Below are 71,717 nucleotides of genomic sequence, written 5' to 3'. Positions count from 1 at the left end.
AGGTAATTAAACACATTTACACGAAGCGGATGAAGGAGGGGACCTCTATTAAGGTGTCCTGGACATGATGATGTACTTCAATATCGTTGAAGTAAATGACGGACCCATTGATGAGGCTAACCAGGTTAGCTTTATCTTACAATCTCTTCCGAAGAGTTTTATACCTTTCGAGACAAATGCCTCTTTAAATAAGATAGAATTTATCCTCACTACCCTTCTCAACGAGCTCCAACGATTCCAAAACATTACTTTAGGTAAGGGGAAGGAAGTGGACGCAAATGTTGCTACCACGAAGAAAAAGTTTTTAAGAGGATCGTTCTCTAAAGCAAAAGTTGGACCCTCTAAAGCTCAAATGAAAAAGAAGGGAAAAGGGCAGGCTCCCAAGATAAAGAAGGGAAAGAAGGATACAGGTAAAGAAAAATGTTTCCACTGTAACTAAAACAGGTATTGGAAGAGAAATTGTCCAAAGTACCTTGCAGAGAAGAAAGCTGAGAAAACGACACAAAGTAAAAATGATTTACTGGTCGTTGAAACATGTTTAATGGAATATGATACTTCAACCTGGATACTAGATTCAAGAGCCACTAATCATATTTGTTTCTCGTTTCAAGAAACTAGTTCTTGGAAAAAGCTTGAAGAAGGTGAGATGACCCTCAAAGTTGGAACAGGAGAGGTTGTCTCAGCTGAAGCAGTGGGAGATCTGAAGTTGTTTTTTGAAGATAGATATCTAGTACTTAAAAATGTTTTGTATGCACCTCTTATGAAAAGGAATTTGATATCTATCGCTTGTATTATAGAACAATTATATACAATATCTTTTAATATAAATGAAGAGTTCATTTTTTGTAAAGGTATTCAAATTTGTTCTTCTACACTTGAAGACAACTTATATAAGTTAAGACAAACTAGAGCAATTTTTTTTTTTAAATACTGCAATGTTTAGAACATTAGAAACTCAAAATATATAAAAAAAAAGGTTTCTTCCAACGCCTATCTTTGGCACCTTCGACTTGGTCACATAAATCTCAATAAGATTGGGAGATTGGTTAAGAGCGGACTTTTAAGTCAATTAGAAAATAATTCTTTACCTCCATATGAATCCTGTCTTGAAGGAAAGATGACCAAAAGATCTTTTACTGGAAAAGGTCTCAGAGTCGAAGTACCCTTAGAGCTTGTACATTCGGACCTTTATGGACCAATGAATGTCAAGGCTCGAGGTAGGTATGAATATTTCATCAGTTTTATTGATGATTATTCAAGGTATGGTCATGTTTGCCTACTTCATCACAAGTCTGATTCTCTTGAAAAGTTCAAAGAATATAAGGCTGAAGTTGAGAATGAATTAGGTAAAACAATAAAGACACTTCGATCAGATCGAAGTGGAGAGTATATGGACATACGATTCCAAGACTATTTGATAAAAAACGAGATTTAGTCACAACTCTCTGCACCTAGTACACCTCAGCAGAACGGTGTATCAGAAAGAAGAAACCGAACCTTATTAGATATGGTTCGCTCTATAATGAGCTATGCTCAATTGCCTGATTCCTTTTGGGGATATGCACTTGAATCTGTTGTCCATATTTTGAACAATGTTCCCTCTAAAAGTGTTTCAGAAACACCTTATGAGCTATGGAAAGGGCGTAAATAGTTTACGTCACTTTAGAATTTGGGGTTGCCCAGCACATATGTTGGTACAAAATCCCAAGAAATTGGAACATCGCTCAAAGTTATGCCTATTTGTAGGTTATCCAAAGGAAACAATGGGTGGTCTATTTTATCATCCTCGAGAAAACAAGGTATTTGTATCAACAAATACCACATTCCTAAAGGAAGACCATATTAGAAATCATCAATGAAGTAGTAAAATAGTGTTGAAAGAAATTTCAAAAGATGCTACAGATAAAGCTAGTTCATCTACTAAAGTAGTAGAAAAAACTAGTATATCAGGTCAGTCACATCCTTCTCAAGAGTTGAGAATGTCTCGACGTAGTGGGAGGGTTGTTCATCAGCCTGACCGTTACTTGGTTTTAACAGAAACACAAGTCGTCATACTTGATGACGGCACAGAGGATCCATCGACCTATAAACAGGCGATGAAAGATGTGAACCGTGATCAGTGGATCAAAGCCATGGACCTCGAAATGGAGTCTATGTACTTTAATTCTGTTTGGAAACTTGTAGATCAACCAAATGATGTAAAACCAATTGGTTGTAAGTGGATCTACAAGAGAAAACGAGACCAAGCCGGTAAAGTACATACTTTTAAGGCTTGACTTGTGGCAAACGGTTATACCCAGAGAGAGGGAGTGGACTATGAAGAAATTTTCTCTCCCGTTGCCATGTTTAAGTCGATTAGGATACTCTTATCCATTGCCACCTTTTATGAATATGAAATTTGGCAGATGGATGTCAAGACAGCCTTTCTAAATGGCGATCTTGAAGAGAGTATCTATATGGCTCAACCAGAGGGGTTTATTGCACATGGTCAATAACAAAAGGTTTCTAAGCTTCAAAAATCCATTTATGAGTTGAAACAAGCTTCTAGATCCTGGAATATAAGATTTGATACTGCGATCAAATCTTATGGCTTTGAACTGAATGTTGACGAGCCTTGTGTTTACAAAAAGATCATCAATTCTACTATAGCATTCTTAGTTTTATATGTCGATGATATTCTACTCATTGGGAATGATGTAGGATATCTTACTAACGTCAAATAATGGCTAGATACACAATTCCAAATGAAAGATTTAGGAAATGCGTACTATATTCTTGGGATCCAAATTGTTCGGAATCGCAAGAATAGAACACTAGCCATGTTTCAAGCATCTTATATAGACAAAATATTATCTAGATATAAAATGTAAAATTCCAAAAAGGGACTGTTGCCTTTCAGACATGGAATTCATCTGTAAAAAAGACAATATCCTAAAACACCTCAAGAAGTTAAGGATATGAGAAATATCCCCTATGCCTCTGCAATTGGAAGCCTGATGTATGCAATGTTAGTACTAGACCTGACATATGCTACTCAGTAGGGATAGTTAGTAGATACCAGTCTAATCCTAGACGTGATAATTGGATTGCCGTTAAGAAAATCTTAAAGTATTTTAGGAGAACTAGGGACTACATGCTCGTGTATAGTGCTAAGGATTTGATCCTTACTGGATACACTGACTCTGATTTCCAAAGTGATAAAGATGCTAGAAAGTCTACATCTGGATCAGTGTTCACTCTTAACGGAAGAGCAGTAGTGTGGAGAAACGTAAAACAGACCTGTATAGCTAACTCCACAATGGAAGTTGAATACGTGGCTGCTTGCAAAGCAGCAAAAGAAGCAGTATGGCTGAGGAAATTCTTGACAGATTTGGAAGTTGTTCCAAATATGCATCTACCCATCACCTTTTATTGTGACAACAGCGGTGCAGTTGCATATACAAAAGAACCTCAAAGCCATAAACGAGGAAAGCACATCGAACGCAAGTACCACCTTATCTGGGAAATCGTACACCGTGGTAACGTTGTAGTGACCCAGATACCTTCTGAGCAAAACATTGTTGATCCTTTTACAAAAACCCTCACGGCTAAAGTTTTTTAGGGTCACCTACAGAGTTTAGGTCTATGGTGTTTCTAAACTAGGACAAGTGGGAGATTATATGAGGCATGAATGCCCTAGTTTATTGTATTCATATGTTTATTGTACTCATATGTAATATTCATTTCTCACAGTTAAATTCAACATCGTTTGATCCTACTAGGAGTTTTAGTCCAAGTGGGAGTTTGTTGGATTTTATGTCCTAAAACTCGTAGTTTTTAATATCATATTCTTGTTCAATAAAAAAGTTATTGAAAATCATTAGTAAATTTAAATTATATATTCATGAATCCAATAAACTAAGGTTCCAAGGCTATTAAGTTTAAGTTGAACTTTATGTAGTGACATAAATGTGGATCAAGTTCAAATATATATAGCTAAAATGGTCTATAGTATATGAATAAGGTTGGGCGCCTTATTCTGGAGACACTGTGGATGCAGCCCATTTTGTAGTTAGTACAAACGATGTGATCCTAAACCGTTCATATGAAGACATGAAAATGGGGGCATCCCTATGTAAAGAGTTTATATAAGACTGAACCATGAAATAGTCACTTTTACGTTCTAAATGTCGTTTAATGTATAAAACTGACTATTTTGTTAATTGATGACCTAGATAACTTAATCTTAATCCTGAGCTAACTATGAACTCCTGTTCACTCGGAATTATCCTTAGATATGCATAGGTGAGGGCAGCTCATTATCGCTGACTCAATAAGCCTCCCATTTCAGGGGTAAGATCAGGTGGATAGTTGGGAACAGAGGGTACAAGATGAAATTCACTTCTACCCGTTATAGGGATAGTAGATAGTGTTCCCTTTAGTACTGAATCCAGGTCTTGAACAAGGGGCCCCACCCTCTCATTGGCCCGAGAAGGGTTCGGTTTATAGGTTGAACCTTAAACCAATTGTTCATTAGAGGATCAGTGGAACTTAAAGAATAAGATGTAGTCTCGGGGGTAAAACGGTTTTTATGACCCAGCCGAGATTACGAACAAATTGTGAAGGATTAGCTTACTAATCATGGTTGTATCAAATGGACACAAATATATCTATAGTGAGGGGAGTGCAACTACGAGACTAGAGTGAAATGACCCGTTAGTTAACGAATGTTGATTAGCTCCATTTAAAGAGTTTAGCCAGCTAATCTCGGATCGTTAGAGCCCATGATCTATAGGTTCATTAGGTTCCCCTACTAACTCATATGGAATAAACTTAGAACAGAATGATAGAATAGTTCAATTGTTCGAATTAGGTAGAAAGAGAGAAACCGACAAGTATATGTGATATAGTGGTCGATTTTTCAATTTAGAGATACAACTTTAATATTTAAATGTGATTTAAATATCAAGAATATGAATACGTTCATATTCAGAAGCTCGAAAATAATAGAAATGGTCAAAGATGTAAAAAGTCAAAGAGTTGACTTTTGATTTTGAAAAGTCAAACTTTGACCGACCTTATATTCAAATGTGATTTGAATTTTGAGAAAATGAATGCGGATTCATGCACAGGAGATCAAATTAGTCAACACGAAAAAATCATAAAAAGTCAAAATGTTGACTTTGACTTTTTAGTCAAAGTTTGACTTTAACCAAATGACTTTTGCCCTGTGACTAAAGTTAGTGGAAAAATCCAAAATTTTGTTAAATAATTCCACTAACAAATTAGTGGGCTAGGTGTTGGCTTATAGTGGAGATATTAAGCCCACTAAGATAGTGGATTCTAAGTGTTGGAATTTTATGATATTATTTCATGCAATTTTGTATGGCCCTTTTGGATTAAAAACTTTTAGATTTTTGCCAAAATAGTTTTTCAAAATTGTCCTAAAAGGAAAAACCCAAACCCAACCAAAAATCCCTTATTCTATTTCCATCTTTTCTCTCTCTCGGGTTCTTTTTCCATCCGGTCCCATAACCCGGTTCTGAGTCCAGAGAATAGTAGGTCAGCTCTAGTGGTGGTCCGTTCGTGTTCGGGTGAAGATAGATGAGTTTCGGGAGCTTCAAATGTATTATTTCAAAATAATCCTAATTAATTCTTTTAAGGTTGCATATTTATTTTGGGTACTTAGAGTAAAATTGATTCTCATTTCCGCTGCGCATGCTGATTTTTCCATCACTTCATGCATACGCCCTGGCACATTTGAGGCCATGTCACCAGGTGTCTCTACCCCTTTTCCAGTTGCCCGATCCTTGCTGAAGACTTAAGCCAAGTCATCAAAACATGGGAATGACTTGTTCAGGAGCCCTTTTGCTGCAGAATGGCTCTACATGAAGGGTATAGCTGGTCAATATAACGGGTGACGATGAATGAAAAAAAATGTTTATGAAATTTTAACTTCACCCAACTATCGAATGTCTCTTTTTCCGTAGTGATGCATTGTAATTTCTTCATTCCAATCGAACCCACTGCATGTCAGTCCTCGCATTTCTATTATAGCTTGGTACGTTCTTTTAAGGCTATTTACCCTACAATCTATGGTAGGGGGTCCTTTGTATTGTACAGCCAGGCATCTTATCAGCCATCATACGCTGTGCCTGCGTCAAGTACCCAGGGTGAAAGGTTCCGTTGTCTAATCTCCATCCACCAGATTCAACCAAATTCACCAAACATTTCACCAGCTTCGACTCTTCCTCCCTTGTCCAAGTGTGCTTTTGAGATCTAGAAGAGCTTGCCATCCTGCTACATGTACACAGTAATACAATTTAAGTAGTAAAGAAAGAAATTGTCACATGATGTGCTATGTACAATGTATAAGGTAGTAAATCTAATTATATTAAGAAATTTGGAAATTAATTTCCAAAATTGCATACATGAAATTTAAAAAAATACATTGTAAAAGTCACAAATTAAACATGAAGCTATTGGTTGTTACGTAACTCCCAGTCAGAAAACATATTATGTGCCAGTTCATCTCTTCATTGTGTCCATTGGTTTGAACTCTTAATATAATTGATCTCATCTCCACCAATAGTAGCAGAATGTGAAACCACCTCGTCTAGATCCTCGGACATTTCACCAGTATTCATCTCTTTATTAATAAGATTATAAAAAAGGCAACATGTCGTGATCATCCGAGTTTGGACTTGCATGGGGTAGTATGATTTTCTACAGAGTATTGCTCATCTCCCTTTCAACAGCCTGAATGCCCTCTTAATGACATTCCTCGCAGAAGAGTGTTTCATGTTAAAAATTCTCTTGCAATTGTTGGTGCATTCCTTCCTCCATGTCATTTTGAAAGATGATATCATTCTCCTTTATAGGGTGCCAAGAAGCCCTCCGCATTTGGGTACCCAGAATCACATAGATAATAATACTCTATACAATGTCCAATTGTATGACATCATAATCGTTGAGTACTACGATGTACGACAATAAGTTATGTGTGTAAGTTGTTACCCATCGGAACCTTAAATCCGTTAAGGCATGATATTGCATCTCTAAGCACACGAGAATTAGCTGCAGAACCTTCCCACCTAGGTTAGACAAACACAAAATCGCCATTGGTGTTGCAAACACCAAGGACATTCGTGGTGATTTCACCCTTCCTCGTCTTATACCTTGGTCTATCAGTGGCACTCACGTTGACCTTTATGTACGTACCATCTAACGCACCTAGACAATCTTGTGCAAACAGAATATATGATATATTCATATACATAAGTTATCTAAACTAGACACAGACAACACACCAATATTTGTTTAGTTTCACTATACCTCAAACCATCTCCATCGCGGATCTGTACAGGAGATTGTGATTGGCAAAGGTTTTTTCAACAGCACATCATGTAGTCGTAAAACGACGTTGAAAACGGAGATGAAATGCCTAGAAACTGTTTCACCAGACCTAACAAACTGTCTACGGACTACTTTGTTCTTAACATCATAGGCTAAGATATGCAGGAACATGGTGACCATCTCCTCAACATCTACAACTTTTGTTCCCACTAATCTGCCAGTTGTCTTAAGTAAAGTACATAAAATGGAAAAATATCTTCAATCCATTCGCGTGCTTTCATGAAAACTTAAATCAGACTCATGGATTAGCCGAAAGTATGCTAATTGTCTAATATGATATCTAATGTGATGTGGCGGGTATTATATCCTCCTATGGCTGTTGAGTAACATCTCTAGTGTTAGCAATTATTGACTTTGGGTAATTGTGAACAGTTACTACTTCTTGGGGGTCCATTATACCATAGATTACGAAAATTGGCTCCTGATCACTAGCATGCTTTAACCCATAGATGAGTGTTAGCGCTACAAACTATTTTCTTTTTATTAATCAACAATAACCATATTCAATTTCATGCAATGTCGTCGAATGATTTCATTTTTTAATATGAACATGGAAATTCAAATTCTCATTGATAAAATAGTCTTGATTTTAGTAGGTTTCATTCTAGGCACATGATCAAATTTTGAGTTTTAAATGAAAAATAAATTAATAAAAAGAAAACTGTGGTGAAGGCTAATAAGTATTTAGGAAGAAGATCAAGTCTTTTAAGAATGGAAATTGCTGTAATAGAACAACTGCAAAAGCATAATTAATATATAACTAAATTATTTTCAGAATTTAGGTTTTGTATCAATAAGCACTTCAAATATATGGGATGAAATTTGAGGAGAAGAAAGCGCCCATGTACAAATTGAGGAAAAACAAATAAATCCCATAGTTTACACAATTTTAGTTGTTGCTAGAAGAAATTGGATGAAATTTGAGAAAAAAGAAGTACGGATTAGTTTCCACCCGACCTATAACACATGAAAGAAAAGTTTTTAAATCTATCAACCATAGAAATAAACAAGAAAATAGTGAGACAAATAGTACAAATAAAGACAATAAACAAAGAAAGGAAAAGACTACCAAGAAGGATACAAAAGAAAATAAAAATGAGACGAAGAAGATTACCACCTTACGTACGATAGAAGGAGGAAATGTGAAGCTTTGTTTGTTCTTTAATAAGTTGAACACTATGGCAATGAATAAACAAATGCTTTAATAATAATATGAAGAAAAAAGTGAAAGTGACTTAATGGAAAATGTGATAAGCAACACAAAAGAGAGGGAGGGGGAAGGGACTTACCAACAATAGTGTGGTAAAGATGGGGTTGTCCTCATAGTTGTAAAGAAAAGAGGTCTTATTTATAGAGAAGAGAATATATTGACATTCTAGGTGATGGGTAGGTCAAGTTAAAGTGTACTGATAATAAGTACACCTTGAAAACCCCACCTAGTGAAATAAAGTGAATAGTGTACCATTGATGTGAACAAAATCACTGAGAACCAAAGAAACCACTACTGTCAATCACATCAATAGTGAAGTGACTTAACAATGAATAAAGTATTTTACAAACTACTACTTGCAATCAAACTAGAATAAACCAAACAAGAACAACTTGGGAACCAAATAAGAGTTATGAATAGTTGCAATGAGATAGGGAAAAAAAACAAAGAAGCCAACAAACAATCAACTATCCCAGTATTATGCTTAGACAGTAAGAACCAGCCTCAGAGCAATGAAATTCTTTCCTAAATCGTTCTGAATTTCGAATAATATAATGTATCATGGTAAATCAGATAAATTGATCATTAGAGTCAATGCAAAAATAGTCATTGAAATAGTAGCAGAGACCAAGAGTAAACATATAAAGGAACAAGGAGTAAGAGACCGATAATCAGAGACCAAAAAGATAGCTTACCTTTGACCTATAATTAGAGACCAAGAAAGAGAATCACATCATGGAAATAGTATTGTAATCAATGTTTATAACAGTCATTGAAATAGTAGCAGAGACCAAGACTAAACAGATAAAGAAACAAGGAGTAAGGGACCGATAATTAGAGACCAGGAAGATAACATACCTTTGACCTATAATTAGAGACCAAGAAAGAGAATCACATCATGGAAATAACATTGTAATCAATGTTTATACAGTGACAACAAATGAATAGGGACCGATAATCAGAGATCAAGAACAAGTAAGAAAAATGTAAATGCAATTATAATAAATGTGTATACAATGATCGATAATCACAGACCAAGAACAGATAAAGAATCTCAGGGAAATACAATTATAATCAATGTTTATACAGTGACATACAATTATCAGAGACTGATGATTAAATACCAAGATCGGAACATTGAAATCAAGCATAGAGCCCCCCCTCTCCCTCTTCCTCACGCCTATTTGTTCTCCCGGCCTCGAGGAGATGCGAAACTTTTTTTTTTAATAAAAAGATTGAAGTAAGCTGAAAAGATGTGTAAAAAAATAAGCTTACATTTGTCAAAAAAATGAAGGAAAAAAATTAATGACTCATCATTGGCTGGTGAAGAGAAAGAAGATTTACCATTTGATCTGGTAACCATACTAAGATCCGAACACCATCCTCCATCCCCTACCATGCTCCAAACGAGGATCTCCATCCCCTACCAAGCAAGATCTAAGTTCCAACATGGTTGTAGGATTTTAGACTCTAGACAGGAGGGACAACACAATAGATTGGAGAATCGAAAGAAACGGAAAATGGAAACCTTCGTTTGAAGCAGCAAGATAAAGGAGGAACGGGAGTGTCATTCGTAATGGTAAGATGAAAGAGGAACCAAAAGAAAGGGTTACAGATCTAGAGAAAAACATAGATCTAGACTACCAAACATAGCATAGTCTAGATATTTGAAGGATTTCTTCACATTCGACCAAAGAGAACTACAATGGCAGTCGATCGATGGGAACAGAGAAGAAGAAGCTCCAAAACCCACTAGAAACGACGTCAATTGGGAACAATGGTGAAACTCTAAGGAGAAGAGATGGAAAGAAACGAGACGAAGGAAATAATATAAACGAGCAAAATAATCGGAATAAGAAAAACGAAAGAGTGCAAAATAGTGGTCTAAGGGTTAAGTGTGAGTTAAATGAGAGCAGAGAAGAGGAAGCTCCAAAACCATCAATAACGAAGCAAAACAGGAACCATGGTGAAACCTTAAGGAGAAGAGAACTAAGGAGAAAAGATGGAATGAAGCAAGACGAAGGAAACAATAAGCAAAACGGGGAATGCTGGAATAGTGGTATATTAGTTAAGTGTGGGTTAAGTGGGATTTGGGCTCCAACTAAAATAGTTGGAGCCCCAAACGTTGGGTGGGCTATAACAGCCCACCCGCCCAATTCCAAATAGGGGGCCCAAACGCCCCTTTAAATTATTTTCTTGATAATGCATCTTTCACTATTTACTCGAACAATTTTTTTTAGTTAACCTAGTTTCTTAAACTGCATTTATTTATTAAAATACCTTCTTTAAAAACAATCACTATTGATCATTAAAATGGCTCAAAAAGTTGTAAAACTTATACTAATTACGCTTTAAACCATAAATGGTAAGTTTTTAAAAGGAAATTTTCAAAAATAGAAAAATAAGGAAAATTATTTACACAAAATAGAAAAAATTAATCTTCTTTGATAGAGATTGATAGAAGTCTATCAATATTTTTTTTTCTATTTATATAAATGTTTGACTTTTTTTTTTAAACTGCGAAAAATTCTCCTTTTAAAAAGTTGTTTAAAAGAAAAAGCAATTTTTTTCCAAACACTAAAAATTGGATTCTTATTAAAATACCATTTTTGTACTGTACTTTAAAATTGGCTCAATTTTAATTCTCATAGTTTTAATGGATCTTAAATTTAGTCATTTGAAATTAAATTAATTGAAATTGGTCAAACAATGATAATAATTTTTATGCAAGAAAATATAGTAGGTTAATATGCACTTTAAAAAAAATTGGCAAAAATGCTAATAGTTATAATTTTTTTTGAAAACAATCAACAACCAATTAAAAGTTGTTGTATCAAAATGTTATTTTAACTTTTTTTTTTTTTGGCATGTTCAACCATGTGTTGGGTTTCAACCTTCAAGCTCTAAAAAACAGAGTAATGCGTCAATTGCAGCCGAGTTACACTCAATTTGACATTTAACTAATTTAATTTTCTAAATATGTAGGGTGGGATAATCAAATTGTTAGTGATATATAATTAAATTTACCTTTGTCCATTAGTTTAAGTTTTTGGGTCAATTGGTGATTTAAGATGATATCAGGTAGTCTAAAAAGGTCTTGTATTCAACCCTTGCTAGGTTATTTCCTCCCCCAATTAAAACTCATTTCCACTCGTTAGATTTCTCACAAATTTCAAGTCCATAAGTGAGAAAAAGAGTGAGTAAAATATAATTAAATTTACCTCAACTCATTAGTTTCTTGGATCAATTAGTGATTTAAGATAAACTTCTGACTTCGAAGTCTACAAGCTTATTGTTCATGTTTACCATTTACCTAAACCCATTAAAAACTCAACATTTGCATATATAAATTTTTTAACCCGAGGTTTTTCTTATCAAAATGAGTTCTTAGAAGTTAGAGGTTCAACCTTTAACCTAAACATTTGTGATTAGAGAACAAAGGGTTAGCATTTAAAAATACGAAATAATAAAAAACAAGACAAAACCAAAATAGGACTCAAAGGAACCGAAAATTGTTTTGAAAGAATGCCTTAGAAAGTAGAAAATGTTAAGCTCCGTTAGAGCAAGAGCTTAGAGGTTGAGAGGAAAAATAGAGTTAGTAAATTGTAAAATTATTTTTGTACGTAAATGGCTTCCAAAATTTGCAGAGCCGAACTTCATTGGGATTCTCATTCCCTTTCCCCTCTTCCCAAGTGAGGGAAGAGAAGAAGTTTCTTCCCCCAAAAAAGAGAAAGTGTTTTGGAATCCTCGTTGCCTTCAAGGTGTTTGTTCAAATGCCCCAATCAGTTTCTTGGTTTCACAGTTCTTATTTCCTTTCGTTGAATTCCCCATTCGCTAAAATTTCGGCGCCTGCCCTTTTCATCTTCCCATGTCAGTCTTCGACCCACCTTATCCTTTACGGATTCTCTCTCTTTCTCTCTCTCTTGAAGTGGGCATTCCTTTAGATATAATATAATTTATTGCATTGCTTTATCTTGCTATTTTTTTATGCAGGAAAATTGCCAGATCGAGATGCTGAAGGTGGATATAAATCTGGGGTCACCATTCTTGAAATTTCCTTTTTGGGGGATATTGAAACGACAACCAAACAGCCATTCTTTCCCTTTTAAGAAGCTCTTCCGTCGCCTCCCTTCCCTCTCCATCTGAGAGCTTTCATGGAAGTCTCAGCTGATGATCGTCTTGATTTTGGGAAGATGGGCTATGGGTAAAAACCCAGATTTTCGTTCCTTTTTTCCTTCTTCCTTTTGTTTTGATGCTCTATTTGAAGATTGTTAATTGGGTTTCTTTTTGTTTTTTCGATTTGTGTTCTGTTTTCAATTTGTGGGTTGTTGTTTATAGATGCCAGCATTACCGTAGGAGATGTAAGATTCGAGCCCCTTGCTGTAATGAGATCTACCCCTGTCGCCATTGTCATAACGAAGCTACGGTCTGTTCTTGTTGTTGATTGATGTTCTTAACTTTCTCGTTTACTTTTACTTATGTATTTCATTGTCCTCTGTTGTTGATGCATTAGAGTGTGATGAGCATACCCTCTGATCGTCATGAACTCAATCGTTTTGACGTTAAACAAGTATGGTTTTCTTTTATCCTTATATCATTCCTCCCATTGAATTTGTGCTCTTATCTGTAAGTTTGCAATGGCAAGTCGATTGATATCTTTTCCCAAACCTGAATCAGGTCGTCTGCGCGGTTTGTGACACGGAGCAGCCAGTACGAAAATGTTATTTCTGTCGTATTATAGCATTTTGAGTTTTGTTCTTCTATTCTTAATGAAGAAAACTTGTCTCCACACCATATTGGTAAGTAAGATCTCTAATTTACTTTATGATGTGGTTTATTTTGTGGTAATCTACTTTTTAATCCACTTAGAATAAGCCATGTCAGAAAGTAAGTTGGTGCTTACGGGTGTGGAGGCAAAAAAAAAAAAAAATCTTTTTCAATATCTAATGACTGGTGATTTTTTTATTACTATTCGCCAATGTTTGCAGGTTGCTCGAGTTTGTACGAATTGTGGTGTTAATATGGGGGAGTACTTCTGTGAAATATGCAAATTTTATGATGATGATGTAAATATTAAGATTTTTGTTACTATTTATGTGTATACTTGGACTTAACAAAGCAAGAATTGGTTTGATTGTATGGCTGTTCTTTGTCCTTCATGGTTTCCTTGCTTCTCTGCAGATTGAGAAGGGACAGTTCCACTGTGAGGATTGTGGAATTTGTAGGTTAGTTTGGAAAAAAAGAAAATTATTTTTAATTTTTTAATCAGTTAAAAGGGTTTATTAAACCAAGCTTTTGAGTTAACTGATCTCATGTAAACAGGGTTGGTGGTCGAGAAAAGTATTTTCATTGTAAGAAGTGTGGTAAATCTTTGATCCTTTTTAAGGCTTTTGATTTTGATTAGTGTCGGTTGAGTCTGTCTGTTGATGCTTTATGTTGTCATATGTACCTCAGATGTGATTGCCCAGTTTCTCGGACTGAATTTTATGCGGACCATGCTAATGTTTTGTCCACATAACAAAGACCAAGTTCTATTCATGAAAGTAGAAAGCTTAAGCTGTATACTCTGAGAATTATGCTAGAGCTAAATGCAGTAGTGGATATTTCTTCTATGTTGACTTTGTGGTGCTTCTGACATAGGAATATCAAATTGTTTTACTTGTCTTAGTCAATCTTGCAAAGTATCATAAGTGTTAATATAGTATGGGATGAATGGTAGGCTCTGCTTCTTTTTTATTGATGATTGTAATTCTGTTTAATCCTTAGTTAAACATTAATATTATTGCAATTTGAGAGCATAGATTGTTGTTTTTTACTATACTGGTTAGCCATTCTACTTTGAACTTAATCTCTCTTTAATTTTCATAACATTTAGGTTTGGGCTGAGCTCTATTTTTGCTGTTGTTGATTCACTATACCATCTATTAACTTTTCCTGCAAGTAAAAATGTCATCAACTGAAAAGGATCTGGTCATTTGTGCTAATTATGTTTCTTATATTCTTTAAAGGATCATGTTACCATGTTAATTTGCGTGGCAATCATTCGTGTATCGAGAACTCTATGCAGCACCACTGTCCAATTTGTTATGAGGTCTTTTTCCAGCCTTTTCCTGTTCTTTCAAAAATTCAAAAGCGAGTTCCCATATTTACATCCTCTCACCTCCATGCTGGGTGTTCGTGTTTAACAGTACCTTTTTGACACGCTGAAAGATGTTTCTGTTATGAAATGCGGACATACGATGCATCTTGAATGTTACTCTGAGATGATAAATCGTGATAAGTAAGTTGTAAAGGTTATCTTTGTTCCATTAGTTTCAAAGCCATAACATATATTTATAGATATATAATCAGAATTTGTGCTATAACCCAGATACTGTTGTCCGATTTGCTCCAAGTCAGTTATCGACATGTCCAAAACATGGAAACAATTGGATGAGGAGGTAACTATAACAGAGTCCGATTAGTCTATTTAATTAAGAGAAAAATCAAGCATGTTATACGAGTTTTACTAATTCATAGACTACCCTTTGTTAAACATATCTTTACTTATGATATTTCATCTGCTGTGTGTTGTTTAGATTGAAGCAACAGTCATGCCGGAGGAATATCGTCACAAAAAGGTTTTCGCCCTATCTTACTGTCTTTAGCTACTTGCCCTCTTTCTTGTTGTTATTGATATATTTTTGAGTTTAACAATGGAAATTCAAATTTCTAATCTCTTCGAAGGTATTACGAGTCAGTTGAGCTATTGTTCATTTGGTGTGTGTGTCATTATATTGTTATGAGAAAAGCATTCCATTTCTCAATGGTGAACTGATTCAGCCAACTGGATTATATATTTCACGACATTATCTTTTACATACACCTAATGTTTGCTATAAACACTTATTATGAATCCATGATAAAAAGAAACATCCTGCACTGGGAAAATGTCTAACATCCCTCAGTTGTTGCTCTGCTACCATACACTTTCCCCTGTATTTGAATCTTTTTTCACCAATTCCAAACGTTTCATGAAGACAGGAGAAAATCGTGGTTACATTTTGCAGGTTTGGATATTGTGCAACGACTGCAACGACACGACTGAAGTGTACTTTCACATAATTGGGCAGAAATGCTGCCACTGCCAATCGTACAACACGCGTGCCATTGCTCCTCCAGTTCTCCCACAGTGATAGATTCTTATGTCTCCAAAAGAAGTAGGCATCTCAGAGTGAGATGTTAAGGGGGTTTGGTTGGCTTCTGTATCAGTTATTCTTCATTAATATAACTTCAAAGATTGTATCTGTGATTCCAGAAGTGGATGGGGAATTCAGTTGTGGAGTCTTTGTAACTGTTCTTTTTTTCAGGTTATTCTTCCTCCATTTGTGGAGTCTTAAAGAAACCCAGGTATGAAAGAATGCATGGGTGAATGAATTTGTAAGCACATTCATATAAAATACCAACATAAGTGAATACCTTTATTTTTCCTTGTTATATGATATAATACTGAATTCAGACAGATTTGTCTCTTCCCTTGCTTTTGTTTTTGCTGGTCATTTCTCTGTTCTTCTGATTCTTAATTGCTTTCAGAAGTTGCATTCATCATGTATTCTCATGAAATCAAGAAGTTTTAGAGGCTTATGTTTAAAGACAGATTTTATTCATTTTATTTTTATATGATGGAATACTCCAAGGTGGCCTTAGGATGTTTAAGGGTTTTTATTAAGATGTTAGTTTCAACGGTGGAAAAAACTAACCATTTTTAAAGGCTCATTTCATTAAAAAAAAATAGAAATATATATTATATATATTCGTGAGACTACCACATGATAGAGAGTTTTTTCATAGGTTTGTGAGACTACCACATGGAGAAATGTATTTCAAATTTATATTTAGCCCTTATTAAGGGCACGTAGATTCTTAAATTTACATCCAACCGTTATTATAGGGTACCTTTAAATAATTTTTCATCTAAATAGTTCTTTGTAAGAAGATGCGCATATTGCAAGAAGTTGACAATTGCCACTAGATATCTTGATGATTTGAAAAAAAAAAAAAAAAATAGAACTCGATGTGGTATAAGAGAGGGCCTTACGAGCTCACTCTCTAAATGTTTGAGTTTGTGTCAAATACATTCCTAAATTTTTAATTTTATCTTTAACAGGTATTAAACTTTAATAAATGTCTAACAAGTCTCAACTTTTGATTTCGTATATAGACTTATTTGATATTTTTAAGATTAAGATTCATGAATCAAACGAACGCAAAATTGAAAATTTAACATTCTATCCTATTGAACACTATTCAAATTCTTGTCTAACGAACTTGTCAAGTAAAAATTTGTTCAATATACTATTGATTTATCAGATATGGAACTTATTTAACTGCACCAATATCTCTTGTAGCCAATTTTGTTACATAGTAAACAATAGATAGATGTAGCTCATGATTGCATTTATTCAAGTTTTTTTTAAAAGAAAAATATTTATCACACGACAAATTTTTACTAGTTGGATTATGTAGAATATCTAAATATATTTCTTTATGAAAAATTTAATTTTGTCATGGCAAAAAAAAAAGTACACAAACTGTTCCCACTGTCATAGTTAAATTGCAATAATTTGATTTTAATTATTCTATAATTGAATATGATAATATTATCTCGACTAACCTGTCAATTTATAGTTTGACCTAATAAAAAAAGTCGATATCCCATGTTTTTCCATTTGTTTATAATTTATAGGGATGATTCAAAGTAGTTATTAAAAAAAAAATGTTGAAATTACAAATACGACATTTATAGTGTGGGCTTAATTTTAATAACTATGATGAGAAAATTACAAGTTTTAAAACCATAAGAATTAAAATAGAAAATTGGAGAAAATGACCTTAAAAAAAAGTTTTATATGGCTGTACTTTCTAAAAACTTATTTTCTATGTATTTCCTACGACTCTTTTGTTCTTTCTTTCTAACAATAACACATTGAAAATTTAAAACTAAAAATGTTTTAACATTATGCTCATTCTATAAGCATGGTTGGAAAGAATGCAAAAAAAGTGTATGAAAACGAGTGGTCATTTAATTAGAAAGGAGTTGTATTGACAAAGATATGACAAACACAAAATTATTGTTTGCATAGAAAAAATGTGTGATCGCTGACATCAACGTACGTCGATTGCTTACATCAACATATGCAATCACTGATATCAGTATTAGTAATCGCTAACATCAGCATACATGATCGCTTACATCAACAATTTTTATTTTGCAATTTGGTCATATTTTCGTCGATACAACTCCATTTTTTCTAAATGACCATCCATTTTCATATTTTTTTTCATGTTCTTTCCAACCGTGCATGTAAACAATAAAAACTTAAATAATCTTTGACTTATTACTCCAAATGTAAATTTTATCTAAGTTTAAATGTTATAATGCCATTTATATTCATTATTTTTTAGCATTTTGCTCAATTTATAACCATAGTCGGAAAAAATACAAAAAAGCATATACAAACGAGTGATCATTTAGTTAAAACGGAGTTGTATCGATGAAGATATGACAAAAACAAAATTATCTTGTAAGCAGAAAATGTGGGTGATTGCTTACGTCATGCAATATGATCGCTTTACAATTTTGTTTTTGTAATATCTTCATCGATACAACTCTATTTTAACTAAATGACCATTCGTTTCCATACGTTTTTTCGTGTTCTTTTCGATTAAATTGAGCAATATGCTAAAAAATAATGAATATAAATGCCATTATGACATTCAAACTTAGATAAAATTTACTTTCTGAGTAATAAATTCAAAGATTATTCAAGTTTCTATTAAGTTTATATGCATGGTTTGAAAGAACACTAAAAAACATATGAAAAGGGATGTTCATTTAGCAAAAACGGAGTTGTGTCGACGAAGATATGACCAAAACAAAATTACAAAATGAAAATTGAGCGATCGCATACACTGATGTCAACGATTGCATATGTTGATGTAAAAGATCGCGTACGCTGATGTTAGCGATAATATACTTTTTCTGCAAAAACAATAATTTTGTTTTTGTCATATCTTTGTCGATACAACTCTCTTTTAAATTAAATGAACCACTGTTCATACAATTTTTCGTGTTCTTTCCAATCATGCTTATAAAGTAAGCAAAATGTTAAAGCATTTTTAGTTTTAAATGACTTTGAATTTTTATTTTGCTGTTGTTGGAAAAGAAGAGCAAAAGAGACGTAGGTATTACAAAGAAAAAGAGCATTTAATATTGAAGATAAAAGTGATGTTTCATATGCCAAAAGAATCAATAACAAATAGACATAGAAAGGTTTTTGCTTTTTAGGCCATTTTGTACACTTTTCCAATCAAAATAAAATTAGGTCCAAATAAAACTAAACTAGTAAATATAATAAGTTTTTTCTGGTGTCTTCTCATTACATAAGCATAAGCAATTCGTTCATTTAGTTATGCCAGGAAAAATGTTTCTTAGGTTGTCATCTAGAATAAGAATTTTCGACTGCTACATCTCAAAAATAAATAAATAGAGAAAAGATATATGAAAAATATATTTTCTAATACCTTGTCAGTTTTCTAAGGCCTTCGTAAATATATCTACTAATTTCTTGTTAATATAAACATGATGTGTCGTAATATGGTGTTGTCTTGAACATCACATATATAATAACAGTTTACCTCAACGTATTCCGTGCATTTATAAAAAACTAATTTTTGAGCAATACGTAATGCTAACTGACTATCACAAAATAAATTTATGGCACGAGGATGGTCCACCCTAAGACTCCCAAATAACGCTTTAAACCACTTGAGTTCATATCTCTATTGAGTCATTGACGAATGAGACACGGTTTGCTGTGTTCTTGGTTTTTCAAGAGATAAGAGAATCAATAAGAAAAACAAACCAACTTACGAGAGAGCAATAAGTAAAGGGACAACTCGCTCAATTCAAATCATACCAACTTCTAACAATCTAAAGTGTACGTGAGTTTTTATTGAAAATTCAAACAATCGTGTGCTTGTAACGATTTCAACAATTCTCCCCATTTACTTGAATTCAACATGTAAAAAGTGAAAATTTGAGGATGATATCATTAATCTTTAACATTGTAATTGATCCTTTATCATCTTGGATTAAAATATAGATATTTAATATCGATATCGAAATTTCAATTTTATGGATGTATCAATAAAATATCGATAAATATTTTTTTTAAATAAAAAATTATGGAATTTATAATTAAATTACTTTTACTTTTTAAACAACAATATATTTTAGGGCGGTTTTCAAATATAGAAAACTAAGCTAACTTATTTTAATATAACAAAATATTATTATCTATCAGTGATAGATGGTAATAAAATACTATCATCTATCACACTAATAGATAATGATATTTTACTATATTTAAAAATATTTATGGTAGTTTTGACATTTAAAATAATTACTTATATTTTATTAGTATTTCAAGACATTTTTATTCAATATTTCATGTGTATTTATAAAAGATATTATAGATATTGATTTTTTTAATAATAAATATGAGTGGGCTAATTAAATTTCTAACTTGCATATCGATAATACAACCTTAGGGCAGGAAGACTGTACACGTGGCAATCCTTTGATTTTCGAATATATCTAGATTTAAAAGGAAAATTTGTGACGGGGTCGCACGGTAAAACCGTGGGGGTGACTTGTAGACAAGCAGTTCCTGCAAAACCCTCATGAAATCGGTTCCCGGGGTGTGGCTTTCACCTTCATCGCTCCGCTAGCTGATTCCATTGGAGGCCTGATTCAATCACCATTTCTTCACAATCTTTGTTGAAATGCAAGTCGTCTCCAGCTCTCGTAGGCTTTCCAATCTTCTCAAATCTTCTTCCATCTTTCTCCAGTTCGATCGATTTCTTGTATCTAATTTTCCAGTAAACGAGGATCCTCGAGCTTTTTATCAATGGCGGACTGTTTCTGGTAATTATTCAACGTTACGTCTTACTCATGTCATTTTTTCCTGTTTTATTTCGTAAATTTAGATTTCTATAGGAAGAAATTTACTGGAAGCGTATCGGGATTTATGTGCCTTAGGTCAGATTTTTCTGGTTATTTGAACTAGTTTGGTTAGGAAATGGGAGGAGGGGAGTTATTAATGCTGGAAATGCTTGAACTGAATTTTGAATATCTTAGAGCAGTGGTTCATTATGTGACAATGAAATGAACAGGGATAGCTCGACAGTGTTGTTCAACAATGGCACAAGACTATTCCGTTCCTATGTATCTCTCGATGCCTAATGCTTCTTTTTCATCAGTGGCACATGCTGATGAGGGCACCGCTACAGGTTGTTGTTTTGCTCTCCTTGATTCTGCTGATGTTTTCTGGTTTGTTTGGTATAATTTCTGAAATTATTTAACAGGGTTTTGTTTTGTTTTTGTGTAGTCACTGCCAAGGAAATATATGATAAAATGCTTGAATCTGTAGAGGTTAAAAGAAGCATGCCTCCCAATGCTTGGATGTGGTCATTGATTGAAAATTGTAAAACTTACGAGGATATTCAGCTTCTATTTGGCATTTTGAAAAGGCTGCGGATATTTGTGAGTCTCTTAGCTCTCACACTCTTATTATTATGTTCCCTTTTGAAGTCACATTTTTAGTTTTTATTTTGGTTTTGGTTGTAGAGGCTATCAAATCTTCGTATTCATGATAATTATAATTCTCATCTTTGCCAAGAGATCACTAAAGCATGTGTACGGGCGGGTGCCCTTCAATTTGGTATGCCATAAATGTCCTTTCTATTCTTGGTTGTGTGAATCTATATTTTAGCATCGACAATTGGCACTTTACTCTTAGTCTTAATTTACATGCGCAGGAAAGAAGACCTTGTGGATCCATAACGTGAATGGATTGACGCCTAGTGTTGCATCTGCTCACCATCTACTGGTCTTAAGGATTTATTTAATAGTATTATGTTTATTGTTGAGCTTTCAGTTTTGGATTTATTAATCTATGTGTTGTCTTCCCATTCAGGCATATGCCGAAGATCACAATGATCTAAAACTCATGGCTGAAGTTGTGACACTTATAAGAAGGAATAAATTGCCACTACAACCTGGTACTGCAGATATTGTTTTCAGGTATGTTGTTTTATTTTGTTCTTCTCATGACATTTACGACCAGGTTAGCTTTGATTGAGCTCGATTGTCTTCCAAAAAATAACCTACGATTAATATGTTTGACTTGTAATTTGTGCATCTGTTTCAATAGAAATAAACATATTTTTCCTGTTTGCAATCTGAAGCTATGAATTGTCATATCTGTCTTGCATTGTTCATTATTATAAGATTGAAAATCTGTGATTGTATTGATCCTTTGCAGGATGTGTTATAATGCTGATGATTGGGAGTTGCTTTCCAAGTACTTCAAAAAATTCTCCAAGGCTGGAGTAAAATTTCGCCGAACATCTTTTGACACGTTGATGGGATTTGCTTCCAAAATGGGTAGCCACATTACTTGCATTTCTGAATGAAATAATGAATTTTATTCATTGTTTTGGTTGGTTGCATATTTTTAAACATTAATATAAATAAATCATTTGGATATTGAGTAGCGTGCTAAAGATGCATTATGTAAGTGAGCTTCTTTTTTACTTTTGTCTTGCTGCAGTTTATTTTTTTTTTAAGGCAGAAAATGTCTACGTTCTAAAAAGTTACACATGGAGGCTTCTTTACTAAGTTCTGTTGAACGTATTTCAACTGCATTTTTTTAAAATTTTATTTTACTGTGGGTTGGTTCTTGAACTTTCAATTTGTCAATTACAGTGAAAAAAGCTTTTCATTATTATGTATCACATAGAAAAATAAGGTGTCTTGATTGAGTTTTACTACCCCCCACGAGGGAAGAAAACCCTATTATTCTGACCAACTTTTCCAAGTACTTAGGGGTACTCTTTTCACTGTATTAAATAGTTGCTTATCAAGCTCCAAAACTTCCTGTGCATAGGAGATGTTGATTGTCTATGGAAATTTGATAGGATGAGATCTGAAACAACGAAGCAACATACTCTTGGAAGTGCATTTTCATGTGCTAAGGTACTGAAGTTCATGGCATCTTCGTATTTGTTCCATTCCATTGACAAACTAATTCAAGCCGTGTGGTTCTAGTTTTTCAAAAGTGGTTATATAGCAAGTGTTCGCATGTCTTTTTTTTCCAACAGTACTGCCAAACACATTTAATTTTCCTTTTGTATATTTTCCAGGGTTTTCTTTTAGAACGTAAGCCTAAGGAAGCTGCTGCTATCATTCATGAAATTTATCAGGTGATTGCTGTTCTCATCATTCTTTCTCTAATGAACAACTCTTGATCAAGTCTAGACGTCCTCTATTTTGATAGTAGAGAATTTTTACTAAAAGGTCGATCTTTGTATATTTGCATTTGGGTTTTGAGGACAAAAACATAACCGAGCTGATAATAGAGTCTTGAAGAGTCTCTTATCTCGTTCTGTATTTTTAATGCCAGGCCTTTCCAAATTCCAAGTCAGACTTTACGACCGAGATTCAAAAGATAGTCAATGAATGGCCTGCAGAAGTTAGCAAGCACCAAAAAGAAGCTCACAGAGAGGTCGAATATTTTAACATTATTTATTCATTTGTTTCATCATTCATGGGAAATAAACTGACATTATTATCATGTTCTATTCCTCAGGAATTTGATTCGGATCTTAAATCTTATATTTCTACAATGCTTAGTAATCTACAAAATGTTGGTGTAGAGGTGAACGTAAACTTCTAAATTGGTAAAGGACACACCTTAATTTCAGATGAATTTTCAGCTTGATTCGAAAATGATTTGTAATGATGGGGGATATAATCAAGAGCTGAATCCAGTTGGGAGGGTGAACAGAGTTGTTTGTTTCTTTACGAAGACTTAGAGACACTGGTTCAAAAGAGACTTGAGACGTTGAGACGACACAAAAGATGGCAAGGTGGTTTATCTTTACTGTTTTTTGAGTTTTAGCAAATAATCCAGCTCTGCTAACTAAATGCCTTATGCTCTGGTCTTATTTTTGCATTAGTAGATTTATGGTTATAACATTAGGCATTCTTGTCAAATTATTATATTTTTAATTCTCTTATAGTTGGAAGAGATGTACATTATATTTCGGACCTTAAGTTCTTTCCGGCCTTCTATGGAAGCAATTGGTAGACTGTCTCACAAAGTTTTTGCCTGATACTTCTACTTCTTTTATCACATACCATTCTCTCGTTTGAGGAGAAATGTTGAGAATTTAACCAAAATTTAGGTTCTATAACCTTTTGCTTGTGTCCACTACTAGAAAAATTACTGGATTGCCCCTAGGTTAAAACAAAACTAATTTTCATTCTGTTTCATATTTTCTCCCTCTGTTCTCTACGCGATCTCCAAAGATGAGCCCAAGCAAGAGTGAGGATGCGAGCAAGATTGATGAACCCTGAATTGACAAGAGCTTCTATTATATTTTCATGCGTTGCTGGCAAAAGCTAAAATCTTGGCTGTTCTATTTTGGCTCGGCCCTTAGGTGGAGTGGTGAAATCAAAGTTCTAACTTCGAGATTGATAGTATAAACATCACTAAGCTATGCTTATTTGGTTCAAAATGTTGAATGTGTGACTGGATAATCACAGTTTGCCACTTATTTATTGTCCAGTTTGTTATCCGTATTCTTTTTGTCACGATTTTATTTGATTGCCCTGTGTTTTGCATAAATTGAGGCCATTGTCCTGTAAACATTCATCGGAGGAAAACAGAAAATAGTAACTTTTCCATTGCTGAAATTTCAATCCAATCTTATAATCTTTACCTAAAATTAAAACTAGATTTTGTCCCTAAACTTCGTTTTTTCCTATTTAATCAATGATTTTTTTATTTAAAAAAAGTGTTTAATTAGGTCGATTTGATATATATATATTTTCAAATTCTGACTTACCTAAATGTCAAGTTTGTATTAAATATATTAATTAATTTTATAATTATTTAATAAAATAAAAAATTTAATAGATATAAAATTGAAAGTTCAAGATTTTGTTCAAATGCTGTTTGGGTAAAAATTTAAAACTCATCCGATAATAAGAAAATACTTTGCTCTTAAAACATTTTCTATCACCATCTTTATCATTGTACATTTTGAAAAATTATAAAAGTGTTCAATTAGCGATAAATTGTTCCCGGGAGGAGAGGCTATTGGATTGAGTTTCTTAAAGAACTGTTGCGTCTGTTGAGGAGACCAAATCAAGCCACGTGTGAATTGAGTTTCTTAAAGAATACTGTTGCGTGTGTTGAGGAGACCAAATCAAGCCACGTGTCTCTTCAACAATGCAACCAACTCAAAATCTTCAAAGGGCGTTTGGTGATTTGTAATCTCAAGTCAAGGAATATTAAGTCTAGGTTAAATTAGAAGATTTAGGTAATCTGAATTTAAGAGTATAGATTTTGAAAGTCTGAATTTAAAAAATTTGTATTTTGAGTATAGGTTTAAGGAGCTTGAGAATGAAGGGTAGATTTTTAAATCTTGAATTTTACAAAATATTCTTTTTTGTATTTAAACAGTGAATAGATTTTAAATTAGTCTAAATTTATAATCTTAATTAATTTAATATAGTTAAATTTAAAGTAACTAAAAAATTTAGAAGAATATATATATTTTAAATTTTCTTTGGACTAAAATTATAATTTTATTTAATTTATTGTTATAATAATTTGATATTTTATTTTCCTACGTTTTGAAATAAAATTTCATAGACTTTTGTCACTTTAACTAATTTGAAAAGGAATAAGTTTTTTTTTTTACCTAATAATAATAATAATAATAACACCAAAACAAACTTTTAAAGGAAGTTTATTTGATATATATAACACTATATATTTAAATTTTCTAGAATTAAATTAGGGTATATTTGATAAATGCATGAACAATATAATTTGTACAATATATCGTCTTAGAACAATATATTCGATATATATTTCCAATATATTTGTAAATACACACAAAAAAAAAACCATGATATATGTGATATATATTTACATTTTTCACTATATTATCAATATATTTAACTTACGCTCGAGATGTTAAGTTTGACAAATATAATAATGAATAGTCTGTTCCAATGCAAAGTTGAGAGTTCATGAGATTTAATACTAGTCAACCGTGTTCGACGAAAGTTTTTAAGTGTAAGAAAAAAAAAAAAAACCACACAAACTTAAAATTTCATGAATCAAATAGACTCAAATTTGAAAATTTTAAAAAACCTACTAGATAGTTTTAGAAGTTAACAAGATAGACACAAATGTAAAATTTTAAGGACTAAACTTGTAATTTAACAAAAAAGAAATTCAACGAAAAGTCTAATATTTTATGCATTATTAATTCATTAGTTTCCTTTCATCTTTCATAGAAAATTAAGCTAATATTGATGTACTGTTCTATTATGCCAGAATTAACTACATCTCTTAAATCTTATATTTCTATAGGAAAAATACTTAGTACATCTTGGGAAACTTATTTTTGGGCATTCTACCAAATTGTTCAATTAATTCTTCTTACTTAAATTATTTTAATTCTTTTTTTTTATGTGAATAATAAGGGTGAGACGCATAAAGGCAGGTATTACCTGGATGGACAAGTACTACTCGTCCTATTATGCTCATTATTCTACTAAAGATGAAAGGTAAATATGATTGGACTAAATCAGTGGAGGACGTACTTAATTGGGAGTTGGAAAGAATATTTTTCTTTTTCAAGACATTGAGAAGTTGTGGTTCAAGTTCAAGAGACTTGAGATGACACCTAAGATAGCTAGAATGGTAAGAAACCAAGCTTTCATTAAAAGAAAATAAAAGAATACAAGAAGGGGTAAAGATGGCAAGAATGAAGATCTTTACTGTTTTTTGAGTTTTAGCAAATTGTCTAGCTCTGCTCCCTCATGCTTCTACTCTAGTTTAGTTTTGGATCAGTAAATTTTTAGGCATGTCATTACTATATTTTTTAATTAAGATCACTTTTGATTCTTTTATAAATGAAAGAGATATACAATGGTATTGTTGTTACCTCTGGCAAAAAGGATCAAATGAAATTGCTGGTAGTTCTTCAACCATTTCTTCCATTCTCTGCACATTGGAAAACACAAGAAGGTCATGAATGAACCACTTGAATTTTTACAACTGCCACAAACTCAGAGATTCTCGTTGGTGTGACCTAACAAACTTTCTTCCCTTCCCCCAATCAACGAAAACGAAATGAAAAATTGTTCTTGTTATAAAGCCTAGACTCAGTGTAATGGTTTGAGTTTAAGTTGATGAAATGAGTCCTAACCATTGTTTTGGAAGCATGATTCTCTTCCTTTTGTTTACCATCCTTGAATCAATGGCAAGGCATACGGTACCGACCGAAGTTGGCTTCACCGCACGTTTGATTCATCGAGATTCACCTCTATCACCATTTTACGATCACGCCATGACAGACACTGCACGGATAGAGGCGACCGTTCATCGTTCTAGGTCCCGGCTGAATTATCTGTATTACAACATGTTATCAGAAAATACATTAGACAATGATGTGTCACTCTCACCAACATTAGTTAATGAAGGTGGTGAGTACCTTATAAGTTTCAACATTGGAAATCCTCCAAGTCAAGTGATGGGGTTTGCAGACACATCAAATGGTCTCATTTGGGTGCAATGCTCAGACTGCAATAACCAATGTGAGCCAAAAAAAGAAGGCCCCACCACCAAGTTCCTCTCTTCCAAATCTTTCACTTATGAGATGGAGCCATGTGGCTCTAACTTTTGCAATTCCTTAACTGGCTTCCAGACCTGCAATTCATCTGACAAATGGTGCAAATATAGATTAGTGTATGCAGATAATAAAGCAACAAGTGGAATTCTTTCATCTGATAGTTTTAGTTTTGATACCTCAGATGGGAAGCTTGTGGATGTTGGCTATTTGAACTTTGGCTGCTCAGAAGCTCCTTCAACAGAAGATATACAGAGTTATACAGGGAGTGTGGGCTTGAACCAAACACCCTTGTCATTAATTTCTCAATTGGGTATCAAAAAGTTCTCCTACTGTTTGGTTCCTTTCAATAATTTAGGATCAACAAGTAAAATGTATTTTGGATCATTACCTGTGACTTCTGGGAGTCAAACTCCATTGTTATACCCCGATTCAGATGCTTATTACGTGAAGGTTCTAGGAATCGGCCTCAGCAATGATGAGCCCCAGTTAGATAGAGTTTTTGATGTATACGATGTCAGAGATGGGTGGATTATAGATTCAGGAACAACATACTCAAGTCTTGAAACAGATACATTTGATAGTTTGCTAGCTAAATTCCTTACACTACCAGATTTACCACAGGAAAAAAAAGACCCTAGAGACAGATTCGAGTTGTGCTTTGCAGCAAATGCAAATGATCTGGAGTCATTTCCAGATGTTACGGTTCATTTTGATGGTGCAGATTTAATTCTTAACGTAGAAAGTACCTTTGTGAAGATAGAGGACGATGGAATTTTCTGTCTTGCCTTTCTGCGTTCTGGATCTCCAGTTTCTATATTAGGGAACTTTCAGCTGCAAAACTTCCATGTTGGATATGACCTTGAAGCTCAAGTTATTTCCTTTGCTCCTGTTGACTGTGCTGATTCCTAGCCATTAGATAGTGCTTCCTCATGTGGTTTTGTCCAATCTTTTGCAACAATTTATGACCAAATTCATATTTTGGTTTTCATCCAATCAATATATTAACCCCTTTGTTAAAAAATTTCTCATTTGTAACCAGAAGATGAGAGGAAAATTCAAGATTAAAGTAGACTTCTCCCATACATTTGCGTTTTTTTTAATAAAACATTATTACAATTTAGTACAAAGTACCTAGAGAAAGAGTTGTTCATACTTTAATCTATTGAGCTATGTTCAAGTTACTTGTACATGTTTAATGACATCAATAGCCAACAAGTATATATATGCACATTCTACACTACTTGTGTATAGTATATATATATACTTATGCATATAATATATGTAATCAGTATAGAGAAAGAGGGAGAGATACTTGAAAGCAGGAATGATAACTATTACAATCGAAAAGTCGAATACACATTATCTTAATATTATAACAATTTAAACCAAAATAACCCAGGTAGAGAGGCCAATCCAAGCCAGTTTAAAAGATATCAATTACCATCCTAAATTAAAGGTTCATGGGTCGCAATTGTTGTACTAAAACAAAAACAGCGGAAAAAGAGAGAGATGCTTTCTTTGCAAATAAGAATTATATTTAGAATCAAAGATTGAAGCCGACTTGTCAACTAATATTCTATAACATGATTATGAAGCAAAATACAAAATATATAAGACTATTGTATTGTTTTCATTCACTCTACTTTCTAGTTCTGTAAAAGTATTAATCATCCCTGTCGTAGTAAATAAAAAGGGAAGAATCTCGTGAATATAATGGAAGTTACTACTTCTTTAAGCTTAGGATATCGTTTTTAATCAGCTCTATAGTATTCTCTACGTAACCGTGTACAGAAGCTGTGACTGTTAACGTTAAATTTCCATGGCTGACTGCAACATTCGCTGCAAGAACTTCAGCTTGGTGTCTTTCAAACACCATTAAAATCTGTGTCACCATACCTCGTTGAACAGAAGCAATAATAATCCCAAACAACACGATGTTGCCGGAGACCGAGACAATGACGCCGCCGCCGCCGCCGCCTGATGAATCCGAGTTCGTACTCGGAAGCATCGTCACCGATTCCGATGATTTCTTCTCCATTTCCAGCCTCATCAACTGCTTTTGTAGGAACTCGATGAACTGGATCGTTTCGGAAACAATAGTCTCTCTCGTGGCCTGAATATTTCAGCACAAAAATAGGACTAAAACCGCGAACACAAAATGTACCTAGAAGAAGCTAGATTATACTAAAGCGAGAATAAAATCCATTATCCACTAACCTTAGGAGAGAGATTCGGGACGAGAGATTGAAGAACATCGAAACTCTCACTCATCTCCTTCCTCTTCTCCCTCTCTTTCCTCTGTACACCGCCGTTGGCTTCCAGAGCTCTGATACGCTTTCTTGATGCCGAAGCCTTCTTTTCAGTGGCTTCAGACTGATGAACCGGCAAAATGAGGGGAAAAAGTGGAACGACAGAGTCGGTGCAGGCCTCCATTAGTGCAAATAGAAGCTTGCTAATTTTCTCTCTTGTTGATTCTCCCTTTATTCCGCCATTGATGAGGCTTTAAATGGAGCAATGAAAAAGGTTTAAGAATGTGCGTGAGAGAGAGATTGATCGGAAGTGGAAGAAGAAGAAATGATTGAAAATTCCAACTCCCGATTTTACAGTTTCGATTCGCTAATTATCTCTGATCTTTCTTGTTGATTGTACTTTTTCTGTTATCATTTTCGTCGTCGGATTGGATTGGATGACCCTTATTTTTATTTATTTATTTATTTGGACTATTTTTCTTGTTTTTTTTAATAATATAATATATAAAAAAAGACATGTCACAGTTAAACATCGAAAAAATATTATCAAAAGTTTGGATCAAGTTAAAAAATATTATAGATTTTCAAATTATTGACAAAAACGGGGTATATGAGAAAGTATTTTTAAAAATAGGTTGGAAAATAAATTATTGATAAAAATAAGGTAGTTTTGACATGAAGGGAAATCGTGTATGGAGTACACGATTAGCATTTAATTCCGTCAGCATCACGTCAGCTCGGTTGGTAGACTGATCGAAGAGAGACTCGTGGACCAGGTCCACGATTCTTAAAAAATTGATTGACTAATTATTATTTTTTAATCGGAGATGTACAACAAACTCGTGGACGAGGTTTACAAATTTCTTCATTATTAAACTTAATTATATATTTAATCTACAACGAAAACATAATTATTCTGCACTCATATTAAAAAAAAAAAAGTCATGATACTAAAGAAGATTTACAATTAGTTCTTTAATTTAAAAATAGAAGTTTACATGAAATTTAAAGACGACCCATAACCCTTACCCCACATGGCGTTGTCTTCGCGTGCTTCTAAATTAGCTTCACCCTATAGTCGTTGTCGTCTACGACGAATACGTCTTTGATTAGTGTCAACAACATTGAGTCGTCTTGTTTGTCGAATAATATTTTCTATGTTGACCAATGTTTGGTGACACATTGAACCCAATTCTGGTAAATTGTTTTGTACTGAATACTGTTGTACATCTTCGATAAAATTATTTTGTATGATGAAAAAAATAAATATTAAACAATATTCATATCATATATTTGGAAAATTTCTAATTTTAAATCTCTTACCATGTAGTAATAGTAAGCGCCGTCAGGTGTGATAAATCGCCTCGTGATTGAATCGTACCAGGAAAACTAGTCATCTGACATAGTTGGCTCATTTGTTATTTCTCCCTGTGCACAACGATCACGTCGTCCATGCCAGTAGTGTTGGGATTGGTGTCTTAATTCTCCCAGAGTTTTGTTGTTTTGTAAAGATAAACGTTTTTTATGAATAAAATAATTATTATTTCATTCTGGCATTTACTCATATCCAATAAATAAAACTCTTTGGTTATCTTATGTGAACTTAAGCATGTATATTTGATATACAAATGGATCATGCCATCTTATGTGAACTTAAGCATGTATATGTGATATACAAATGGATCATGCCTTAAGTGATATTCTAAATAGATCTGTAGTATAAGGATTAAGGTGGGATACCTGATCCTAGTGACACTACGGATACGACCCACTTTGTAGAAGTTTGCAATGGTTGTAAACTACTACAGATGGTAGATCCTGACCATTCATGTGGAGACATGCGAGCGGGGGTGTCCTATACAAAGAGTTTGTATAAGACCGGACCACGAGATGACTAGACTCTGTATATAACATTGTTGATACTAGAGACTTACATCTCATCTAAATGACCATAGGTGACACGACCTCAATTCTTAGTGTTTTGGGAACTCCTGCCTTTGAGGGCGGTCTTTTGATTAGTATGGGTGAGTGTGGCCAAATTGCCAACTCAACATACCTACCTTTTTGGGGACTTGTCTAATCTGGGAGCTGGGAACTCAACCCACAAGATGAAATTCACTCCTTTCCCGAAGCAGGGATAACTAGAGAGATTGCTCCCTTAAGGGCTGATTCTGAGGCTTGAACATACTGGCCACAACTTCTCTTTGGAAGAGAAGACTTAGTCATAGTAGGACTATGACTTATGTTCATTAGAGGGATCAGTGGTATTTAAGGAGTTTGATGTAACTACAGGGGTATAACGGTTATTGGCCTAGCTGTAATTATGAGCGATTTGTGAAAGGTTGTCGCACTTTTGATTGGTTAAGATTGATACATAATATATCTGTGGTAAGGAGAGTTTAGTTGTCGGTCTTTAGTGGAGTGCCTGGCCGTTAATGGATGGTGGATCCTGTGACTAAAGAGTTTAGTCAGTTATTCATGTACCGTTGGAGCTTCGAGCTCCAGGTCCATAAGATCCCCTTGATAGCTCAATGGATTCAATTGAGGATTAGTTCTTGGTGTTGATTTGAAATGTTCAAATTGACAAAAGATAATTTGATTATATATGATATAATCGGTATGATGTACGAGATACATTTAGTGGAGGATTAATGTAAATGAGATTTACATTAAGTACCATGGAATAGAAAAAGAACTATGGTTTATATGTTTAATAAGATGAAATATTAAAACTATAGGTTATAAATATAGTATGATAAGTTGGTTATCATTTATATTTATAATAATATTAATTATTGGATAATTAAATCTTTTTCTCTAATGACCAAGTGAATGGAAGGATATTGGTGGTTCATGGTAACCGTGATATAAAAGGAAAATTGTTTTCCTATTTTTAGTAAGTTTTTGTCAAAAAAATTGTTTTGACATTTCTCTCTCGGAAAAAGAAACTCACGGAAGTTGTCAAGTAAATACAATTTACTAAGCGACAACTTGAGCGAGCTAGACGACCGTGTAGTGTTTTGTAAGTGACAGAGACGGGAACTAAGCGATGAGTTAAACGATCGCTTAGCTTTTGCTATACGATTACTTAGTTTTTGCTAAACGATTGGGCATCGACCTATATGATAGGTTCAGTCTTCTCCCACTTGCTCAGTCGTTTACACGATTGGTGTTTTCTCCATTCTTCTGCCTCAAACAAAGTTTACACAGAGCCCACCCTTTGGATTCTCACACCGAAAATACCAAGGTAGCCTTTTTGGTGGTGTCATACTCAACTCGACACCATCGAGGTTCTATGGATGTCGTTCATGCTGTTGGGGTGTTCATGACCGAGCGATCGCAGATGACGAGTGCGCGGTGTTCGTGCTGCGTAGTGGTCATGTTGTTCGTGTTGGGTTTTATGTCCTAAAACTTGTGGTATGTAAACAATGGAACTTATTCTGATAATTCAATAAATGTGTTATTGAATAAATCTATTGCTTGAATAGAAATCCAATAAATCTAAAAGTCCTTTGACTATTGGATGAGTACTTGAACTTTATGTGGAGACAATAAGGTGGATCAGGTTCGAGTAAATAGTCAAAATGATCTATAGTACATGGATAAGGTTGGGTACCTTACTATGGTAACACTATTGGATACGACCTGCTCTGTAGTTGTTACAAGGAGTTGTAAAGTGCTACAAACAAAGTGATCCTAATTCGTTCATGTTGGACATGAGGAGTGGGGGTGTCCATGTGCAAAAGAGTTTGTACAAGATCGGACCACGAAATGAGTCACTCTTACTTTATAACGCAATTTACTGTTTAGGACTGACTAATTCAAAGCGATGACCTAGGTAACTTAACCTTAATGCTAAGCTAACTATGAACTCCCGTTTATCTGGGATTGCCCTTAGATTTGCATAGGTGAGGGTTGGCTCAACAGCGCCTGCTCAATATGACTGTCTTTTCAGGGGTAGGATCGGATAGATAGCTGAGGACATAGGGTGCAAGAGAGAATTCACTCCTACCCGCTTTAGGGATAGTATAGAGGTTGTTCCCTTAAGTGCTGATTCTAGGGCTTGACACATGATCACGACGATCCTGATAGATAGCTGGAGACATAGACACTTACTGGTGATAATTTCGCAACATGGAAACACATGATCACGACGATCCTGATTATCGAGGATCTCATGTTCGCTCTCACGGAGGCTTGTCCTCCTATTCGAGCTCCAAATGCTGCTCGAAATGTTTGGGAGGCATACGAGCGATGGACAAGGGTGAAAGAGAAGGTTCGAGCCTACATCTTGGCAAGTCTTTTTGAAGTCTTGGCCAAGAAACATGGGCCTATGGTCTCAGCATGTGAGATCATGGAGTTCCTACAGGCCACAATGAAAGTAGGCACTTCTATTCATGAACATGTGCTTAAGATGATGGTCCACTTTAATGTGATGGAGTTGAATGTGTCTACCAATGACGACGACAACCAAGTTAGCATAATCCTGCATTCTTTGCCGGAGAGCTTCATGCACTTTGTTAGCAATGTGATTCTTAACAAAGTGAAATATAACCTTACAACTCTCCTCAACGAGTTGCAGACATACCAATCTTTACTGAAAAGTAAGGAGAGGTAGAAGGGTGAGGCAAATGTTGTTTCATCCCCTAGGATGTTCCATAGAGGTTCGACTTTAGGAACGAAGTCTGCACCTTCTGCTTCTAACTCTCCAAAGGGAAAGAAGAAGAAGTGTGGTAAGGGAAAAAGGAAGGCACCTGCTAACCCATTGCCTGTCGCCCCAAGTAGGCGTCCACAAGTTGCTAAGGGAAAGTGTTTCCACTGCAAACAAGATGGACAATGGAAGAGGAACTGTCCTTGGTATCTGAAAAAGAAGAAAGCAGTCAAGGCGAAGGCGAAGGCCGATAAAGCTAAATATGATTTACTTGTTCTTGAAACTTGTTTAGTGGAGAATGATGATTCTGCCTGGATAATTGATTCATGCGCCACTAACCATGTTTGTTCTTCTTTTCAGGGGATTAGATCTTGGTGACAGCTGAAGGTTGGTGAGGTGACGATGCGAGTAGGCACCGAGCACGTCGTCTTAGTTGTGGCAGTGGGAGGACTGCAGTTAGCTTTACATAATAGATTTCTTGTTTTACATGATGTATATATTGTTCTCGAACTAAAGAGGAACCTTATTTCTGTAAACCTTACTGCAATGTAAATATACTATCTCTTTTAATGTGGATAAAACGGTTATTCATAAAGATAGTGTTTTTATTTGCAAATAAAATCTGGAATCGAATTTATATGTGCTAAAGCCGTTAGCCATTAATTCCCTTCATAATACTGAATTGTTCAGAACTGCCGTAACTCAATCAAAACGTCGACGAATTTCTGCAAAAGAAAATGCCCAACTTTGGCATCTACGTTTAGGGCACATCAATCTTAATAGGATTGAGAGATTGGTGAAGAATGGACTTCCAAGTGAGTTAGAAGAAAATTCTTTACCAGTGTACGAGTCTTGCCTTAAGGGTAAGATGACTAAACGACCTTTTACTAGAAAAGGTTATAGAGCCAAGGAGTCTCTTGAGTTAGTACATTCTGACCTTTGTGGTTCTATGAATGTGTGAGCCCGAAGTGGCTATGAGTATTTTATCAATTTTACTGATGATTACTCCAGGTACGGGTATGTTTATCTTATGCAACGAAAGTCTGAATCCTTTGAAAAGTTCAAAGAGTTCAAGGTTGAAGTTGAAAACGCATTGGATAGACGGATTAAAACACTTCGATCGGATCGAGGTGGAGAGTTTTTGGACTCAACATTCCAGAACTATTTGATAGAGCATGGAATCGTTTCCCAACTTTCAGCGTCAGGTACACCTCAGCAGAATGGTGTAGCGGAGAGGAGAAATATGACCTTGTTAGACATGGTTCGCTCGATGATGAGTTATGCTTCCTTACCAGACTCGTTTTGGGGTTTTTCAGTGGAGACTATAGTATACATACTTAACTGTGTTCCCTCCAAGAGTGTTGCAAGAACACCTTTAGAGTTGTGGAACGGGCGTAAAACTAATTTACGTCACTTTCGCATTTGGGGTTGCCCTGCACATGTGCTTAAGGCTAATCCCAAGAAATTAAAACCACGGCCGAGGTTATACCTCTTTGTAGGCTACCCAAAGGCGAGGGGGTTATTTTTATGATCCAACGAAAAATAGGGTGTTTGTTTCAACAAATGCTACTTTCCTGAAGGAGGATCATATAAAGGAGCACAGTCTATGAAGTAAAGTCGTGTTGCGTGAGTTTTCCAATGAAACTACTGAAACTTCAATAAGAGTTGTTGAAGAGACTCCTACATCAGCAAGAGTTGTTGATGGGAGTTCATCCAGTAGGTCGGTTCCACATCAAGAGTTGGGAACCTCGACATAATGGGAGGGTTGCGAACCCACCCGTTCGCTATCTGAGTTTCACGAAAATCCTTGCTATGGTAGCAGATGGCGACGTTAAGGATCCGTTGTCTTATAAAAAGGCAATGGAGGATGTTGACCAAGATGAATGGGTTAAGGCCATGGATCTCGAGATGGAGTCGATGTACTTCAACTCAGTATGAGATCTGGTAGATCAGCCTAATGGGGTTCGCCCTATAGGTTGTAAATGGATCTACAAGTGCAAATGGGGTGTTGATGGGAAGGTACAGACCTTCAATGCTCGACATATGGTAAAGGGTTATACCCAGGTAAAGGGAGTCGACTATGAGGAGAATTTCTCGCCTGTTACCATGTTAAAGTCTATCTGCATCCTCTTGTCCATTGCAGCTTATTATAATTATGAAATCTGGCAAATGGACGTTAAGACGACCTTTTTGAATGAAAATCTTGAGGAGACCATTTACATGGTGCAACCCGAGGGATTCATAGTCCAAGGTCAAGAGCAAAAGGTTTACAAACTGAATCGGTCCATTTATGGACTGAAACAGGCGTCTCGATCTTGGAACATACGGTTTGATATTGCGATCAAGTCGTATGGCTTTGACCAAAATGTTGATGAACCTTGTGTCTACAAGAAGATCATCAACGCTTCAGTAGTCTTTTTAGTATTGTACATAGACGTTATCCTACTCATTGGGAATGATGTACGTTTACTGACTGTAGTTAAGAATTGGCTAGCGACCCAATTCCAAAGGAAAGATTTGGGAGAGGTTCAGTTTGTTCTAGTTATATAGTGTTGGGGTTGATGCCCTAAAGTCTCATGTCCTGTAGTTTGTAAACAGTTTGTACGAATGTTTGTGTTGTTAATATATGATATTTACTTCACATCTTGTAATTTTACTCAGTTATTTGTTTTATTTGCTTTACCACTAACCAATAAATATAAAATCCTTGGTTATCCGTATGTGACTCAAGCATGTATGTGGTGACATACAAGTGGATTATGTCTGTAGTGGCCCAGCTGTACTTACGAGCATCTGTGAAGAGTCATCGTACTCATGATTGGTTATATCCGATGGACACAAAAATATATCTGTGGTAAGAAGAGTTTAGCTGTTGGTCTTTAGTGGAATGTCTAACAGTTAACTGATGGTGGATCTCATGGCTAAAAAGTTTAGTCAGCTATTCACAGACCGTTAGAGCTTCGAGCCACAGGTCCATTAGGTCCCCTGGGTAGCTTGGATAAAGTCGAGAACCAGTATTTTGGTTAATTTGAAATGTTCAAATTGACAAGAGGAAGTTCGATTATATATGATATAATTGGCTAAATGTATGAGATACATTATTTTAGAGGAAATTAGATATAAATATGATTTATATCAAGTAGAGGAGAAAATATTATAGTAGATATGTGATATCAAACTATAGGTTAAAAATATAATATGATTATATTAATTAATTAATTAGTTAATTATATGATAATTAAGCCAATTTTCACGTTTGGATGTGGGTTAGTGGGATGAATCGATTATTGTAACCGATGAAATAAAAGATGAAATCATTTTCATTTTTCAAGAAGCCTGTTCGTCAATCGTCCAAAGAAAAAAGTGCGCGTGTTGGTAGAAAGCAAAATGATCGCTTAAGAAAATCGAGAGACTATACGATACCTCTTCTCTGCCTAAATGATCGTCCACCACACGCTAGACGATTGCACACTGTCACCTACACAATCGGATAGCTTCTCTGAATGATCGTATAGTGTGCCGATTTTACGAAACGACCGTGTACCTTTTCCTAAACAATTTTTTCAGTAAATCCTACACGATCGTGTAGCTTCTCCTAAACGATAAGCATTTCTGCTATGCGATAGCAGATTTTTCCCTCCCACTTGTTTGTCGCCTACACGATTTGTGTTTCCTCCTTCCTCTACCAAATTCACTGAAGCCCACCCTTTGGGTTTTCACTTTGAGAATATCCAGGGCTCTTTAGTGGTGGTGTCGTCCCCCACGGCGTTCGTGTTCATGCGTTATTCATGCTGCTGTCTTGACGGTGCTGCTGAGCGTTGGTAGATCGCTTGAAGGGTTCCGTTTCGTTGGAGTTCCGGAGTGTGAAGAACGTCTTCAACTGTATAGAACTCTTTCCCTTGTTATTTGTTGTTCGTAGCATGCCATTAATTAGTCTTTGTTTGCATAACTGTGTGTTGAATGCATATATTTGTATTTCGATCGCTGTGAGATCGGAGCGATCCGAACACACTCATGGAACTCTTAGATATGAGATCCTTCAATTGGTATCCGAGCCAGGTTCTAATACTCCGATTTCATCTGTTGCAACGAAATGAGATTTGCATTCATGGTGGGTGTATTTCTGCACTAATTTAATGGTTATAGTTTTCTATGGATGTGTGGATTAATGGTTGTTTTCGGGATGATTAGCCTCGGTTTGATTTAGATCCTTTTACATTTGCGATTGTTTGTAAAGGTCCCTACGTTTTTGGGCATTAATAATCATTATCGAGTCTGTATTCAAAGTTTGTTTGAAGTTTTGAGTCGTTCGTCGAAGTTCTAGGCAAGCGTTGTGGCTCTTCGAGGAAGGAGGCGATCTAGGGTTGATCGCATCGTGCAGAAGATGTTCTACGCGATCGCTGTTGATCGCATCATAAAGATGAAGAAGTATGCGATCGCTGATGAACGCATCGGTTAAACGATGGAGAATGCGATCAAGAGTTGGTCGCATTGGGTTGACGATCAAGTACGTGATCGCTAAGTATCACGTCGTGTAGACGATGAGATGCTCGTGAATCGATTAACGCGTGGGCGCGCTAGACGATCGTTTAGGTCAACAAGGTTCATCACTTAGTAACTGACTAAACGATCGTTTAGCATCGCAGGGTAAATCGTTTACCTAGTTACATGCATTATTTAGACGATGAGACACTCGCGTATCGTTTAAAGCATGCGCGCTAGACGATCGTTTAGGTCAGCAAGCTTCATCGCTTAGTAATTGACTAAACGATCGCTTAGTAATGCAAGGTAAATCGTTTACCTGTCTTTGCGCTACACGATCGCATGGACGATCAGGCTTCGCAGCCTCGTCGTCTACGCGATTGTTTACTTATACTTCTGTCGTCTATTGCACGCTGAACGACCGTCTACCTGCAAAGCTTGCTACATGATGAAGACCTCCTGGCGGTTCAAGACCCGGTTCGCCTGTGAACTGGTTTGCTCGATGAAAAATGTAATAGATAGGATTTTTTCATTCTAGTTTTTGTAAAGGCTCATCTCGGTCCATTAATCCTTTGATTATTATATGCGATGTATGTCTTTATATTTCATATGGTATGCACATATAGTAAATCCCACCTTAGGTTATGCAATGGTCATACATCATCACTTTATTGTAATTGCTATAACTTAGAAAGTATGATTTAATTATGTAAGAGCATGCTCATGCATCATATAATATAAGAATTATATTTATGCATGCATAAAAAGCATTGACATGCATCATCTTTATATTATAAATGTTATAGTATAAGGGTGAATGATAGCATGTTTGCTTGGTTGTTACGCATTATATAAAAGTTATGTATAGTAATGACTGGACATTCCATGAAGCATGACACATAGGTTACTTAAGAAATGTTATAAATGCCTCGTTGTGCGCAATGCTTTTAGTTATTTCTTTTTAAAAGTTAAAGAGAAATTAGAACTAAAATAAATAAGAAAGGCATGCATGCTCACTTAGGTTTAATTCATGGTTTTAAAATGTTTAATACTTGGAGCAAATAGACCTAAGATCACGGTTTTAATACGATTAGCAACCCTAAGGATTTAATCTTTTAATCAGTTTAATAGGATTAAATTAGCTAATAAAAGGTTAAAGTGTAGCAAATCTATCTATAAGGGACCTTTTGTTTAAGGCGGGTTCTGTCTAGGCTGGGGTATTTAAGTTGACAGAAACGTAACATCCCTACCTGGGAACTTACCTGGAAAGGTGAATTAGATAGATTTGATGCATGCATGCAAGTTAAGGACAGTCCAATAAAGTGTTTAAATGTGACTACTTGAACTGTTCATATTTCATAGAAAAATGTTGTTTATGAGTAGAGTTTAAAAAGACGACTTAGACTAAAATCAGTAGCCGGATTGTCTAGGTTAATGAACCCCTAGGTAGAACATTCAGTGGGGGTACTTGGGGCATAAGATGCTTCAATTAAACCTTTCACATTTCTCCTAAATAGTCCATACCGTGAGATCTATCCTCGGCCTCACGGCACCTTTAACGTGTCCCCCCAATGAATGGTGTTTGGGTAGGTCAATATCAAGGTGGATGGAGAGAGTGTTCATAGTAAGTGGGAGCGAGAAGTGCGATAGCATATCCCTCGGTCTCCCTCGTTCGGTTGAATAACGTTACTATGCATCGCCTCAAGGCACCCTCGGAGTGTCCCCCTAAAGGATGGCAGTTTTGCGCTTTTCTTTATTTGATCTCCTGTAAGAGGATAAGGTAACTTAGTCTCTTGTCTTAATCTGCTTCTTCCCTACGGTGGGCTCATTAGGGCGGGACTCTGGCACCGAAAGCGAGAGGTTACACTTACGCGGAATAGTTAAAGGTTACGATTTTTGACCGAAAAATGATGGCTTTTAGGTTTAGTTTCAAGAGTTGGTTCAGCCTAATGATTGAGAATGTCTCATCCCAGCGAATGGGCAACTGATCACCCTACCGATGGTCCTGCCTCATTAGGGCATCATTGCAAAATAGAAGTCTATAACTTAGGGCACTTGAAACTGTTTTGCAAAACTGATTGGTTTAAAAGTGGATTAGCAAATCTAATAAAGTTTTGTTCGTATTTTCAGCAACATTTTCAAAATGGCAACAGTTACGTTAGCATTGCAAAGCATCGAAAAACTTACTGGCGATAATTTTGCAATATGGAACCACATGATCATGACGATCCTGATCATCAAGGATCTCATGTTCGCTCTCACGGAGGCTTGTCCTTCTATTCCAGCTCCGAATGCCACTCAAAATGTTCGGGAGGAATATGAGTGATGGACAAGGGCGAATGAGAAGGCCCGAACCTAATGTATACGAGCGATGGATAAGAACGATGCGAGTAGGCACCGGGCACGTCGTCTCAGCTGTGGCAGTAGGAGAACTCCAGTTAGCTTTACATAATAGGTTTCTTATTTTACATAATGTATATATTGTTCCTGAACTAAAAAGGAACCTTATTTTTGTAAAGTGTTTATTGCAATGTAAATATACTATATCTTTTAATGTGTATAAAGCGTTTATTCATAAAGATGGTGTTTTTATTTGCAAAGAAAATCTAGAATCAAATTTATATGTGCTAAGGTCGTTAGCCATTAATTCCCTCCATAATACTGAATTGTTCAGAACTGCCGTAACTCAATCAAAACGTCGACCAATTTCTCCAAAAGAAAATGCCCAACTTTGGCATCTACGTTTAGGGCACATCAATCTCAATAGGATTGAGAGATTGGTGAAGAATGGACTTCCAAGTGAGTTAGAAGAAAATTCTTTACCAGTGTGTGAGTTTTGCCTTGAGGGTAAGATGACTAAATGACCTTTTACTAGAAAAGGTTATAAAGCCAAGGAGCTTCTTGAGTTAGTACATTCTGACCTTTGTGGTCCTATGAATGTGTGAGCCCAAGGTGGCTATGAGTATTTGATCAATTTTACTGATGATTACTCCAGGTACGGGTATGTTTATCTTATGCAACGAAAGTCTGAATCCTTTGAAAAGTTCAAAGAGTTCAAGGTTGAAATTGAAAACGCATTGGATAGACGGATTAAAACACTTCGATCGGATTGAGGTGGAGAGTTTTTGGACTCAACATTCTAGAACTATTTGATAAAGCATGGAATCGTTTCCTAACTCTCAACGTCAGGTACACCTCAGCAGAATGGTATAGCGGAGAGGAGAAATAGAACCTTGTTAGACATGGTTCGCTCGATGATGAGTTACGCTTCCTTACCAGACTCGTTTTGGGGTTTCGCAGTGGAGACTACGGTATACATACTTAACTGTGTTCCCTTCAAGAGTGTTGCAAGAACACCTATGGAGTTCTGGAATGGGCGTAAAGCTAGTTTACGTCACTTCTGCATTTAGGGTTTCCGTGCACATGTGCTTGAGGCTAATCCCAAGAAGTTAGAACCACAGTCGAGGTTATGCCTCTTTGTAGCTACCCCAAAAGTACACGAGGGGGTTATTTTTATGATCCGACGAAAAATAGGGTGTTTGTTTCAACAAACACTACTTTTCTAGAGGAGAATCATATAAGGAAGCACATTCCACAAAGCAAAGTCGTGTTGCGTGAGCTTTCCAATGAAACTACTGAGACTAAAACAAGAGTTGTTGAAGAGCCTGCTATATCAAAAAGAGTTGTTGATGGAAGTTCATCCAGTAGGTTAGTTCCACCTCAAGAGTTGAGAGAACCTCGACGTAGTGGGAGGGTTGCGAACCCACCTGTTCGTTATCTGGATTTCACAGGAATCATTGCTATGGTAGGAAATGTCGATGTTGAAGATCTTTTGTCTTATAAGAAGGCAATGGAGGATATTGATCGGGATGGTGACGTTGATGAACCTTGTGTTTACAAGAAGATCATGAATGATTCAGTAGTCTTCTTATTGTTGTACGTAAATGATATCCTACTCATTAGGAATGATGTAGGTCTACTGACTGCAGTTAAGAACTGGCTAGCAATCCACCTCCAAATGCAAGTTTTGGGAAAGACTCAGTTTGTTCTAGGTATACAGATCTTTCGGGATCGTAAGAACAAAGTACTAGCACTGTCTCAGGCATCATACATTGATAAGATGTTGCTCAAATACTCGATGCAAGACACCAGAAGGGGTCTACTACCGTTAAGGCATTGAGTCACTTTGTCTAAGGAAATGTGTCCTAAGACGCCTCAAGAGGTTGAGGAATTGAGACGGATCAGTCTAACCCAGGCCATTCTAATGTTACTGACCCGTTTACGAAGGCTCTCACAGCTACAGTGTTTGAGAGTCACCTACAGAGCATGGGTCTACAGGATTGCCCGCGGTTGGAATAGGACAAGTGGGAGATTTTATTGTACTGGGCTTTTATGCCCTAATTTATTGTTTTGTACTAGTTTTTTGTACATCTCACTTCACTTTAGGATAAGTGGGAGATTATTGGGGTTGATGATCTAAAGTCTCGTGTCTTGTAGTTTGTAAAGAGTTTGTACGAACGCTTATATTGTTAATATATGATATTTACTTCACATCTTGTAATTTTGCTCAGTTACTTGTTTTATTTGCTTTACCACAAACCAATAAACATAAAACCCCTGATTATTTGTATGTGACTCAAGCATGTATGTGGTGACATACAAGTGGATCATGTCTTGAGTGATAATCAAAACGGTCTGTAGTATATGGATATAGGAGGGAAACCTTATTCTAGTAGCGCTATGGATGCGGCTCGCTTTGTGGAATGGTCACAAGTGTTGTGACTTGTCACAGATGGTCTGATCCTGATTTTTTGTGTTGGGGACATACGAGTAGAGACATCTTATACAAAGAGTTTATATAAGACCTGACCACGAAGTATTAATGTCTCGTTATATAACACCGTTCATGATAGAGACTTCACTTTACTAGTATGACCATAGGTAACATTACCTTAATCCTGAGTGAGTTGGGAACTCCTGCCATTGAGGGTGATCCTTTGATTTGTATAGGTGCGAGTGGCCAGGTCGCCGATTCAAACCTACCATTTTGGGTATTCATTTGATTTGGGAGCTGGGAACTCAACTACACAAGATGGAATTCACTCCTTCCCCGAGGCAGGGGTAAGTAGATAGATAGCTCCCTTAAGGGCTGATTCCGGGGCTTGAACGATGTGGTGCCACACACCTTCTCTTGGCCCGAGAGGTATTCACACATAGTTAGACTATGTTGTATTATTCATTAGAGGAATCAATGGTATTTAAGGAGTGAGATGTAACTACAGAGGCAAAACGATAATTTAGCCCAGTTGTACTTACGAGCATCTGTGAAGGGTCATCGTACTCATGATTGGTTATATTTGATGGATACAGAAATATATCTATTGTAAGAAGAGTTCAGATGTCGGTCTTTAGTGGAATGTCTGTCAGTTAATGGATGGTGGATCTCGTAGCTAAAGAGTTTAGTCACTATTCACGGACCGTTGGAGCTTCGAACCACAAGTCCATTAGGTCCCCTGGGTAGCTTGGATAAAGTCGAGAAACAGTGTTTGGGTTAATTTGAAATGTTCAAAATGACAAGAGGAAGTTCAATTATATATGATATAACTGGACTAGTTAATTATATATGATATAATTGGCTAAATGTATGAGATACATTATTTTGGAGTAAATTAGATATAAAATATGATTTATATCAAGTAAAGGAGAAAATACTAAAGTAGATATGTGATATCAAACTATAGGATAAGAATATAATATGATTATACTAATTAATTAATTGATTGATAAATTATATGATAATTAATCCAAATTTCACGTTTGGATGTGGGTTAGTGGGGCAACGTCGGTTATTGTAACCGATGAATTAAAATGAAATAGTTTTCATTTTGTTCAATCGCCCAAAAGAATTCATGAGAGCACGTTGTTGAAAAAGAAAACGATCGCTTAAGTTGTTTCGAGAGCCTATAGGATAGCACTCTCCGCCTAAACGATCGTCTACCTCGCGCCTAAACTATCACACGCTATTTCCTACACGATTGGATAGCTTCTCTAAATGATCGTATAGTGTGCCGATTTTGTTAAACAATCGTATACCTTTTCCTAAACGATCGTCCTGTAAAATCTACACGATCATGTAGCTTCTCCTAAACGATAAGCATTCTGTTATGCGATAGCGTCTTTTTCCATCCCACTTGCTTATCGCCTACACAATTCGTGTTTTCTCCTTTCTCTACAAATTCACCAAAGACCACGCTTTGGGTTCTCACTCTGAGAATACCCGGAGCTCTTTTCTGGTGTTGTCGTCCCCACGATGTTCGTGTTGCTGCAGTCAACGCTTCCGTTAGGCATTGACAGATCGCGTGGAGGTTTTTCGCTGCTTTGAGTGCTGAAGTTTAAAGAATGTCTTCAACTGGTATGGCACTCTTTCCCTTGTTATTTTGTTGTTCATAGCATGCCGATAATTAGAGTTTGTTTGCATAACTGTATGTTTTGAATGTATAATGTGTATTTCGATCACGGTGAGATCGGAGCAATCCGAATGCGCTCATGGAACTCTTCGGTGAGAGATCCTTCACATATAGTATGCCATTTAAAGTATGTTATAATTTGTTATAATATGTAGTATGCATGTTAGGATTTCTTGTATTTAATATAAGTATTATATTAGATATCGAATGTCTGTATGTTGTGGATGTTTAGCATGTCTAAAGTTTTATAAGCTGTTATAAAATTGGGTTGACATTTAAAATCCATAACAAAGAACAACTGCATGCTCACGTAGGTTAACCACTTGTTTTAATTAGTTAAAATAGGTCGTTAAACTTGTAAAACTAGGGTTACAAACTCAACCGGTATATAATCCTGTCGAAGGTTGAGAATATTTAAGTTGACGATCTATGGAACACCTCCTACCCGAGGATTACGGTCGAATAATTGAGTATTGGTAACCAACTTTATGAGTCTCTGTGAGCGATGTGAGGTAATAAAAGCGTTTATCACCTAAACATCGTAGGGCTAAGTCCACATAAACTTAGGGTTATTTTTATTTAGCTGGAAAAGAACCTAAGTACAAGGTTACCCAAACATCAGAATACTTCAGTGGTAGTGAATAACTTCTATATGATAGAGTTATTAGAAACTTCAGTGGAAGATTAATAATATACACGGTATGTTATTCTTTAGATCTCGCATCCCTAAAAGTTCACAGTCTGGATTTAAGCGGTACTTCGTGTCACCTTGGAAGTGACTCCCTTCGAAGAGTATGTTTAGCTTAAATTTAGATTCGGGTGAATAAGAGGAAGTTGTTCGAACAGAAATCCAGTGTATGATTTCAACTGTCACGTCTCCATTTAATTCACACCGTGAGATTCATATGATGCTTCATGTCACCCTGGAAGTGACCTCCCTTCAAAAAGTGTTTTGTATGAGTCAATATCAAGGTGAACGGAGGAAGTAGTTCATAGTAAGTGGGTGAAGGAAATGTGTCAACATATCATGCGGTCTCTTCCGTTAGTTTGGATCGTGAGATTCCTATGTTGCGCCTGCTGTTAGCTTTAAGCGGCCCTTTGCTAGTCGTTTAACGACGGCGATCCCTTCGGAGAGTTGTAACTGATTCGGAACAACTCAAGCTCTAGAAATGGATAGGATTTCTTTGTTCATTAGTGGCCTCTGAAGTCCAAAAATGGCGGGTCTACACTTATAGAATTATTAAATGTAAATAATATCTGACCAAATGCGGTACCTAAATGACTATCGGAATATGAGTTATTCTTGAGGTAGTATTTAGTCAAGAATGTCATGATGTAGTATCGTTGCAAAAGAATAATCTTGGGTAAATTATTAAAATTGCTAAAACTTGATTGGATTTAAATTTCAGAATGACAAATTCATTAATACAAGTGTTGGCGTCAGATAGGGCAATTAGCCTCAACATGGCATTACAAGAATTGGAAATCAAATTTGAATACGATACTTGTGATAGACGATTTTCGGTTTGTCTTAACTGAGGACTGTCCTCCCATTCCTAGCTTTAAAAACAAACTGAAATGTTCGAAATGTATATGACGATGGGTCAGGGCTAATGATATAGCCCGTGCTTACATTCTCGCTAGCTTATCTGATGTGTTGACAAAAGAAACATGAGGGTATGAGTATTGCCAAAGAGATTATGGAATCTCTGTGAGGGATGCCATTAAGTATGTTTACAACAGTCGCATTAAAGTGGGGACCAATGTTTGTGAACATGTCCTAGACATGATGGTCCACTTTTATATGGCAGAAGTAAACGGTGTTTTCATGAACGAGAGAAGTCAAGTTGGTTTTATTCTAGAATATCTTTTGAAGAGTTTTTTGCAATCCTGGATGCATTTATGAATAAAATTTGACTACTCTACCGAATGAGCTATAGGTTTACCAGACAATGCTGAGAACAAAGGGTCTGGTGCCAGAAGTAAATGTTACTAATGCCAAGAAGAGAGGAATTTCCTTCACGCTTGATGTTGCCTCATCTTCAAAGAGTAAGAGTATTCTTTTAAAGAAGGGCAAAGGGAAAGGGAAGAAGATTCCTACTAGAAAGAAAGGCAAAGATAACGCTGCAAAAGGGAAATGTTTCCACTGCAACGTTGAAGGGCAGTGTCTCAATATCTTGAGAGAAGAGAGTAGAGAAAGGTAACCAGGCTAACTTGTCCCTGGGACTGTTTGCTCAGCTCATCCAATGGGAGAAGTTGCTACTTGTTTTTAACTATTAAATCTTATAAAGAACAAATTGTATATATTTTTTGTGTTAAATGAAATGTTCATTTTCAAAAGTTATGTTTGTTCTAGAAACCTCTATTGAGAATCAAATTGTTAAATGCCATTTGTAGATATTTAGATATTTAAATGGCTAGATCAAAGTATAGAAAATTTAAAGATTTATAGATCTGACTATTAACAAAGAGTTGTTGAGACAGGTCAGACGCATCTTGCTTAAAGAGTTAAGAGTACCTCAATGTAGTGGGAGGAAAGTGTGCTTCCTGGTCATTATTGAGATTAAGATGCAACCCCCTTATAGTTTTATCTAAAGCCTATTACTAAAATGTTTACAATAATTCTCTCGGCTAAAGTGTTTGAGAATTACCTAGTAGGACTAAGAATACCATATAACCTAGGGCAAGTGGAAGAAATATTGGGTATAGAGATACGGAATGGTAAAAGATGGGTATGGGATGCCCTAATTTATTGTATTTCTCTATAAAACTCAGAAACTCAGACTTATATATCGGATATATAAGTTACCATTGGAGTTTTAGTCCAAGTGGGAGATTGTTGGGTTTTATGTCCGAAAACTTGTGGTATGTAAACAATGGAACTTATTCTGATAATTCAATAAAAGTGATTGAATAAATCTATTGCTTGAATAGAAATCCAATAAATCTAAAAGTCCTTTGACTATTGGATGAGTACTTGAATTTTATGTGGAGACATAAGGTGGATCAGGTTCAAGGAGTTGTAAAGTGCTACATGGATAAGGTTGGGTACCTTATTCTGGTAACACTATTGGATACGGCCTGCTCTATAGTTGTTTCAAGGAGTTGTAAAGTGCTACAAACGAAGTAATCCTAATTCATTCATGTTGGACATGAGGAGTAGTGTATCCTTGTGCAAAAGAGTTTGTACAAGATCTGACCACGAAATGAGTCACTCTTACTTTATAACGTTGTTTACTGTTTAAGACTGACTATTTCAAAGCGATGACCTAGGTAACTTGACCTTAATCTTGAGCTAACTATGAACTTTTGTTTATCTGGGATTGCCCTTAGATTTGCATAGGTGAGAGTTGGCTCAACAGCGCCAGCTCAATATGACTGCCATTTCAGGGGTAAGACCGGATAGATAGCTGGGGACGTAGGGTACAAGAGAGAATTCACTCCAACCCGCTTTAGGGATAGTAGAGAGGTTGTTCCCTTAAGTGCTGATTCTGGGGCTTGAACAAGGGATACCGCCCTCTCATTTGGTATGAGAGGGACTCGGTTTTGTGATTGGATCACAAAAAAATTGTTCATTAGGGGATTAGTGGGGACTTAAGGAATAAGAGGTAATTTCAGGGGTAAAACAAAGATTTGACTCAACCGTTATTACGAACAACCTGTGAAGAGTTAACTTACTAATCATGGTTATATGAGTGGACATAATATATCTACAGTGAGAGAAATTCAACTATGGGCTTTAGTGGAGTGGCCCATTAGTTAACGAATGGGGGTTAGATCGATCTAATGAGTTTAGCCGATTAATCTCGAATTGTTGGAGCTCATGATCTGTAGGTCCATGAGGTCCCCCTACTAGCTCGAAAATGGATTAACTCTAGAATAGCATGATAAGTTAATTTGAAACGTTCAAATTAGAATCAAACGGAATTGGAGAAAATATATTTAAATATGATTTAAATATATGAAGATGAATTTGGGTAAAAATTAATTTAATATTGGATATTAAATTAATTAAAATTATTTAAATAATTATTTATTAATTTTATTAGAAAATTAATTTATGAAATTAATTTTTAAAATTAATAAATTTTGATTTTAGAAATAAAATATGATTTTAAAATCAAAATAGATTTTAGAAATTGAAAAATTACACAAAACTGAAAATGAGTTTTTCATGTTCATCTTCAACTAGGTTACAAGGAACTCACCTCTTCCTTTAGTTTACTCCACACATGAGCTGCATCCCATGCAGCACATCTCTTTGTATGATAGTCTGCAATATATTGAAGAGATTGGAATGAAGAAAGGGATGATGAACCGATTGAATTTTTGCTGAAAAATTCAGATGAAGAAGGTATTCTTCAATGGGTTGGTTCAATGAGCTTTCTCCATATTCTCTTTGATTCTAGCTTATTTTGAGTCTCACTACTCAATCTAAAGTACCACGAGGATAGTAAAAAAGATCTTGTGGTGGTCTACACAAGGATTTGGAAGATTTAGCAGCTGAAAATAAAGATTTCGATGGTTAGACCAAGGTATGTTCTTGAAACCCATTAAACTCTGTTTTAGCATGTTTCTTTTCAACCAAAATTAATGAATTAGAGTGCCTATGGATCCTGTTCCCTTCCGTTGCATGTTGGTGTCGATCTAACAGTTCGAGTGTTCAAGGTTGCTGTGTTCGAGCGTTTGTGATCAAGGAGCGTGGAGACGAGTTTACAAATGTGTGTAGATTTCTTCTTGATCATTTGTGGTTTTATGCTGTAATTTCTGTAATAAATGCATAATCATTTGTTTCTGTGTACGACTGTAATTTGTAATGTTCATACATGATTGTAATTTGAAATGATCTTTTTCACTGCTCATGGAAATCCACGTAATCGATTTCCTTCAAGTAGGATATATATTCCACGTGAATTCGACACCAGTCTTGGTCATGTTTACCTCTCAAATCAATCTGGTGTAGTGTTGGAAGTGTATAGCACAACGAAGGTATCATTTATTGCAAACTGAATTGTCTCAACACACAATTTGGATGATGCTACTCTACTATATGGAAGCATATAAGAGGGCTAACAGTCAACCAGATGTTTTCACCATCATGACAGTAATCAGGTAGTGATGACAAAATATCTTGTGGGTATGGCATCCAATTAATATGACTAAAAAAAAAAATTATTATTATACATCCAAAATGTTTTAAATCTTCATTTATATATACATCTGTTATCTGATTGTGTATCAATCTGTCAAATATTTTTCGGTATACTAGCAACATATTTGCTGACTGTTCAGAGGCAGCTAATACATCACTCCATCTAAAATTATAAAAAATACAATTAATTTATATTCTTACATAAAATGATAACGAAATAAATATATAAATGAAATAATACCTGGCACTAAGTGGACGATGACCTGGGGCTTGTAATTGGACTTGTGGTGCTATAATTGGAAATCTATCATAAGCCCATACCTATAGTAGTATCAGCGACCCTGCTATTTCTAACGCTTGTGCATTAGTAGCCTGACAAAGTTCTCTATAAAGCCATGCAAGACAGACACCACCCCACGAGTACGTACCAGCATGCTCGAAATTAGACAATAGTGGGAGAAACATGAGATGTACTAGAGTGTTCGACTTGTCAGCAAACAAAAATCCTCTAAGTTGTATAATGTATGCTTGTGCATATCTATGTACGCTGATGTCGTCGGCATCGGAAGGTAATTCTGGAAACTGGGATGCCAACCATGGGATACTTAGTCTTGAGCCTTTCAAATCATCTGGTAGAACGCCTAAGAGCTCGTCACAACATTCTTTTAATCATATTGTAATGAACCTATCAATGGTTCTCCGTCTACTCGTAACCCAAACTGAATGGCAACATCCTGAAACGTAATTGTACATTCCCCACAAGGTAGGTGAAATTTGTGGGTTTCTGGTCTCCAACGCTCAACTAAAGCAGTAATGAGGTGCCAATCAAGTTGGATAAATCTGATCTGTGCAACCCTAAGAAAACCTGTATGTTCAACGTATGGAATACTACATTGATCAAATGGGATAGTATGTTGTGCAGATGCCTCCCTTCTCCAACAACTCAAAACTACGGTAGAAGAACTATCCCATATCGATTGTGAACAATACATATTTTGTTGATATAGTTGTACATGATTAGAAGGACCCGACTTTATTACCCAAGATGTTCAAATTACATTACATAACAAAATCTATTTCCTAAGAATGAATTAGATAAAATAAATTCATTACATAAAAAGTACAATTATATAAAAATTACAATTACATAAAAAAAATATAAGTACATAAAAGATACAATTACATAAAAAATACAAGTATATAAAATATACAATTACATAAAAAATACAAGTATATAAAAGATACAATTACATGAAAAATACAAGTATATAAAAGATACAATTATATAAAAAAATTAATGACCCGAAGAGGAAGCATCTAATGTATGTTGTGGATAAGTATGTCTGTTATGTCCTTCTCTCTTGCAAATTGTACATCGAACTTTTTGGCTTGCCTCTCTCCAATCCATTTCATTATGAATGCGTGTACTTTTTGGCTGACCATGTTCTCTTAGAAGTCTGCATTCGGACAAACTTCTATAAATAACAATTTTGGCCAATAATCTGGGTGTTCTATTGGTTGGAAGCGACCTTCATAACATCGCTTGAAATGGAAAAATTTGTAACATTCATCAATAAGAGGAATGTATGTCAAACACATGTAATTACATGAGAGCATGAAATCTTGAATGACTGTCACTTATTATAAGAACAAGTTCCTTCTTTCAAGCTCAAAACTTGTGTGTGTTGTCCTGAAAAATCATACTTATGCTAGTTTGTAATTCAAAAGTTTGAGTTTCCTTGTCAATAGATGTCACTGTGTGCAGATGCTCATTTTTCCCACCTCTTAAGTTTTCTCAGGGCATATTCTTTATACATGTCTCCACGGTCGAGTGCTTCACTAATCTTTTGTCTTCGACATTCAAAATATAGTTGTGCGATAAAATGTTAGCCTAACCAAAGAAGTAATTGGTAACATTCTAGCATCTTTGAAAACATCATTCAAGCATTCAGCTGCATTGCTTGTCATCCACCCATAGCGGTACCCACTGTCATGTGATTGAGTCCATTTTTCCAAGTCAATATTAGAAAAATATTCAAGGCATTCAGGGTTCAATTGTTTCAATTCTTTTATGCACCGAATGAATTTACGCCTTTGGTTTTGATTTCCTGCCTTAAACACCAAATCTTTTAGTTGCTTTGATTTATATTTCGTATTGAAATTACTGGCAACATGGCGAAGACAATATCGATGGTACGCCCTAGGTTCATTCCAACCAATTTTCTCATTATTAATTACAGCAAGAATGCCCTTATGTCTATTAGAAATCAAGCAAATACCATCTCTTTGAGTAACACATTCACGCAATGCCCACAAAAACCATGACCAACTGGACGAATTTTCACCTTCAACAATAGCAAAAGCAAGGGAAAATATATGCTTGTTTGCATCAATAGATAAGGCGGTCAATAATTTTCCCTTATACTTTCGGTAGAGATGAGTTCCATCGATTTGGATTAATGATCTAAAATATTTGAACCCTTCTCTTGTAGGACCGAAGGACTAGAAAACTCGACAAAAAATAGTCGTACCTGGCACATCAGACGTGTTCCTGGATTGTAATGAACAAGAGCACACAACCAATACGGAAGCTCTGAATATGATTTCTCTCAATTACCAAACACAGCAATCAACGCTTTTCTCTTGGCTTGCTACACTTGTCTATAATTAACATTATAGTCATATTGTTTTTTAATTGCTTATTGGAGTAGGGCCACAGGTACCCCAGGATCAACTCTAACCAAATTTTGGACTTCATACTCATAAAATTTGAATCAAGCTGTAAATGATCCTATGTCAATTCTGAAAACAAATATGAGTGTTCCCCTTCAAGTTTGATGATTTCGAATATCCCATGAGTTTTACGCCGACATGCTCGTAACCTCCAATCACAACCATCCTTCCATTGTTTGTATCTGGCATACCAAATATCTTGATTTGATTCTACTACAATAATCTCATAGTGTTTTGTCACACAGTATTTTTTTACAGCAAATTGTAAATCTTCTTTAGTATTAAATAACATTCATTTCTGTATTAAACTAGAATTATCTACATATATACTCCTTTCCTCTAAAGTTGACCCTCATTCACATGTTAAATTAGTAATTTTCCAATCTATTTGGGTGAACATATCCGATGGTACCAACTCAAGATCATGTTCCCACTCCTATCATTTCCAAATATTCATCAAGTTCAACATCAGTATCACTGTCTCCATCATTTCTAGGTTCAAGAATAATTAAATCTTCAGGATGCATTGACATATTTATTATGATTTTTTCAACTGTTATAGTTGACAAAAAATATGTTAATACGATAAAAAAAAATTATTTCTTCTTTTATAAGAAATCCAAATATTTTCTTAAATCAACCCAACAAAATCCAATTTCTAAGTTCAACATATAAGATTTAAAGATTATACATTTAAATCAACCCAAATCTAAGATCCATAGACATTTAAATTAGTCGAAATAAAAACAAATACATATATATCTAAACTACATATATTTTCTTAAGTCAACCCAACAAATAAGCCAACAAAATCATCCAAAAAAAATTGTCCAACAAAATCAACCCAACAAAATCCAATTTCTAAGTTCAACATATATAAGATATATATTTAAATCATGGATCCATAAATTATCATTTAATTTAACTCAAATGCAAACAAAATGAAACAATCTTCATTTTCGAACTTGATCCTCATTTTTATAAACAAATACATATATTGCAAAAAATTAAAGAAAAAACTTTACCTAAGGCGGACGACGACAAAGATTGGAGACAGCAGGTGGTAGATCGGCTCACAGCGGCAACAACAAGAGATGAGAAAAAGGTAATTGTGAAGACAGCGGATAACGGTGGATTTGGCGACCGACAGTAATGGGAGGAAGAAAAGAGAAAAAAACTCTCGATGAAGAAAAATAAGGGATTGCGGCCGTTTAAGGGACCACTAAGTCGTGTACCCGGTATGCGACTTAGGGTAATCGTATACCTGGTCCACGATTTAGCAGTCTGCGTGCCAGATCACAAAGACTCGTGTACTGGGTATACAATTTAGTTCTAGTTGTGTACAAGGTACACGATTTAAACGTTATTGTGTACCGGGTACACGATTAAAAATCCTATTTTTGTCAATATTATTCACCCAACCCTATTTGTTAATAATTATTAAAATAAAATTATTTTTAAAAGAATTCCAAAAGGTTATGTCGATAATATATAAACATGTATATTGTAAAATTTAATAATCAAAAGTTGAAATATAAAAAAAAAATAGTATACATATTGAAAATTAGAGTAGTTTATAAATTTAAATATTTGGGAATTTTAAAATTCAAAAATAAAATAAAATATAAATATAATAAAATTATTTTTGTAAATAGAAAAATTTATAAAAAAAATATATAAAAGATGGAAATAAATATAAAAAAATAAAGAATAAATAAAAGTGTCTTCAGGATTGTAATTTGAAATATTAAATAATTAACATACCTATTGAAAATTAAAATAATATATAAATCTAAACATGGGAGAATTTTCAAATAACATACATGTTTTTAAAACAATATCTTGGTAGCTTAATTAACATACAAATGGCGATTGACAAAATAACATACATGCTTTTAAAATTAATTTTGACAAAATCGCCATTTGTATTTTAAAATTTTAAACATGAGGTGATTGGTATTCAGGATTGAAACTTTAAATTTTTTTAATTTGAAAATTAATATACTTATTTGGTAATCTAATTATCCAAAAATACAAATCACCTGCCATTTTGTCAAAGGGTTAACAAAATTTTAATATAGTAGAGAACAAAATAAACAATTTTTAAAAGTTCAGGGATTAAAGCAAACAATTTTAAAAGTGTAGGGACCAAAATAAAACAATATTCAAAGTTCAGACACTAAAATGAATATTTTTAAAAGTCTAGGGACTAAAATAGAAAATCATTCAAAGTTAAGTGACCAAAATAAGATTTATTCTAAATTAAATTATAAATTTAGTTTATATCATTCGAAAAAAAAATTAGAATTTAATTAGTTTAAAACTAAGTGAAATTTTTTTTTCCAATTATCGTTGAGATATATTTAGTATGATGATTAAAATTTACCATCATGGTTAGAAAAAAATTTGTAGTTCTTACCAACCTTGTCAATTTTGCTCGATTTTAGAGCGAGTGAATCTGCCAACCTACCTACCACGCGAAGAAAATGAGAAGAAATATCGAAAAAATAAGACGGAAAAGGAAAAGGAGAAGTGAAAGATACAAGGAGAGAAAAAGAAGAGAATGAGGAGAGGGGGAGGTTCTGAAAAATGAGAGATCGATAAAAATTGAACCCTCAAACTCATATAATAATTTTTATAATTATATAAGTTTGAGGATCAAGTTTGAGAACTTAATTTTTACCTTTAAAAGTTTGAGGATATAATTGTAATCCTACTTTAAGGTGGCTTTTACAAATTACCCAATATTATATTTAAATTAATAAAAAAAATATTTTACACTTTTTAAATAAGCTAAAATATTTATTATTTATAATATTTTTTTTTATTTTTTTTTTGAAGACCCATACATTCCTCATATCTATGTCGACTTCATAGATATGTTGAAATATTCATATGTCTGTGTAAATTTAATATCTAATGATAACTTTCAATTATTCGAACATAGATTATAAAAATTAGTCAACATAAACATTCTTGTTATCCGACTTTTTTTCGTTCGAGGTTAAAATTTTTACTTAACTAATTTAGTGCATACACTAGGGGTGGAGTCCGTTTGGTTTGGAAGTCAAACCGAATCGAACCGAAATCATTTATATGTAAAATCAAACCGTACTATTTGTGCAGTTCGAACCGATTATATTCGGTTTAGTTCGGTTTTGTAAATCGGTTTCATTTGTTTTTCTATTTTTGAACTTTTTTTTTGTTTCTTTTGCCTCTTATTTTCCTTCTTCCTTCCACTTTCTCTTGCCTTTTATTTTTCTTCTTCCTTCTTTTGAAATTTGTATATTCTCTTTTTCTATTTTACAGATTTTTCTAAACATAATTTAAATATTAATTCCCAATAAGAACGTGTCCAAATGACTATAAAAACTAAAAAGTTCTACAAAGTACACAATACACAAATTTCAAACAACTACCTTCAAAGTTTAAGTCACATAAAAGCAAATAACAAGCCAAACACTTAATAATAACATAGTAATACATTCCAAAAAGTTCAATCAATACAAACAAATTTGTTTGCTTGTCAATCATTATTCTCAAATTTGTTCATTTGTCTTTCACGTCGGTCTCCTTCACATTCTTCCCATTATTTGTCACATCACACTCTTTCTCCTTGTTTTTTTGCCTTTACCGCTTCGTTCAATTCCGTTATGAAGACTAAGAAAAAAATTATGAACTTGCTAGTAGTTACTATAATAAATATATGAATAAATATGTTAAAAAAATATATAAATATGTTTAGAATATATGAACCTTCCTCTTCATCTGCAATTTCCTCCAAGTATTGTCGTAAACCAATGTTAATTTGTTCAGAACGTAACTAGTTTTATGCACATACAAGTGCCTCAATAGTTGTTGGAGATAATGAGGTATGAAAAGGATCGATTACTCTCTCACTAGTGTTGAATACGGACTCAGAAGCAACTATGGATATCTAGAAGAATTCCCCTTCCACCAATCTAAGATATCAAAGTTATCCTCATGTTTAACACGAGACTCTAGTAAGAAAATATCAACTTCTGAATCCACACTTTGCGAATCATTTTTATCCACATCTTCAAAATCAAAATGGAAAACCTCTGAAGCACTTGCACTTGTAGTTCTAAATGGAGAACCTCTGGTGGTACATAAAGATTGACCTTTATTAGTAATTGACAGTGACAAATTGTATTCATTGAACAATGCTCTCAAAATACCCTATATCTTACTTCCCGGCTTTTGCCACATCAACATCAAATAATTTATTTAGGCAAGACAAAAAAAAATTTATCTTACAAAACGAAGGTAACATACAAGAATAAATTTGTTCTATCTTTTTTCCCCAATACTTACCAAATTTTTCTTGCATTTTCGTCGTCATTTCTTGCAAAAGCACATCATTAGGACCAGTTGCACTTGAATATTTTTTTATGCAATTTTGAACAATACTAATCTCATGGAAGACTATATTGGCAGTAACATACAAAGAACCTGAAAGCCTAACAATTACTTCATAGAATACTGACAAGAATTCGGTAAATATTCTCGCAATTTCCCAATCCATAGTGGTTGGTTTTTCCTCCCTATTCATGTGTGTCATAGTCTTCTAACCTCTCAAATGTCTTTTCAAATTTTACAATTGCCTCAAGCATTAAATAAGTAGAATTCCATCTAGTTAGAACATCAAGACACAACATACTTTTACTATTTATGTTCTCTTCTTTGATACACTTATTAAATGTAGCAAGTCGAGCAAGAGAAGATCTAACAAACTTCACGGCATCTCGTATTCGAGCCAATAAATCATTAACATATTTTAGGCCATCACATACATTTAAGTTCAATATATGTGCATAACATCGAATATGCAAGAACTCACCATCTAACACCAACCCATGCTTAAAATGCTTCTTCAAATAAGCAATGGCAGTATCATTTGACGAAGCATTATCAACTGTCAATGTCATAACCCTTCCAATACCTCATTGTTTTAGACATTTCTCAACCTCTTTTCCTATCGTTTCCCCTCTTTGATTCTCGATTTGGGTGAAATTAATAATTCTCATATGTAATTTTCAATCTTTATCAATAAAGTATGCGGTCAAAACCAAAAAGTTAATATTTTGGATTGATGACCACCACGTATCGGTTGTGAGTGACACTCTATATCCTTGATTCACAAAAATGTCTTTCAACTTGTCTTTCATGCTATCATATATTCCCAAAATATCCCTAGCAATTGTTTTTCGAGAAGAAAGAATAAAATTAAGTTCTGCTAACGTTGAAAGTCCCATTCACAAACCTCTTAAATCCTTGGTTCTCCATGAATTTAAATGGCAACTCATCTATTACAATCATCTCAGCAAGTAGTTTCTGAGCACTCTCAATAGTAAACATCTTATAACTAACGGATGAATGTAAACTATCTCCAATACTCTCATTCTTCTTAAAGACCAACTTACTTTGTGTTACATCTAGGATGACATGCATACACCATACCACAATAGTTACATTTAGCATGTGGATCATCATCACTATATTTAGAACATTTAGTAAAATGATCTCATACCATAGATGAATTTTTCCTCTTTCTTCTATTTGCATGCTTTGAAACTGTCTCCTCACTTTCATCTTTTGGTGATGGTGGTGCCATCACAACAACATCATCATTGGAATCGTTGCTCTTGCTCAAGCTCATTGTGATGGTACCTATAAAGGGAAAAATAGAGAGAAAACTTATTACTATCAAAGTAAATGAGATTAAAATTCTATGAATAGTAAAAAAAAAAACCTCTAAAATAGAGGAGGTTAATATTAACCATAACTTATGGAAAAAAAAATTATAACGAAAACTCAAAAACCAATCCAGTCACCATCTCAAATATAAAATGAAAAATGGAAAAATGAGTTGGATTCTGTTTGGCTACCAAGACATAAGCAGAAATGCCACCACATGAGTTGGATTCTGTTTGGCTTAGTATGAAAATCAAACAAGAAATGCCATCAGACAATCAAACAAGAAATGCCACCACACTATTTTTTGACCTTAGATATGAAAATCATTGTTTTTTCAAATTGCACACCATAATAATATAAGTAGAAACTAGTAAAAGCATAAGCACTTAAGCAAAAACCTGAACGAAATGGGTGGAATCTTCTGTCGAGAGAGAATTGAGGGAAGGTGAATCGGAACCGTTGGCATCGAGGGAGAACTGAGGGAAAGTGAAGAAATGGAAGCTGGAACCTGAACGGAATGGAATGGGTGGGATGATAGAGATAGAGATGATATGGAATAGGAACCGTCGACGTCGAGGGAGAACTGAGGGAAGGTGAAGAGATGGAAGCCGAAACCTGAATGGAATGGAATGAGTGGAATGATAGAGATGGAGATGAGATGGAATCGGAACCGTCGATGTCGAGGGAGAATCGAGGGAAGGTGAAAAGATAGAAGCTGAATTAAAGAGTGAAAACTGAACTCTGAAGTCTAAAGGGAAAAGACGTGAAGAACGACGACTCGCAAATTCCAATAAACCCTGAACGTATGTGTGTGTGTGTATATATATATATATTAAAACGGTTCGGTTCAGTTTAAGAAGCGATTTTCAAACTTGGAACCGAACCGAACTGTTTAAATTTGATTTTAACATTCCAATGAACTGCATTGAATCGAATTTTTCGGTTTTGTTGATAAAATGGTTCGGTTTTGCAAATCGGTTCGGTTTATGTGATTTCATTATCTACCCCTAGCATACACACATAAATAAATAGGGCTAGTTGCATAAATAGAATTCAAGCCCAAAATAATAGAATATGTAGTACAAGGATAAAATAATTGCATATGTAGATAAAAAAAATGGTAAAAGACTAAAAAACTCATGCCTAACCACCATTTTGCTCGATTCTTCGCAGTTTTCTCAAATTAAAAGCTACCACTGATAGTTTCTATCAATTGCTATCGATGATAGTTGCTATCAGCGATAACTTTCAATTTGAGAAAAATTAATACAATCTTGAAATATTAACTTTTAATTTGCTATCAATTATCAGTAGCTATCATTGATTCACTTTCATCAATTGGAATCAACCTTGAAATATCAATACTTAAGGCTATCAGTGGCTATCGATGATAGATTTATAAATAGTGATCAACTTTGAAAGAAGACCAACAACTTTGATTACCACAATAGCTATCACTAATAATCTTTTATCATGGCTATTATTGATAGCAGCTATCAGTCGTTATCACTGATAGACATTCATCAATTAGAATCAACCTTGAAATATTAACACTTAATGCTATAAAAATTAGACTTCTATAACTGGTTATTATCTTTGAAAGAAACTCGATATATAGATATCACCTAAGTTCTATCACCGATATCACTAATATCACTCATATTGTGGTTATCAATGATAGCTTCTTTCACTAATAACATCCATTGATAAGATGCTATCAATGGTCTCACTAATATCATGCTATCAGTGATAGTTCTCTATCACCGATAACGTGCTATCAGTGATAGCTTCTATCACCAGGTAGCTTCTATTACTGATAACATGCTATTAGTATTAGTTTCTATCACTAGCAACATGCTATCAGAAGTAGCTTCTATTAATCATAGCCACTGAATACCTTTTTGCCCCTTTCTTGTCCTTCCCAAACATTTATAAGTCACTTTTCTTTTCGATGATAGCTTCTATCATTGATAAACATGCTATTAGGGATAAATTCTAGGCATTCCACTTATATTTTAGTTCGAGATTCAACTTTATTAATTAAATTCACTAAGTTGGCTATCAATGATAGATTTCTATAAGTGGCTATTAACTATAAAAATATAATCAAAGATTAAGCTATCAATGATAGAAAATATTAATGGCCATCACTAATAGACTTTCATTTGCTATTTATATCTATTATTTCTTATAATAATCAAACTTGATGATTTGCTTATTGGTGTTAAGTCATTTATGAATTGAGTACTTTCAAGTCTTGGATATGAAACTCAGCTTCATATTTCTTGTGAAAAAAAAGGGAAGAAGAAAAAAAATCAAATAAAGGAAAGAAAAATTTTTAAAATAAGAGAAAGAAAAGAAGCAAAAACTGGAGAAAGGGAAGAAAATCGGAGAAAGAAAAGAAAAGAAAATAATAAAAAAAAAAGGGAAGAACCAAGAATTGGAGAAAGGGAAAAAATAGAAATAAAAAAAGAATAAGCAAAACCCGAAGAAAGAAAATATTTTTTTTTTTAAAAAAAGAAAGAAAATAAAGGAAATGAAAAAAAATAAAAATTAAAGGAAATAAAATAAAAAATTAAGAAAAGAAGCAAAAATCGGATAAAGCAAAGAATAAAAAAAAAAAAAAAAGAGAAGAAGAAAAAACGGGAGAAAAAAAAGAAAATGAGAAAAAGGAGGGAAAAAGAAAAGAAAGGAAATAAAAAGACTAAAAAAGGTGTGCAATAAGACAGACAAGTGAGAACAAAATTAAAAATTAAAAATAAAATTCAAAAATTGACTAATCAACTCATCTATATTTACAAATATTTTAAAGATAAAATATATTTTAAAATTTTTTCTCTTATTTTATTATCTATTACAAATATTCAAATAAATATGCTTCCTTTCTTTTCATCTTTTTTTTGGGCCGAAAGCCCACTCATTTGGGCCTCTTCAGTAGGCCGAGAACAGCCAATATAACCAGCAACATAAATACGATGGCTCCGGCAAGAGAGAGGACGGCAGAAGCTGCCACTTGCTTGCAAAATCTACCAAATGTATCGCACACTTTGTTCCACCGCACGTGCGAGTTGCCATTATAGCCCATAACTCCGATGGCCATGACGGCTCCGGTGCCGGAGGAGAGCAGCGCCACCGTCACGGTGTCGAGAAATATGATCAGTACAGTTAACTTATTATTGCTCAGATTCTTGTTGCTTAATCTAAGCAACAACGATAACAATCCATATGAACTTGTTATTACATTTGTTACGAAAAGGTACCTTCGAAAAAAAATTAAATAAATAAATATGATTTAGTTCAATGTATTACTTAATTAAATTAATTAGGAGTAATGAACAATAATAAATTATTGAAAAAAAAAAGAGCAAATTTTGAGTTAGTTTAGGCTTATGTGAATTAAATGGGAATAAGTTGAGTTTGATTTATAGAATCTCTCGAAATTAATTTTAGTTGGAAGTAATTATTTTCAAAAAGAGGAAAAAGTAAGAATTTTGTCGTAGAGCCTTTCAATCTTGACTAATTGATAGAAAATTAAAATATGATATGGATTAAATCAGTAATTTGCCTTACAATTTTCATTTTAGCCAAGAAAAAATCATTGGGAAAATATATTTTTTTCGTGGTTGAAGTCTATAATGGGTGTCTATTTGGTTTTAGAAGTTTCTAATAGATTTAAGGTTTTTAATATTTAAAATTTAGAAAATTAAGTTTAACTAATCATTAAACTTATTTAATTGTTAGTTCTAAATAAACACTTTTGGGAGGCGTTTGATTAGTTATTATAGTTGAGTTATAATAGTTTGTTTTCTTGGTTTAGATTATTTTAATTTATGTTATAATAATATGTGTTTGAGATATAAACTATTTTAGTTTGAGAAGAAAATAGTAAATACTGTTGCAAAAGAATAAAAAAAAATGATGAATGTAAAATAGTAAAAACGGTGACAAAAAGTAAACACTATAACAAATGAGATTTTGAAATAATATTAACTATAGCTAATTGGGGACTACAAAATAGTAGTTATTATAGTTTTATGATAGTTATTGCCCCAAACGGTCCCTTAGTCTACTAAAAAAAATAAAATGTTTCTAAATAGTCCGTGAACTTTGAGATTTATATCTAATTAGTTTCAAAGCTTTCAAAATTACAAATCTAGTTCGTACACATTTGAATTTTAAAAATTCACAGATCTACTAAACACAAAATTAAAAATTTAGGATTCCAATATAGACATAAAGTTTAAATTTATGTATCCAAAAGAACAATTAGTTTTTAAAATTTTAAAATATTTCAAAAGACATATTAGAAATAAAATCAAATGTTGAGAGATCTATTAGACACTCATAAAAAAATTAAGTGACCGAATTTGTAATTTAACCTATTTGAAAACTTCACATATCAAATAAAACACATAAACTCATATTTCATGAACCAAAAGGTGTATTTTGTTCAAAATACTTTAAAAAAAAAAAAGGAGTGAAAGCAATATTCAACTCCAACAAATCAATTTAAAATCACTCAAATACTATCAATATGTTTAAAAGAAATCAATTCATATAAAAAAAGAAAATACAATTCTTGAAAGAGATGAAGTATAAATAGAAAGAAGGAGAGAAACTTACACAAAAGCAGACAAATAATACCATTTTGCAACCACAACAATTTGAAAAGGAGGAAGTTTGGAGGAGATAGTAATAGGAACCACCTTTGTTTCTTTGCCAACTCCCACAACAATGGCTGCCACAGAACTCAACAAAATTCCCAAAACCCTAAAAATCACTTCTAACTTCCCACCACAACTCATTGAAAATTCTTCTAATTCTTTGGTTTTTTTTTTTTTTGTTTTTTTGTTTTTTTCCTCACTAAAAGGAGTGTTTGGATGATGGGAAAATGTGGAAGAGAAAGTGTGGGAAAGTGAAGGGAAAAATTAAAAAGATGGTGGAAAAGAGATGGGGTGGTTAGTTTGTAATTAAATTAGTGGGTGAGAGGCTTTTTTCAAACTAGTTATGTGTAGCTTTTTAGTTGGTTTTAAAAATGATTCTAAATATATTTTAAGGAAAATCTATTTTGCATTTAGATTTAAAGAACCACAAGAAGGGAAAAAAAAAACTATTGGCAAACATTCCTATCAAAATTTTATAAAATAAAATACTTGAAATAATAATAATAGTAAAGGCAAATATCAATTTTATACGTCTGAACTTTAGAGGATATATCATTTTAAACCAAAAGTTAATAATTGTATCAATTTAGACTTTGAACTTTTGAAATTATATCAATTTAAACTCTTTAATATCTTGGATTTAAATTGAAATATTTATGAAAGTTCATGATTTAAATTGATACATTTATGAAAATTTAGAGTTTAAATGGATACAGTTATGGGTTTGAGGGATTAAATTAATACAACCACCAAAGTTTAAGATTTAAATTGATACAACCACCAAAGTTAAGGATTTAAATTGATACAATCCTAAATTTCAACAAATATTAATTTGAGATTTAAATTGGTACAACTCTCTAATGTTAAAATATAAATTTAGATTTACCTTACTAATAATAACTATGATTTTAAATTAGTGATTTTTGGAGAGATAAAGACCCCCAATGGACCAACTTGCAAAAGCAAAACAACCAAAACCGGCTTTCATTTATGATGGGATTTGGCTTGTAATTAATTTTGGAAATGGGGTAGATGACTTGTATATAATTTTAAGTTTCGTTTGATAATCCTCGAATTTTTAGTTTTTTTATTCTTTTAAATTTTAAAAATTAAATTTATGAAGACTATTTTTATTTTTATTTCTTTATTTTGTTGTAAAGTTAGGGGAAAAAGATGATTTATACAAATTTTTAAGTCTCCTCTAATCATCATTTGATTTTTTATTAAAAAAAATTAAATTTATAAATACTATTTCCTTATATGCTTCGTGACTTTGTTGTAAAGTAGGGGTGTTTTCAAAATCTCATACAAGTTTCTAGAATTAATTTTTTTTAAAAAAACGATTGGAAAACTTGTGTTTTGTTTTTAGTTTTTTTATTTTGAATTGAGTTGTTTTTACCAATTTCTTAACAATTTAATGGTTTCATCTCGGAAACATTTGAATGCATAGCCAAATTTCTAAAATAAAAATAATATTCTAAAAGCTATTTTTATTTTTATGTTTTTAATGTTAAGAATTAGTGCAAACTTATTTTGCAAATTTTTAATTAAATTAGTTTTTTCTTTAATTGAAGTTAATAGCTTTTATTTAGAGTTAGTGTCTCCTAAATTGGAGGATAATGGTATAATGGTTTAGTGGATTGATTAAGGGAGCTTTTCTAGGTTAGTGGTAGAAAATTAAGGATAATGCATTAGTGTGTAGTTTCTTATTTTTCCTACAAATACTTGTATTGTTTCCACTTAAATGAATGTAGAAATTAATTGGAACACTTAACCCTTCATGCAATATTTGTTTCCACCTTTCGTTCTTTTCGATTTGTTGTTTTTCGTTACATAATATCAAAGCATTCAGGTTCTTTGTTTTATGTTTGAGTTTAAATACTTGATGAAGATGAATGGTGGAAACATCATTTGTGTAGACAAGCTTACCGACGATAATTATAGTTATTGGAGGTTGTGTCTGGAAGTTTTTCTTCAAGGACAAGATTTATGGGATCTTGTTTCCGATGACAATTCAATTCTAGAAGATACTTTAGAGAATGTTGAGGCACAAAGGAAGTGGAAAGTCAAGTGTGGCAAAGCCTTATTTGTTTTGCGAACTTCTATCAACAAGGAGTATATAGAACATGTTCGTGATAAGAATTCTCTGAAGAAAGTGTGGGACACACTTGAAAGGTTGTTCACTTAGAAGAATACAACAAGATTGCATTATTTGGAGAATGAACTTGCTAGAACAACTTAAGGTAATTTTTCAGTTTCAAAATATTTTCTGAAAATTAAGACTTTGTGTTCTGAAATTTCAGAATTGGACAATGAGGAGCCTATTAGCGATGCTCGTTTGCGTCGTTATCTTATTCGTGGACTGCAAAAGGAATTTATGCCATTTATTTCTTGAATACAAGGTTGGGTAAATCAACATTCGATCATTGTGTTAGAGAATTTGCTCTCAAATCAAAAAGCACTAATGAAACAAATTCTTGGCAACAACAAGCAATCTCATCCTGAGGTGGAAGCTATTCTTTATACAAAAGACAAGGGAAGAGTCAATTATTCTTCCAAACGTTCTTCAAATGATAGTAATGATTCCAAGGTTGAAGGGTAGTCCAAGTGCAAATTGAAGAGATGTTTAAGGTGCGGCAAGCCAGGACACATCAAACATGATTGTCGGGTGAAGGTGGTATGTCATTGTTGTGGAAAATCAAGTCATATTAGACCGAATTGTCGTGTGGTCTCAAAGAAGTAGAAGCAAATGTTGTACAAAAAAATAACAAATTTGACCAAATTAAATGGGAACAATACTTATCAATTAAAGCTATTGATCAATCCATTAATTTGCATGCTAATGTTTCTATAGATTACAATACAGATTAGATTGTTGATTCTGGTTGTTTTCACCATACAACTGGAAATGTTTCTCTTCTCTCTAATGTATGTACTCACCAAGCAAGAAGAGTAATTGTGACGGTTGATAATTCCTTACATCCTGTTATTGAAGAAGGGCATGTTAATGTTGAGAACGGTGGTATTTCTCTTACAGATGTTTATCATTTTTCAGGTTTAAAAAAGAATTTGGTTTTAGTCTCTCAAATTGCTGACTCTGGGAGGTATGTTCTTTTTGGATCAAATGATGTTAAAATTATTTCTGATTTTAATAATTTTGAAGATGCTGTTTTGTTCACTTTGAAAGATTCTCTCTATGTGTTTGTCTGCAAGTAATGCGTATGTTGAAAATACAGGTCAAAATGATGGTGCAACACTTTGGCATGCTCGGTTAGGCCATGTTGGTTACCAATTGTTAGAAAGAATTTCTATGAAGAAGCTTCTTGATGGTGTCCCTCTCTTTAAAGAAATACACCATGTTGTGGTTTGCCTTGGTTGTCAATTTGGTAAGTCACATCGTCTTTCTTTTCCAAATTCATATAACAGTTCTACTGGTGCATTGCAGTTAGTTTATTCAAATTTAAAGAGACCAATTAAAACACCTGGCTATTTTGGTTGTCGTTATGTTATGATTATTGTGAGCGATTTTTCTCGTTTCACTTGAGTGCATTTTTTGAAGCTAAAAGTGAGAATTTTTTCAAGTTTATCCAGTTTAAGGAGCAAGTGGAGAAGGAATCTTGGTTTTCTATAAAGTGCCTTCACACAGATAATGGGGGAGAATATATGTCTGATCAGTTTTAGAATTATTGTAAAGAGAATGGGATTTAGTGCCAAATAACTTGTACTGACACTCCAGAACAAAATGGAGTTGTTAAACGTAAATTAGCACATCTTACATCCATGTGCTTGTCTTGGCTACATGCAAAGAATCCTCCAAGGGAGCTATGGGCAATAACTATTCAGTCAACTTGTCATGTCATAAATCGCTTACCTCCATGGGTAGGGCCGAATCTATCTCCTTTTGAGGTACTATATCATAAAAAACCCAATCCCAATGTAAATTATCTTTGATTTTTTGGGTCAATTTGTTATGTTCACATTTCAAAGGGTAAACATACCAAATTGGACCCAAAAGCAAAACATTATATTTTAGTTGGATATGATACTCACAGGGAATAATGAAATGTATGGGTTCAAAGACGAGGGAAGTTTTTGTTTCTCAAGATACGGTGTTTGACAAAGTTTCGTCAAACCAAATGGATGCAAATTCAAAGAAAGAAGACATTATTGATTTGTCACCTTTATTTACTAATGATGTATCAAATGAGAATGATATTAATGTTAATCCTGGAGAAAATGTTGAGGTAAATGAAGATACTGAAATTGTTGCTCATAGATCTTCTAGACCAAGAACACGACCTAGTTATTTATCTGATTATAAGGTATAGTTAAATAACTGTTCATTTGTATCTTTTTTTTTTAATTGGATATTTGTGAAGATGAACCTAGTCTTATAATGAAGATAAAGGAATTCTTGAATGGGAAGAAGCAATGAAGGAGGAAATCTTGACTTTTAGCAAGAATAACACGTGGGAACCTGTTCCAAAGTTAAAAGAATGTCGAGTTGGTTACTTGTAAATGAGTTTACAAGTTAAAGAAAAATCCTAATGGTACTATCAGCAGGTATAAAGCTTGTCTTGTAGCTCGTGATTTTTCACATCAATATAGTCTAGACTATGAAGAGACATTCAGTCTTGTTGCTAAAATAGTAACCATTCCAACAATTTTTTCATTAGTTGCTTGTAAAGATGGAAAATTGTGACTGTTAGATGTGAAGAATGTTTTCGTTTATGGAGAGTTGGATTGAGATATTTTTCATGGAACAATCTCATGGTTTTGTTTCTAAGGAGTTTCCAAGTTTTGTGTGTTGACTCGAGAAGGCTTTGTAGGTCTTAAGCAAGCTCCTCATACTTGGTATGGTAAGATTCCCCAGTATCTTGAATTTTGTGGGTTTAGATCTTCAAATGCAAATTTAAGTCTATTTGTTAAAAAGACAACTTTAGGATGTACTATGCTATTACTCTATGTTGATGACATGATCATAGCAGGTGATGACAAAGTTGAAATTAATAGTCTTCGAGATGCTTTGTCTATTCACTTTGAAATGAAAAGTTTTGGTGAAGCAAGATGTTTTCTTGGTTTGGAGGTTGAAAGGTCACATGGATACTTTGTCTCACATAAAATATATGCAGCGAGTTTATTGGATCGTTTCGACATGAATCAGTTAAAACCAATGACTACTCCCGTGGAGCCATCCTTGAAGTTGATTAAAGAAGAAGGAAAACGATTGGTTGATGCAAAACCTTTTCGACAACTTGTTGGTAGTTTAATTTATTTAATTATCATAAGGCTGGATATTTCTTACTCTATTAGTGTTGTTGCCAAGTTTATGGATAAACCATGTGAAGCTCATTTAATTGCAGCAAAAAGGATTCTACGATATGTGAAGAGTACCCTATGTTTTGGCTTGTTGTACAAACAAGCTACATCTTTTATTTTAAGTGGTTTTGTTGATGCAGATTGGGCTGGTAATGTAAATGACATACATTCCACCTATTTCAATATAGATTTGGGAGCTATTTCATGGTGCAGTAAGAAACAATACTTTGTTGCTCTTTCAAGTTGTAAAACAGAATATATAGCAGCTATCGAGGAGTGTATTTGACTAAAAAGGCTTATGGGAGAAATATCTTCTAACTAAGCTATCCAATTTCCATTGTTTTGTGATAATGAAAGTGCAATCAAGCTTGCAGGAAATCCAGTGTTTCATGCTTGTACAAAATATATTGAACACATTTTCACTTTATTCGAGAGAAAGTCTTGACGCAAGATATTCGATTGGAGAAGATGCATTACGAGAAGCAAATTATTGATATATTTACCAAGGCTTTTGGTAAAGTCAAGTTTGAAGAATTTAGGTGTGCACTTGGTATTGTTTATCGTTTGTTTGTACTAAGGGGGAGTGCTAAAAATTAGTGCAAACTTATTTTACAAATTATTAATTAAATTAGTTTTTCTTTGATTGAAGTTACTGGCTTTTATTTAAGATAGTGCCTCTTAAACTAGAGGATAGTAGCATAATGGTTTAGTGGATTGATTAAAGGAGCTTTTCTAGGTTACTTGTAGAAAATTAATGATAATGTATTAGTGGGTAGTTTTTTACTTTTCCTATAAGTATTTGTATTGTTTCCACTTAAATGAACGTAGAACTTAATTGAAACACTTGACACTTTGTGCAATATTTTCTCACTTGTTTCCACCTTCCGTTCTCTTCGATTTGTTGTTTTTTTTTTTTTTTTTGTCACAAAACAATCTTTTTAGGTTTTGAAAATATATAAATATTCATAAATAGTGAATGACTAAAAAATTATAAGTGAAATTAATGTTTATTAACTGAATTTTTAAAAATTAATTGGTTATCAAAGGGTATGTATCTTTCTTCGATATCTAACAATATGTAACGATCACTCGTATTGTTTTTGCTTCTTTACCTTTTCTTTTTTTAACAATATATTGAGTAGAGGATCAAACTTCATACCTCAAAATTGATAGTACATATTCATTCTAGTTAAGTTAGGTTCGTGTTAGACAAATTAAATTTGTATGGTTGACTTTATTTATATCTGATTAATTATTTCCTTTGTTATTGTTGCTATTATAAACTGATTGTGTTTGTAGCTAACCCAAGCTAGTTTAATGAAGGGAAAAAAATAATAATTCTTACTCCTAAACTTGACGGTTTAAATTAATTTTTACCGTGCATTCTCAATTTTCATTATGCACTCTCAGTTCAAAAGTTTGAGGAAAATGGATGGGACCTCGGAATCTTTTAGCTCTCTTTAAATATTAAAAGTTTTGGGTGAAAATTGATTTTATTCAGTATTCAATAAAAGAAATAATTTGTACAAGGTAAATTTTAAACATTTTACTTATTTACTGGAAAAAATATTTGTTGGTCCTTGGTTTAAATATAGTTTCCATTTAGTTCTCAAATTTCAAAATTCTATACTTTTATATCTAAATTTTAAGTTTAGTTTCCATTTCTTTCTTAGTTCTTATGTCGTTTCAAAATGTTATAATTGACATTAACAACTCAGTTAATTGACAATAACTTTCAAAATGTTAAATCCTTGAGTTTTGAGTTTAGATTTTATTTGATTCTTAAGTCTCAATTTTTTAAACTTATCCACTAATCTTCATTTTGGTCTTTGGCATTAACTTTCAGTCAATCGAAAATTAGTAAAAATTAATTCATTCTAATTATGTTATTATTTTAAATTGTTAGTAGATATTAACACCAAGAATGAGCATTGAGTATTTAGTGAAAGATAAATATTATAAGTATAAATCTTGAAATTTAGAAAGCAATTCAAAACAAACCTCAAAACTTGAGAATAAAAATATAGTATTTTAAAATTTAGAAACTCAATGGAAATTAAACTTGGAAAGAAAAAGTATAACATTTTAAAATTTAAAAATAAAATAAAAATTAAATCTAAAACTTAAGGACTATAAATATAATTTTCTTTATTTTCTTATTTCTTTATTTTTACTTTTGTTTTTATCTAAAATGAAAAGGATCTATTTTAGTTGAGGAGTAGAAAGATTTTGATGCATGTGCAAAAATATGGCTTTCAAAACTTTAAGAGACGTTTGGTCTCCAGATTGGATTGGGTGGGTAAAAAACCCACCCATTGTTTAGTTGACTAATAATAAAAAAAGTTTATTATATCATTATTCACGTTAACTAACATTTTTGTTATTCGTGTCAATTCTTCCAATTACTTCACTTCTATAATAATTACTAACTAACTCGACTCAACTAAACTCTACGTGTCAAATGCCTCATATGCAGTGAATTGGGAAATTTCACTTTATCATCATTTTTTTAATTTATAAATTCACAAGACATAATGATTTTCTAGACTTCTAGTGAGACAATACAAGATAAATTTAAAAGAATCACATAGTGTTGGATCTTTATCTTCCTTCTCTTCTTCTCCCTCTTGCTTCTTTTTTTTTTTTTCTTTTTCTTTCTAGATAAATTAAAAGGCAACACCATGTGTGTTTTGTGTAAATTGGTCTATCTTCTTTAGTTAAATGATAAATTTGATCCTTATAATTTGAGTAAAGTTAATTATAAATAATATAGACTAAATTTAAATTTTAACTAAATTTTAGAAGTCTGTTTGGTTCGCAATCCAGATTCTGTTTTATGTTTTCAGATTCATTGAGTTAAGCAAATATGTGTTTGACAGACAATTCGAATTCTGTTTCTAAAAACTATTTTCGAATTA

At 33.9% G+C, this 71,717-nt stretch overlaps 5 protein-coding genes and 1 pseudogene across 12 annotated transcripts; 3 read left to right on the top strand and 3 right to left on the bottom strand.

The window, feature by feature from the left end:
- The first annotated feature begins 12,103 nt into the window (after positions 1-12,103).
- Positions 12,104-16,106, top strand: LOC120067223 (CHY-type/CTCHY-type/RING-type Zinc finger protein). Of its 4 annotated transcripts, none has more exons than XM_039018738.2 (13): positions 12,104-12,475; positions 12,599-12,809; positions 12,944-13,031; positions 13,119-13,175; positions 13,283-13,315; positions 13,594-13,671; positions 13,787-13,830; positions 13,928-13,968; positions 14,614-14,696; positions 14,794-14,885; positions 14,976-15,045; positions 15,184-15,225; positions 15,655-16,106. In XM_039018738.2, the coding sequence occupies exons 2-13, from the start codon at positions 12,760-12,762 to the stop codon at positions 15,778-15,780; spliced, it is 804 nt and encodes a 267-aa protein (XP_038874666.1). In that variant the 5' UTR covers positions 12,104-12,475; positions 12,599-12,759; the 3' UTR covers positions 15,781-16,106. The 4 variants fall into 4 exon arrangements, with proteins under 4 accessions (XP_038874666.1, XP_090174380.1, XP_090174382.1 ...); XM_090318254.1 differs by having other exon boundaries at positions 12,267-12,475; positions 13,283-13,404; XM_090318256.1 differs by lacking the exon at positions 12,104-12,475 and having other exon boundaries at positions 12,491-12,809; positions 13,283-13,404.
- Positions 16,107-20,269: 4,163 nt separating this feature from the next.
- LOC120071636 (adenylyl cyclase) lies at positions 20,270-24,407 on the top strand. Of its 4 annotated transcripts, none has more exons than XR_016524247.1 (12): positions 20,270-20,573; positions 20,822-20,938; positions 21,037-21,191; positions 21,276-21,369; positions 21,467-21,537; positions 21,625-21,731; positions 21,973-22,094; positions 22,597-22,685; positions 22,853-22,912; positions 23,113-23,214; positions 23,299-23,578; positions 24,021-24,407. XR_016524247.1 is itself a non-coding variant. In XM_039024135.2 (11 exons), exons 1-11 carry the CDS (start codon positions 20,432-20,434, stop codon positions 23,383-23,385), a joined length of 1,146 nt encoding a protein of 381 aa, XP_038880063.1. In that variant the 5' UTR covers positions 20,270-20,431; the 3' UTR covers positions 23,386-23,812. The 4 variants fall into 4 exon arrangements, 2 of the variants coding, with proteins under 2 accessions (XP_038880063.1, XP_038879965.1); XR_005480320.2 differs by having other exon boundaries at positions 20,286-20,573; positions 20,822-20,941; XM_039024135.2 differs by lacking the exon at positions 24,021-24,407 and having other exon boundaries at positions 23,299-23,812.
- A 2,585-nt stretch (positions 24,408-26,992) lies between these two features.
- Positions 26,993-28,410, top strand: LOC120090595 (aspartic proteinase CDR1-like). The gene has a single exon (XM_090312674.1). The coding sequence runs from the start codon at positions 26,993-26,995 to the stop codon at positions 28,271-28,273; it is 1,281 nt and encodes a 426-aa protein (XP_090168800.1). The 3' UTR covers positions 28,274-28,410.
- A 467-nt stretch (positions 28,411-28,877) lies between these two features.
- LOC120076134 (uncharacterized) lies at positions 28,878-30,038 on the bottom strand. Its single transcript, XM_039029912.2, has 2 exons — positions 29,582-30,038; positions 28,878-29,477 (listed from the first exon to the last, which is right to left on the bottom strand). The coding sequence occupies exons 1-2, from the start codon at positions 29,795-29,797 to the stop codon at positions 29,088-29,090; spliced, it is 606 nt and encodes a 201-aa protein (XP_038885840.2). The 5' UTR covers positions 29,798-30,038; the 3' UTR covers positions 28,878-29,087.
- Positions 30,039-30,685: 647 nt separating this feature from the next.
- On the bottom strand, positions 30,686-59,742 carry LOC150038315 (serine/threonine-protein phosphatase 7 long form homolog; annotated as a pseudogene).
- Positions 59,743-61,550: 1,808 nt separating this feature from the next.
- Positions 61,551-63,805, bottom strand: LOC120088521 (CASP-like protein 1E1). Of its 2 annotated transcripts, none has more exons than XM_039045902.2 (2): positions 63,440-63,805; positions 61,551-62,076 (listed from the first exon to the last, which is right to left on the bottom strand). In XM_039045902.2, the coding sequence occupies exons 1-2, from the start codon at positions 63,619-63,621 to the stop codon at positions 61,734-61,736; spliced, it is 525 nt and encodes a 174-aa protein (XP_038901830.1). In that variant the 5' UTR covers positions 63,622-63,805; the 3' UTR covers positions 61,551-61,733. The 2 variants fall into 2 exon arrangements, with proteins under 2 accessions (XP_038901830.1, XP_038901836.1); XM_039045908.2 differs by having other exon boundaries at positions 61,551-62,016; positions 63,440-63,752.
- Between the last annotated feature and the right edge of the window lie 7,912 nt (positions 63,806-71,717).

This window comes from Benincasa hispida, chromosome 1 (assembly GCF_027475165.1).
Source record: "Benincasa hispida cultivar pf3 chromosome 1, pf3_genome.v1.1, whole genome shotgun sequence".
NCBI lineage: Eukaryota > Viridiplantae > Streptophyta > Magnoliopsida > Cucurbitales > Cucurbitaceae > Benincasa > Benincasa hispida.
Note: the sequence above shows the minus strand (reverse complement) of the source record. Positions and strands in the feature narration are given on the sequence as shown.

Excerpts from the sequence above, each read along its gene's own strand:
- LOC120076134 (XM_039029912.2), bottom strand. The coding sequence starts at position 29,797 with ATGGAGGCCTGCACCGACTCTGTCGTTCCACTTTTTCCCCTCATTTTG. Across the intron at positions 29,478-29,581 it reads TCCCGAATCTCTCTCCTAAG|GCCACGAGAGAGACTATTGT; the intron begins GTTAGTGGATAA and ends TGAAATATTCAG.
- LOC120067223 (XM_039018738.2), top strand. The coding sequence starts at position 12,760 with ATGGAAGTCTCAGCTGATGATCGTCTTGATTTTGGGAAGATGGGCTAT. Across the intron at positions 13,032-13,118 it reads ATTGTCATAACGAAGCTACG|AGTGTGATGAGCATACCCTC; the intron begins GTCTGTTCTTGT and ends TTGATGCATTAG. Across the intron at positions 14,886-14,975 it reads GAGATGATAAATCGTGATAA|ATACTGTTGTCCGATTTGCT; the intron begins GTAAGTTGTAAA and ends GCTATAACCCAG.
- LOC120088521 (XM_039045902.2), bottom strand. The coding sequence starts at position 63,621 with ATGAGTTGTGGTGGGAAGTTAGAAGTGATTTTTAGGGTTTTGGGAATT. Across the intron at positions 62,077-63,439 it reads TATTATTTGTCTGCTTTTGT|GTACCTTTTCGTAACAAATG; the intron begins GTAAGTTTCTCT and ends TTTTTTTCGAAG.
- LOC120090595 (XM_090312674.1), top strand. The coding sequence starts at position 26,993 with ATGGCAAGGCATACGGTACCGACCGAAGTTGGCTTCACCGCACGTTTG.
- LOC120071636 (XM_039024037.2), top strand. The coding sequence starts at position 20,432 with ATGCAAGTCGTCTCCAGCTCTCGTAGGCTTTCCAATCTTCTCAAATCT. Across the intron at positions 21,192-21,275 it reads TGAAAAGGCTGCGGATATTT|AGGCTATCAAATCTTCGTAT; the intron begins GTGAGTCTCTTA and ends TTTTGGTTGTAG. Across the intron at positions 23,215-23,298 it reads AAAAAGAAGCTCACAGAGAG|GAATTTGATTCGGATCTTAA; the intron begins GTCGAATATTTT and ends TCTATTCCTCAG.